This window comes from Rhopalosiphum maidis, chromosome 3 (assembly GCF_003676215.2).
Source record: "Rhopalosiphum maidis isolate BTI-1 chromosome 3, ASM367621v3, whole genome shotgun sequence".
Lineage (NCBI taxonomy): Eukaryota > Metazoa > Arthropoda > Insecta > Hemiptera > Aphididae > Rhopalosiphum > Rhopalosiphum maidis.
In genome coordinates this window covers 50123653-50195741 of record NC_040879.1, presented here as the reverse complement: position 1 = coordinate 50195741, position 72089 = coordinate 50123653, and the positions used below count along the sequence as shown (strand labels likewise).

Sequence of the window (72089 nt, the reverse complement as noted above, 5' to 3'; positions counted from 1 at the left end):
TCGTAAAAATTACTGAATTGTATCGTTATTTTTACCATATTGGTCTACTTATTATTTATACTTTTAATTTTCTGCTGTGTTGTTTCTAAAATAATTAAAATGTCAAGTGACAAATGTGCATATTTTAATTGTACGAATACACGTAGAAATACATTTAATATAATATTTCATCCTTTTCCATCCAATGAAGAAACGTCCAAAAGATGGATTATTAATTCTGGTAAGTAATAAAAATTTTAAATCTATCCATAATTTAAATAAAAGCTGCAATAATAAAGAAAAAAATATTAATTTAGGGAATATTAAACTAGAATCCTTAAGTCCTAAAAAATTAAGAAAGAAGTTCATATGCTCTTCTCATTTCGAAAGGAATGCCTATTCCAATCCCACAGCACCAAAATCACGACTAAATCGTAATGCAGTACCAAACAAATATTTAAGTAAGTAAAAATTATACCTTTTTGTATTTTGTTTTTGTCACAAATATAATTTTGAAAATTTCAGATGAGTTAATAGATAATATTCCAGAAGAAAAGTTAACTACTGAAAAATCACCTATAAATAGGACTTGGCATGTTTCAAATCAAAATACTGCCCAAAGTATGCATACATATTTTTACAATTTAAAATTAATAATTAATATATTTGACATGTCTTTTATGTTATATTATAATATGGTACCTATTTGAAAAAAATATATTTATTTCAATACATCGCTTTCATTTATTTTTTAGATGCCTACATACATGTTAACGAAACAATCATAACAACACCAAAAAAATCACACAATCATCGTGAAAAAATAACAGATAACATGTTTCAAGGTCAGTATAATTTAAATTTATTGTAAATTTTTAGTTATAGTATACTGTGACTGTATAGTAAACAGCCATTGGGAAATACAAAATGTTAACTATAAGGAGGTGCTATAATCATAAAAAAATTACAATGTTTATACAAAAATAATTATACATATACACACATTAAACAGTGGCGTGTTTACAGGATAGGCCAACTAGGCTTAACAATAAACATTTATGAAAAAATGTATTATTATATTTTGTACTGTTATGATATATAATTTTTATTTATAATATGATTTATATTAATTTTAATTTATTATTTATTATATATTAATATGTACAAAAATTGGGGATAAAAATTTTAAATATTAAAAAATCTAAGTAAAAGTACTAGTTAAAGTTAACTGACAGTCCTAAGTTTTTAAAAATGGGAAGGAAAACATGTATACGAATTTCATAAATATCTCGGCCCAAATGATATGTATCAATTCGTCCGAACGACGAATGTTGTTGTATGTTACTTTGGTTATGTCGCCCAAATGAAAGCCGCCCGTTCCGAGACCTTGTTTTAATATAGTATTAATTGTCTCTTCTAAGTTAGAAAATGTCTCAAAATAATCCTTACAAAATTATGTAGCATAAAATTATTTTTTATTTACGATTTATTTTTATTAATATTATAATTTTGTAACTGACATATTATAAAATATAATTTAATAATATATTTTTATAGATTCTAAATCGTTGTTTTCAATGTCACCTGAAGTGTTAAAAGTGAAAACTCCCGAAATTAAGTACCCATCTGTAATGTCGAATAGTTTTAACTTAAATGATGCAGGAACGTCGATGTTTAGTCCATCTCTTTCTATTACACCAAATACACGAAAATATATTTCTGATTTAACTGAATTACCATCAAGTTCCGAAAAAAATAATGTAAAATTTTTAAATACTACTTCTACGCCAAATCTACAATTAAAAAATGAACAGTTAAAAAACCGATGCATACGATTACAAAAGCTACTGAACAAAAAAAGGGCAACAATAAGTTTTTTGAAACAAAATTTTAAACCATATAAAAAAAAACAAAAAATTAATATAAAAGAATTTTTACATTTAGTAGAATTTCCATCAATAAGTTCAAAAAGTTTAGTGACAATGCAAATTAACCACAAATCGCGTAAGCAATGGACTAGTGAAGAAAAAAAGTTATCTTTATCTCTTTATTATAAATCGCCATCAACATATAAATATATGCGTAAAAATAAAATTATTTTACCTGGCGAAAGTACAGTGCGTCGTTGGCTAAACTCAATTAGTTATTCAACTGGATTTTCACCTCGGTATATGGAACAAATTAAACTTAAAGTTTCTTGTATGAGTTTTCAAGAAAAAAAAGTTATTATTTTATTAGATGAGATTTCAATTAAAAAAGCGATAGAATACAACAAAGCTTTAGACATAATAGAAGGATATGAAGATCTTGGAACTTTAGGGCGAACTAACAAAATTGGCTCCTATGCACTAGTCATAATGATCCGTTGTTTGTACGTAAATTGGAAATTTCCATTATGTTATTTTTTCACTGGTAATGGAATAAAAGGGGATAATTTAACTAACATACTTAAAGAATGCGTAATAAAATTATTAGAACTTGGTTTAGTACCTTCTGCTGTAGTCTGCGATCAAGGATCACAAAATAGAAGAATGTTTTCATTACTTGGTGCAACACACAATAACCCATCAGTAGACATAAATGGTCAAAAATTATTTTTAATTTACGATATGCCTCATATGATAAAAAGCTTACGAAATAATTTATTAGATGGTAATATAAAAATTGAAAATAAATTAATTTCATTTAAAGATATTAAAAAATCTTATGAAATTGACTTAAAAAGTAATACTGCACGGGCAATGTGTAAAATTACACCCGCTCATATTGCCCCAAACGCTTTCCAAAAAATGTCGTGCAAGTTGGCAATACAAATTTTTAGTAGATCTGTTGCAGCTTCTATTAAAACGTGTGTTTCTACTGGTGAATTAAAAACTAAAACCGCACTAGACACAGCAAATTTTATTGAAAATGTTAATGATATGTTCGATTCTGCAAACAGTAAAAATTTGTATGACGCAAATCCAAATAGACGACCTCTAAGCAAACGTAATTCTCAAGTCCTTCAAAATTTAAAAAACTTTTGTATTCTTTTTGATAAAGCTGTAAAAATAAATTTAAAAAATAATAAAGTAACTACACCTCCGTGTTTCATTGGACTTAAATGGACATTAACAGCTATTATTGGTCTTTATGAATCAGAAAAAATAATAATGAATCAACATATTTCAAATAAAGAATACTTTTTAATGACTAACAAATTAACACAAGATCCATTAGAAAATATGTTTTCCATAATGCGACAGAAAAACGGCTATAATAAGAACCCAACTGCCCGAACATTTCGTTGCTGTTTTAGTGCGATTTGTTCTTATAGTTTAATGAAATGTTCTGAAAGTTCTAATTGTGAAGAAGATGGTGAAGAATTTTTTAATGTGGATACTCTAAATGATGTGCAAATAACCAGACCTACATACTCTGAAGAAATTCAAGAAGACGGTTTAAATGATAATATATATAATTTAAGTGATGATTGTGAGACTGACTCGAATACTAGTTCTGGTACTATAGTTATTAACACCACAAATGCTAAAAAATCATTAGAAAATTGTGCTGTCATTTATTTTGCAGGATACTTGGCGTATAAGTGTTTAAATAATTTTAGTTGTGATGAATGTAAAAAAAATCTTATAACATCTTTAGATTTAAATGATGAATCGCAATTATTATTAACATTTAAGATGTTTAATGTAAATGAACCATCAACACAAGGATTAAAAGCACCATCAAATATCATTGTGGACATAACTAATACATGTCTCAACATTTTTAATGAAGAATTTGAAAAAATAAAACACGAAAAACATATAGTTTTTAAACTTTTAGATATTTCAAAAAAAAAAATTGATAAATATATTTTTAAATTAAATGTTTCGACGTGTAAACTTCATTATTTATATATAATAGAATTATTATTTAGAACAAGAATATTTAAAGAATGTAAATGGACAAACACAGAGTTACACAATAAGGCTGTCCAGCAAATTGCAAAACTAAAAGTGTTTAAACACAATTAATAAATAATATTTCATTATTGTTGTATGTGAATAATATAATTTTCATTGAATAAGTTATTATTTTATTTTTTTTTTTAATAAATTATGAAATTAAAATATTTATATTATATTATTATTATTTGACGTTTTTTAATTGCTATTTTTTTAATCTTGCCGATGTTACTTTATTAAATATGTATTTTATAATGTTTAAAAATGGGATATTTTATTTTAAGTTTAAACATTTTGAAAACCACCAGTTTTTATTTATTTATTTTGCATTTTTTTAAATATCATGTGGTATTACAAAATTGCGCGTTAAAGGTTGTTTTGAATAAATTGCAATTTATAAAACTAAATAATTGTTATTTGTTTTCAATTTCTGACCATCATACTATAACAATTTACTTATATACCTACTTTATATCAAATCAATAAACAAAATTATTAATTTACAATAAATATTGTAGTATATTAATCAGCCGCTATACAATTGCGCTTGGTGCGTTGTGAAATAACGAAAATAGTCACAACAATGTAAACAATGTAATTTTGTATTACGATCGTCGTGATTGTAGTCGGACCGGTAGCAACCAAAAATAAAACATAATTATCGCTAGTACAATATTATTATATCGTTACCAGTACGCTACCTATTGGCAATCAATTGAACTCAATTGTCGCGCAACATATTTTCTATGACAGTGAGCAATCTATAATAATATATAATCAATGCTAGCATACACGGCAATTGCGTGCGTGCGTAAGTGAGTGTCGTTCGGTTCGGGCGGCACTATCGACACAGCGGCGGCGGCGCGTGTATTATGCGTCGTTTGCGTGTGTGTGTGCGCGCTTATGAATTTCAGCGGTACCACGAACAACGGACGCGGCGGCTGTGATGCTCGTATTACGGATTCGTGTTCGTGTGAGTGCGTGCGCTACTAACCATTAGTTTGGGCGGCGCTACGAGTACAGCGGTACTGCGGCCTCCCTTCCTTGTCGTCTTGTAAACTGGAGTTTCTGTATACTTCGATGTTTTGGATTTTCTGGACACTTCGGACTTTCTTCTTCAGAATTTCTTCTTATATTTAATTATATTATAAGCATAGATTTACTTTAACTCAAAATTACACGGCATTGACTAACTTATTATTTAACGAACTGGAATCTACGGATCCCACCGCTGCCACCAAAAATGTTATGGACGTCTCCACAACCGAGTTTGTTCGTTAGTAATAAATACGCAGTGTTTAAGTTATCACTAATACTTTATTAATATAATCAATTTTAAAAGAAATTAGTTACACAGAATAATTGTTAGACTTAAGAAAATAACAGAGGCTCTGCTCGATGGTCTGCCAGGACTACACTAAATATTACACAGACGGCGAGACACGGTAGGGGCTCGCTCGGGCTCAAATCTGTCCACACAGCGAATTCCCTAAAACCGTGTCACTCTATCGGTTCACATGTTAATATGCTTACACACTATACTATATTATATTATATTATAACTATATCCTATTCTGGGTATAGCATACACACAGGGGTTCACAACACCACCATTGACCATTAAATCTCATAAATTACTATATTATATTAATTTATTATTATAAATTAAATGAGGTATATTCTATAATAATAATTTTCAAAGCCAATAAAGTAAACAATTAACTTAAATTAAGTATATTAAAATCAAAAAATCGATTTTGTCAAAGAGTGGTTATGTGTATATTCAGTGTAAATCATTTATTATTTATTTTTGAATTTAACTACTTATATTTTATTATGAAATAAATTTTTATTTATGAATAAATTATGAACTCATGTAGTATACTATTAAGTTACATTAAAAACGTGAATAAAATTCTGAAACACGTCATCCTATGACGTTACACATCTACAACATTCGTTTTATAACATATTATGTTCGTTAAATAAAATAAAGAATAATGAATTTTGTATGTAATTCAATATAATTATCTTAACCCAAAGGATAACTTTTATCGAAATGTTAGTTACATTTACTACTATATATTTAATTGACATTCAAATAGCCACTATAATATATTTATTTTGTGATTCATAATTGTATAGCTATGATTAATTTGATCTTATTTATTTTATCAAAATAGTACATATTTGTAATAAAACTATAAATTTATTGGACACTGATTATTATCAAAAATCTAATTTTCGTGTAATCAGAAAAATTATTTCGATGATGATCGACTAATACATGCTCAAATGTGTAATTGTTATCTTTAAATACTAGTCAATCTACAACCACGTCGTTATTATTGACATTTAAATAAATTTTATAAAAACCTCGCTCATCGTACGATTGATCTTATAGTGTGTTAGCCGACAGCTGAAACGTTTGTCTGAAACAATCATAGTGTGTTAAGTGTTATTCAGTTCTTTTTTGGACGAAAGCAGCAACGCGGCGTTTTCTAGGTATATCATCTAAATATTTAGATCAAATATACTACTCATTTTATGATTATATTATTTAAGTATTATTAATATTGTATGATGTTTTAGCAGAATTGGATTTTTGGAATATCGACCAGCAGCTTACGTTCCTGTTTGTATTGCAGTCAACACGTTTCAATCTGTAAGTCTACACTCTGTTAATATGTTTCTAAAATAATTAAAATGTCAAGTGACAAATGTGCATATTTTAATTGTACGAATACACGTAGAAAATACATTTAATATAATATTTCATCCTTTTCCATCCAATGAAGAAACGTCCAAAAGATGGATTATTAATTCTGGTAAGTAATAAAAATTTTAAATCTATCCATAATTTAAATAAAAGCTTGCAATAATAAAGAAAAAAATATTAATTTAGGGAATATTAAACTAGAATCCTTAAGTCCTAAAAATTAAGAAAGAAGTTCATATGCTCTTCTCATTTCGAAAGGAATGCCTATTCCAATCCCACAGCACCAAAATCACGACTAAATCGTAATGCAGTACCAAACAAATATTTAAGTAAGTAAAAATTATACCTTTTTGTATTTTGTTTTTGTCACAAATATAATTTTGAAAATTTCAGATGAGTTAATAGATAATATTCCAGAAGAAAAGTTAACTACTGAAAAATCACCTATAAATAGGACTTGGCATGTTTCAAATCAAAATACTGCCCAAAGTATGCATACATATTTTTACAATTTAAAATTAATAATTAATATATTTGACATGTCTTTTATGTTATATTATAATATGGTACCTATTTGAAAAAAATATATTTATTTCAATACATCGCTTTCATTTATTTTTTAGATGCCTACATACATGTTAACGAAACAATCATAACAACACCAAAAAAATCACACAATCATCGTGAAAAAATAACAGATAACATGTTTCAAGGTCAGTATAATTTAAATTTATTGTAAATTTTTAGTTATAGTATACTGTGACTGTATAGTAAACAGCCATTGGGAAATACAAAATGTTAACTATAAGGAGGTGCTATAATCATAAAAAAATTACAATGTTTATACAAAAATAATTATACATATACACACATTAAACAGTGGCGTGTTTACAGGATAGGCCAACTAGGCTTAACAATAAACATTTATGAAAAAATGTATTATTATATTTTGTACTGTTATGATATATAATTTTTATTTATAATATGATTTATATTAATTTTAATTTATTATTTATTATATATTAATATGTACAAAAATTGGGGATAAAAATTTTAAATATTAAAAAATCTAAGTAAAAGTACTAGTTAAAGTTAACTGACAGTCCTAAGTTTTTAAAAATGGGAAGGAAAACATGTATACGAATTTCATAAATATCTCGGCCCAAATGATATGTATCAATTCGTCCGAACGACGAATGTTGTTGTATGTTACTTTGGTTATGTCGCCCAAATGAAAGCCGCCCGTTCCGAGACCTTGTTTTAATATAGTATTAATTGTCTCTTCTAAGTTAGAAAATGTCTCAAAATAATCCTTACAAAATTATGTAGCATAAAATTATTTTTTATTTACGATTTATTTTTATTAATATTATAATTTTGTAACTGACATATTATAAAATATAATTTAATAATATATTTTTATAGATTCTAAATCGTTGTTTTCAATGTCACCTGAAGTGTTAAAAGTGAAAACTCCCGAAATTAAGTACCCATCTGTAATGTCGAATAGTTTTAACTTAAATGATGCAGGAACGTCGATGTTTAGTCCATCTCTTTCTATTACACCAAATACACGAAAATATATTTCTGATTTAACTGAATTACCATCAAGTTCCGAAAAAAATAATGTAAAATTTTTAAATACTACTTCTACGCCAAATCTACAATTAAAAATGAACAGTTAAAAACCGATGCATACGATTACAAAAGCTACTGAACAAAAAAAGGGCAACAATAAGTTTTTTGAAACAAAATTTAAACCATATAAAAAAAACAAAAAATTAATATAAAAGAATTTTTACATTTAGTAGAATTTCCATCAATAAGTTCAAAAAGTTTAGTGACAATGCAAATTAACCACAAATCGCGTAAGCAATGGACTAGTGAAGAAAAAAAGTTATCTTTATCTCTTTATTATAAATCGCCATCAACATATAAATATATGCGTAAAAATAAAATTATTTTACCTGGCGAAAGTACAGTGCGTCGTTGGCTAAACTCAATTAGTTATTCAACTGGATTTTCACCTCGGTATATGGAACAAATTAAACTTAAAGTTTCTTGTATGAGTTTTCAAGAAAAAAAAGTTATTATTTTATTAGATGAGATTTCAATTAAAAAAGCGATAGAATACAACAAAGCTTTAGACATAATAGAAGGATATGAAGATCTTGGAACTTTAGGGCGAACTAACAAAATTGGCTCCTATGCACTAGTCATAATGATCCGTTGTTTGTACGTAAATTGGAAATTTCCATTATGTTATTTTTTCACTGGTAATGGAATAAAAGGGGATAATTTAACTAACATACTTAAAGAATGCGTAATAAAATTATTAGAACTTGGTTTAGTACCTTCTGCTGTAGTCTGCGATCAAGGATCACAAAATAGAAGAATGTTTTCATTACTTGGTGCAACACACAATAACCCATCAGTAGACATAAATGGTCAAAAATTATTTTTAATTTACGATATGCCTCATATGATAAAAAGCTTACGAAATAATTTATTAGATGGTAATATAAAAATTGAAAATAAATTAATTTCATTTAAAGATATTAAAAAATCTTATGAAATTGACTTAAAAAGTAATACTGCACGGGCAATGTGTAAAATTACACCCGCTCATATTGCCCCAAACGCTTTCCAAAAAATGTCGTGCAAGTTGGCAATACAAATTTTTAGTAGATCTGTTGCAGCTTCTATTAAAACGTGTGTTTCTACTGGTGAATTAAAAACTAAAACCGCACTAGACACAGCAAATTTTATTGAAAATGTTAATGATATGTTCGATTCTGCAAACAGTAAAAATTTGTATGACGCAAATCCAAATAGACGACCTCTAAGCAAACGTAATTCTCAAGTCCTTCAAAATTTAAAAAACTTTTGTATTCTTTTTGATAAAGCTGTAAAAATAAATTTAAAAAATAATAAAGTAACTACACCTCCGTGTTTCATTGGACTTAAATGGACATTAACAGCTATTATTGGTCTTTATGAATCAGAAAAAATAATAATGAATCAACATATTTCAAATAAAGAATACTTTTTAATGACTAACAAATTAACACAAGATCCATTAGAAAATATGTTTTCCATAATGCGACAGAAAAACGGCTATAATAAGAACCCAACTGCCCGAACATTTCGTTGCTGTTTTAGTGCGATTTGTTCTTATAGTTTAATGAAATGTTCTGAAAGTTCTAATTGTGAAGAAGATGGTGAAGAATTTTTTAATGTGGATACTCTAAATGATGTGCAAATAACCAGACCTACATACTCTGAAGAAATTCAAGAAGACGGTTTAAATGATAATATATATAATTTAAGTGATGATTGTGAGACTGACTCGAATACTAGTTCTGGTACTATAGTTATTAACACCACAAATGCTAAAAAATCATTAGAAAATTGTGCTGTCATTTATTTTGCAGGATACTTGGCGTATAAGTGTTTAAATAATTTTAGTTGTGATGAATGTAAAAAAAATCTTATAACATCTTTAGATTTAAATGATGAATCGCAATTATTATTAACATTTAAGATGTTTAATGTAAATGAACCATCAACACAAGGATTAAAAGCACCATCAAATATCATTGTGGACATAACTAATACATGTCTCAACATTTTTAATGAAGAATTTGAAAAAATAAAACACGAAAAACATATAGTTTTTAAACTTTTAGATATTTCAAAAAAAAAAATTGATAAATATATTTTTAAATTAAATGTTTCGACGTGTAAACTTCATTATTTATATATAATAGAATTATTATTTAGAACAAGAATATTTAAAGAATGTAAATGGACAAACACAGAGTTACACAATAAGGCTGTCCAGCAAATTGCAAAACTAAAAGTGTTTAAACACAATTAATAAATAATATTTCATTATTGTTGTATGTGAATAATATAATTTTCATTGAATAAGTTATTATTTTATTTTTTTTTTAATAAATTATGAAATTAAAATATTTATATTATATTATTATTATTTGACGTTTTTTAATTGCTATTTTTTTAATCTTGCCGATGTTACTTTATTAAATATGTATTTTATAATGTTTAAAAATGGGATATTTTATTTTAAGTTTAAACATTTTGAAAACCACCAGTTTTTATTTATTTATTTTGCATTTTTTTAAATATCATGTGGTATTACAAAATTGCGCGTTAAAGGTTGTTTTGAATAAATTGCAATTTATAAAACTAAATAATTGTTATTTGTTTTCAATTTCTGACCATCATACTATAACAATTTACTTATATACCTACTTTATATCAAATCAATAAACAAAATTATTAATTTACAATAAATATTGTAGTATATTAATCAGCCGCTATACAATTGCGCTTGGTGCGTTGTGAAATAACGAAAATAGTCACAACAATGTAAACAATGTAATTTTGTATTACGATCGTCGTGATTGTAGTCGGACCGGTAGCAACCAAAAATAAAACATAATTATCGCTAGTACAATATTATTATATCGTTACCAGTACGCTACCTATTGGCAATCAATTGAACTCAATTGTCGCGCAACATATTTTCTATGACAGTGAGCAATCTATAATAATATATAATCAATGCTAGCATACACGGCAATTGCGTGCGTGCGTAAGTGAGTGTCGTTCGGTTCGGGCGGCACTATCGACACAGCGGCGGCGGCGCGTGTATTATGCGTCGTTTGCGTGTGTGTGTGCGCGCTTATGAATTTCAGCGGTACCACGAACAACGGACGCGGCGGCTGTGATGCTCGTATTACGGATTCGTGTTCGTGTGAGTGCGTGCGCTACTAACCATTAGTTTGGGCGGCGCTACGAGTACAGCGGTACTGCGGCCTCCCTTCCTTGTCGTCTTGTAAACTGGAGTTTCTGTATACTTCGATGTTTTGGATTTTCTGGACACTTCGGACTTTCTTCTTCAGAATTTCTTCTTATATTTAATTATATTATAAGCATAGATTTACTTTAACTCAAAATTACACGGCATTGACTAACTTATTATTTAACGAACTGGAATCTACGGATCCCACCGCTGCCACCAAAAATGTTATGGACGTCTCCACAACCGAGTTTGTTCGTTAGTAATAAATACGCAGTGTTTAAGTTATCACTAATACTTTATTAATATAATCAATTTTAAAAGAAATTAGTTACACAGAATAATTGTTAGACTTAAGAAAATAACAGAGGCTCTGCTCGATGGTCTGCCAGGACTACACTAAATATTACACAGACGGCGAGACACGGTAGGGGCTCGCTCGGGCTCAAATCTGTCCACACAGCGAATTCCCTAAAACCGTGTCACTCTATCGGTTCACATGTTAATATGCTTACACACTATACTATATTATATTATATTATAACTATATCCTATTCTGGGTATAGCATACACACAGGGGTTCACAACACCACCATTGACCATTAAATCTCATAAATTACTATATTATATTAATTTATTATTATAAATTAAATGAGGTATATTCTATAATAATAATTTTCAAAGCCAATAAAGTAAACAATTAACTTAAATTAAGTATATTAAAATCAAAAAATCGATTTTGTCAAAGAGTGGTTATGTGTATATTCAGTGTAAATCATTTATTATTTATTTTTGAATTTAACTACTTATATTTTATTATGAAATAAATTTTTATTTATGAATAAATTATGAACTCATGTAGTATACTATTAAGTTACATTAAAAACGTGAATAAAATTCTGAAACACGTCATCCTATGACGTTACACATCTACAACATTCGTTTTATAACATATTATGTTCGTTAAATAAAATAAAGAATAATGAATTTTGTATGTAATTCAATATAATTATCTTAACCCAAAGGATAACTTTTATCGAAATGTTAGTTACATTTACTACTATATATTTAATTGACATTCAAATAGCCACTATAATATATTTATTTTGTGATTCATAATTGTATAGCTATGATTAATTTGATCTTATTTATTTTATCAAAATAGTACATATTTGTAATAAAACTATAAATTTATTGGACACTGATTATTATCAAAAATCTAATTTTCGTGTAATCAGAAAAATTATTTCGATGATGATCGACTAATACATGCTCAAATGTGTAATTGTTATCTTTAAATACTAGTCAATCTACAACCACGTCGTTATTATTGACATTTAAATAAATTTTATAAAAACCTCGCTCATCGTACGATTGATCTTATAGTGTGTTAGCCGACAGCTGAAACGTTTGTCTGAAACAATCATAGTGTGTTAAGTGTTATTCAGTTCTTTTTTGGACGAAAGCAGCAACGCGGCGTTTTCTAGGTATATCATCTAAATATTTAGATCAAATATACTACTCATTTTATGATTATATTATTTAAGTATTATTAATATTGTATGATGTTTTAGCAGAATTGGATTTTTGGAATATCGACCAGCAGCTTACGTTCCTGTTTGTATTGCAGTCAACACGTTTCAATCTGTAAGTCTACACTCTGTTAATATGTTTTAATAAGTTATTAAAATACAATGTACTTCAAAAATATTTCTATTATGCGATATCTATTTATAGACTATGGTTAATTAATTTTTATTTACCATTTTTTTTTTTATTCCGATTAAAACTTTAGTTTATATTATTCATATACGTTTCTCGGTCCCCTTAAAATCGTAAATAATATCAATTATTTTTTTTGTATATCATATCTTAATTATTCAGTAATACAAATTGAAAATGAAATGGTATTCGTCATACTTTTATACTACCCAAAAAAACAGCCGAGAATATTTACACTTTTGGTTGGTTATTACAAACTCCTCAAGAATCACAGGTCGCAACCAGTCATATCCAAGTATTATAATGTCTTAGGCGTAATTATACTAACTATAAGAAATTAACTATTGAAAAATAAACCAAACATATTCATTGCCTATTTGTACAACAAAATCAGTTAAGATCTGTTTTTTCTGAATAACTATAACTTACTCGTAAACAATATACGTAAGTTGAAAATAAATATTGTTACGATTTTATCATTTTGTTTTAGATAATCAGCATGGCATCAAGACCCAATCAAAATCAAGCATCTTCTTCACGAGATAAAGATAATCGAAAAAATATCAGCAAACAACAGGTAGAATTTGTTACTGTTGCAAAGCATAAAGTGCAACATGCAAAACCGACTGCGCTGGTGTCACCTCAAAAGCGCAGTGACATAAAACCGATGTTTCCCAAACCGTCTAGTCGTCAAGACTAGTATTTAAGACTTCCATCAATATGTTGTAAATAATTTTTATTGTATTATACTAAGATAAGTTCTTTATATGACAATATGTAAAATGTGTGGCTGATATTATATATAAAAATATAAATATATTATTATTTAAATTTAAATGATTTTTCTTTAATATAAATAAACAAATACCGGATATTTGAAAACCTTATAAATCCAAGAAAAAATAGGTATTTTATAATTAAATATGAGATATATTAGAAGTATATAGTTGACGTATTATTGATAATTCAGTAGTGTATGAATAGATTACTCCTGATAGCAAAAGTTTAAGGAATGTTTATTTGGTAGTACATTTTTATATTTTAATTAGAAATAAATAATATTTTAGAATTCTGTAGATGGTATATATGTCTAAGTATTATAAATATTTAAAAAACTTTGTGAATATAACTGTGAATATACGTCGATAAAACGTATGAAATTGTTTGTTTAAATTATTCGTAAAATTATTCGTATTGTTGTATCGTTATCTTCGTGTCGTTTGGTATATTTGTTACAGTATACGTCAAATGCGTACAATTTTAAGAACAGATATATATTAATGTACAATAGCCGTGATCATACTTGTAACTATGGTATATTATAATGGGTTAATGTATCAAACTGATGCTTTACAAACCGCCTGGTCGTAGACTAGCATTTAAGTCTTTAATCAAAATATATTTTGATATTGTTGTTCCTAAGATATTCTGTTATTGTATGTTACCTAATATTTAAAAATACGTGTATCTTGTTAAACATACTTATTTAAAATTGTTACAGTAATATTTCAGAAAACAATAATATTTTTTAAAGTTCTCATAGTTTGGAAATTATTTTGTACAAGAATCTAAATAAATAAAGAAAAAAAATATGATAATTTATAGCATACATTATGATTACCATTGAAAGTCTACCTCAATTAGATTAGCGAAATATTAATGTTTATTAATATATCTGTTATTTACATTTCATCACAAAGACTTAAAATAATATTTATAAATACATATAATATGATATAATTGTTGTATAACTAGTAGGTACATAGAGTTTCAGTATTCAAAATGAGGGATATTTGTCCAATCAGCATCAGAACTGTAACATATTATGCCATATGTGATGTAATCATATTATGTATTATGAACTTGTACAATATATTGCTGTCACACATTAATAATTTTTATTTTTATTGCATAAAACAAGCTAATACTATAGAATTATATTTAGTTGGCCATAGAAATAGAATTCTTCCCAACAAAAAAAATCATTAAATTGTACAATTAATTGTATTTATTCGTATATTTTTTAACATTTTTACCTTGAATAAATTAACAATAATAGAAAAACAAAATACCAAACTTTGGTACACGTAATAAATACACAGTATTATAAAAATATATACATCGTGATGTATCTCGGACTGACCAGTATTTACCTAATTGTTTTGTGTGGATAAAATTATTTTTATTAAATTTTTTCAGAATAAATTAACATAGTAATATATATTATTGTCAACGAAAAACCATATTAATTGTTATTGCATATCGTTAACCAGTAGATCCAATTGATCACCTGAAATTGAAACTAGGTGTTACAAATTAAACATACAAAATAAATTTCTTTCGTGAAAATAGAATTACACCCAAACAGGTTAATCTAAAATACGTATGTAATTGTATCTATTAAATGAATAATAATAAGTTTTAACAAATAGTTATCAATTTAAAATTAGAAATTATTTTATTAATCTTTATTGTCAATATAAAAAAAAAATTACATAGCATTAAATCGAAAATAATTTGTTAAACAGTAATTAGTAAGTAATATATAGTTATATATACCACTAAAGGACTTAAATCAATTAGTTTGAGTGTTTTAATTTGGGTTATAATTAGTTGGAACACCATCATGATACGTGTACTTTAAGTATCAATTATTTGTTAAATACAGCAGGTGATTTAATTACTACATTTAAATTATATTTATCTATTAATTATATACTTTGTAGTATTTTTTCATAAGATAATTGTTTTTTTAATTAATCGATAAAGAAATATAAATCAATACAATCTGAATATCATATAAACTTGAAATAATATTATATAGGTCATAGATTATTATAACTTTAATTCCTGTACGACGTACGCCTGTGTCGAAGAAATAAGTTCAGTGTATTTACCCTGTCTTAAATTCTATTCAATATAAAAAACTTATACTTCATAAACACAATAATTATTCATTGGTATGATTTTGACCAAATGTAAAGTACTGCAGGTATAACACTATCAACAGTTACCAACAATAACGTTCTCTTAAAATAATACAGACAATTGTTTCTTGGATCATGTTTATGAGAAAGGGATATCCATTTTACCTATTACTCCAGATCCTTCTCGAACATCACAAAAAAATAAATAATAATGTTGGTATCAATAATATGGTTAATTAAAAAAGATAGACATACCAAAAAACATACTAAGGCCACACAAAAAGTACAATATGAAAGTGTTTTTCCCGAAACATAATAAATTTAAAATTACAACCGGAATGTTTCGTATGATCTACTGACATTTTTCTACTGAATTTAAATATTTTTTCAGAATTAAGATCGGACCCTATTGATTAACTTTAATTTTGTCAAATCAATAAGTAAGTTTTCGTAAAATTCGTATAGTGAATTTATATTGTTATGGAATTATTGACATTTGCATGCGCGTACGAGAGTGGCAACCTATGATAATCCCAGCTGGAACCCGCTTGCATTTCACTTACACTAATAATCATTTACACCTAACACACAGAACTCGGGCGGCTAAGACGTGGTTATGAATTGCTAAAATGTCGACCCTTAAATAAAAACCGTAGCGAGGCCGCTTAATGATTTTATTAATTTTTCATCACAGCTACTTAAAATAATATTTATAAATACATTTAATATGATATAATCGTCATATATATTTATTATATATTATTTATATTCATCATATTATATTATGTGTTAAACAGTGATTAGTAAATAATATATAGAGCCTATCCCTCATTGGGATTTGCTAAATATGTCAATTTTATATAATAATCGTTGATCATGAGATTTAAAAATAATATCATACAAATTAATTTAAAAAAAAAATCGATTAGTTGCAGAACTATAATTTTTAATATAATCGGTTAAAATACCATCGCGATACATGTACACGAAGTGTCAATTAATTGGTTAATATAAAGGGTCAATAAATAGTCTACATAAATTATATTTAAGTAATTAGTAATTACATATTTCGTAGTATTTATCGTTGATTTGTTCTTAAGATAATTTTTTTTTCTAATTAATCGACGAGGAAATATAAATTAATTCAAAAGGTCATGGATTATTATAACTTTAATTCAATTAATGCATTTCGTACATATTTGATTATAATTATCTAAAACGTAATTGTTGCTTAAATTGGAATATCACTGTAGATAATTAAAGGGCAAATATTTTAAGGTTTCATTATAGTTTTATTTAATGGTTACCATAATTCATTAGGTATTATAATAACCACATAACATTTTTACATGTATGCATTTTAAAACAAATTAAATTATCAATTTCTATGAATTTAATAGATAATTCATAAATATGCTGACACCTATGATACGCAACTAGGATTCTGGACTTAAAGTTACATAAAAACATAAACTTACATATTTGCTATAGTAATCAAAGGTCCATTCACGCATTTCTTTTTTTTTTTTAATTTTAATGATAGCCCTCCCGTTTAATGTTTTCTTTTCTTAAAAATAAATAACTAAAAGTGAATCTTTGTAGATTAAAAGAAAGAGTACAATAGGTAAGTTATTTGAATTATATAAATAAATAACTGGAATAATAGAGTTTGAACAACTCTCAAAGTGACAGACAAACCACCAACATCAGATGACTGATATTACAATATTTAAAAAAAAAGTAATATGGCGAACATATTCCTGTCTTATATCAATTTTATTCAGAGAAGCTATTGACCCTGAACACTTTGTACATATAGAGTTTATCCAACTTCTCATTTATAACTATAGATTTTAAATAATAAGTAGGTATTTTGGAATATTATTTTTGTATGTGTAGTGTATAACTTACATTTTATATCAAAATAATCTTGGTGTGAATAGACCAATAAATGGACATTAATTCAATACTTATTTATCAAAGGCAATCAACACATCAGTTATCAAAAATTTTATCAGAACAAATATCTGTAGTGCAAATTTTTGCAAGATTTGAGTAAGGTCATAACTAAGAAAAAATATTAACACTTAACATGTCAACAACTTAAGGTAATAAAATAAAAATAAAATGAACATTAAACATATTATATTATGTAATTAAATATAATTATCTTGAACCCCAAGTATAAATTTTATCGAAATGTTAGTTACACTTATTACTGTAAATATATTTTACATTCAAATAGCCACTATGATATATTTATTGTATGACTCATCATTTTATGGCCATGATTAATATGATCTTATTTATTTCATCAAATTAGTATAAATTTGTAATGATATTGTCACAGAACAGTAATAACTACAAATATTACACACTGATAATTTAAAAAAAATTTAATTTTCATGTAATCAGAAAAATTATTTCGATAATGTTTAACTAATACATGCACAAATGTGTAATTGTTATCTTCAAATAATAGTCAATCTCCAATCACGTCATGATTATTGACATTTAAATAAGTTTTATATAAACCTCAATATGACCATACGATTGATCTTATAGTGTTTTAGCCGACAGCTGAAATGTTTGTTTGAAACAATCATAGTGTGTTAAGTGTTATTCAGTTTTTTTTTCGAGGAAAGCAGCGTCCCGACGTTTTTTAGGTTTATCATCTAAATATTTAGATTAAATATACTACTCACTATAGGATTATATTTATAATTATTATTATTGTATGATGTTTTAGCAGAATTGGACTTTGGAATATCGACCAGCAGCTTACGTTCCAGTTTGTATTGCAGTCAACACGTTTCAATCTGTAAGTTTACACTCTGTTAATATGTTTTAATAAGTTATTAAAATACAATGTACTTCAAAAATATTTCTATTATGCGATATCTATTTATACACTATTGTCAATTAATTTTTATTCCGATTAAAACTGTAAATTATATTGTTCGTATTCGTTTCTCGGTCCCCTTCAAATCATAAATAATGTCAATTTTTTTTTTTTGTATATAATATCTTAATTATTCAATATTACAAATTGAAAATGAAATAGTATTCGTATTAGTATAAAATTATACTACCCAAAAAAACAGCCGAGAATATTTACACTTTTGGTTCGTTATTACAAACTCCTTGAGAATCACAAGTCGCAAGCAGTCATAACCAAGTATTATAATGTCTTAGGCGTAATTATACTAACTATAAGAAATTAACTATTGAAAAATAAACCAAACATATTCATTGTCTATTTGTACAACAGAATCACTTACAATCTCTTTTTTCTGATTAATTATAACTTACTCGTAAACAATATACGTAATTTGAAAACAAATATTGTAACGATTTTATTATTTTGTTTTAGATAATCAGAATGTCATCAAGACCCAATAACGATCAACCATCATCTTCGCAAAATCAGGATCATCAAAATCATATGAGCAAGCGTCAATCCAGCACGGCATCAAGACCCAATAAAAATCAAGCATCTTCCTCACGAGATAAAAATAATAAAAAAAATACTAGCAAACAACAGGTAAAATTTGTTACTGTTGCACAACATAAAGTGCAACATGCAAAACCGACTGCGCTGGTGTCACCTCAAAAGCGCAGTGACATAAAACCAATGTTTCCTAAACCGTCTAGTCGTCAAGACTAGTATTTAAGACTTCCATCACCATGTTGTAAATATTTTTTATTTTATTATACTGAGATAAGTTCTTTATATGACAATATGTAAAATGCTGGCTGATATTATATATATATATATAAAAAAATATAAATATATTATTATTTAAATTTAAATGATTTTTCTTTAATATAAAATAATAAATACCCGATATTTTAAAACCTCATAAAACTAAGAAAAAATACCTTAAAGTTAATTTTACCTTGCAGGTAAAAAAAATACTTATTTTAGTTTTATTTATAACCAGCCTGTCTTCAAGACCCAATCATCAATCGTTTTCTTCAAAAATATTTAAATATATTATTATTTAAATTTAGTTGATTTGTTTTAGTATAAAATAATAAATACCTGATATTTTAAAACTTCATAAAATTTATGTATTTTATAGTTAAATATGAGATATATTAGAAGTATATAGTTGACGTATTATGGATAATTCAGTAGTGTATGAATAGGTTACTCCTGATAGCAAAACTTTAAGGAATGTTTTGTTTGGTAGTACATTTTTATATTTTAATTAGAAATAAATAATATTTTAGAATTCTGTAGATGGTATATATGTCTAAGTATTATAAATATTTAAAAAACTTTGTGAATTTAACTGTGAATATACGTCGATAAAACGTATGAAATTGGTAGTACAAATTATTCGTAAAATTATTCGTATTGTTGTATCATTATCTTCGTGTCGTTTGGTATATTTGTTACAGTATACGTCAAATGCGTACAATTTTAAGAACAGATATATATAAATGTATAATAGTCGTGATCATACTTATAACTATGGTATATTATAATGGGTAAATGTATCAAACTGATGCTTCCCAAACCGCCTGGTCGTAGACTAGCATTTAAGTCTTTGATCAAAATATATTTTGATATTGTTGTTCCTAAGATATTCTGTTATTGTATGTTACCTAATATTTAAAAATACGTGTATCTTGTTACCTACTAAAATTAATAATAAATTATTATCTTAGAAATGAAAAAAAGAAAATGCTGTTTCGATTTACTTATTAGAGTATGATTAATTAAAATAATAATTATAATAGTATTATTAATTTTTAATCAAAATTCAAATAAGTTTTTGAAATACTTAATAATAAATGTTAACGAATGTATGTCTATCTTATAATAATAAAAAAATATAATAAAAGCTTAATATATTCGCCCTTTAAATATCTACAGTGATATTTCAATTTGAGCTACTATTAGGATTCTAGATAATTATACTTAAATAAGTACAAATGCATTAATCGAATTAATGTTATAATAATCCATGACCTTTATAATATTATACTGAGATTGAATTAATTTATATTTCCTAGTCGATAATTTAGAAAAAAAAATTATCGTAACATCAAATAAACGAAAAAATACTACAAAATATATAAATAATAATTACATAAATATAATTTGTGTAGACAATTTAATCGCCCTCAATATTAAACAATTAATTGACACTTAATGTACATGTATCGCAATGGTATTTTAACCGATTATAACAAAAATTATAGTTCTCGAACTAATTGTTTTTTTTTTTTTAATTAGTTTGTATGATATCATATTTAAATCTCATGATCAATGATTATTATTTAAAATTGACATATTTAGAGAGTCCCAATGTGGGATAGGCTCTATATATTAGTTACTTATAACTGTTTAACACATAATATAATATGATTACTAAAAATAATATATAATAAATATATATGACGATTATATCATATTAAATGTATTTATAAATATTATTTTAATTCGCTGTGATGAAAAATGAATAAAATCATTAAGTGGCCTCGATACGGTTTTTATTTAAGGGACAACATTTAAGCAATTCATAATCGCGACTTAGCCGCCCGAGCTCTATGTGGTATTTGTAAATAATTATTAATGTTAGTGAAATTTAAGCGTGTTCCGGTTGGGATCATCGACGGTTGCACTCTCGTACGCGCATGCACATGTCAATAAATTTAAAATTCACTTTACGAATTCTAGGACAACTTACTTATTGATTTGACAAAATTAAATTAGTTAACAGGGTCTGTTCTTAATTCTCAATAAATATTTAAATTCAGCAGAATAATGTCTGTAAATCGTACGAAACATTCCGCTTTTAATTTTAATTTTTAATGTAATATTATAATTTGAAAAATTTCTTATTACAAGTTTTTGTTACCACTTCATTAGAATATAAGATTTACAATGTATTCCTTAAGATCTATAGACAATTTTTTGCTGAGTTCAGAATTTTTTTCAGAATCAAAATCGGACATCTTAAACAAACTTTAATTTTGTCAAGACTATAATTATTATGCAAGATTTATTGTATACTATTATTATGATTTTTTTAGGTATTAGAATAATATTGCAAGCTCCAATACTATAAATTATTAATAATATTCATATACAACCAGTAATTTGAAATATATTTATTAAATAGGAATATATTTTCTACATTATACCTTTATTCATTAAAAAGGAACTTTTTCTTTATCATGCCTATAGCCGTATATGTATAGGTACTAAGCCATACAAATTGACTTAGTACTTTATGTAGTAGAAAAGTGAAGTGTGTAGTATAAAATTGAAAAGTGTGTTTTTCAAATCAGTGGCGTAATTTGGAATTGGTTCTTGGGTGGGATTGGGATATAAGTTTATACTATCATTCTAGTGTGGCTATGCCCCGCCCCCATACCACCTTTGACCATTAAATTTCATTATATAATATTAAGATATTCTTATAAATTAAATGAGGTACATGATATAATAATGGTTTTCAAAGACAATAAATAAAACAGTTATATTGAATTTATATTTGTTGTACGCATATTACGTGTACGTTAGTTACGGCCTAACTTCGTGGTTATCATGATTCCTATAGACAGTTATTTAAATAAACATTAATATTTCGCTAATCTAATTGTGGTAGACTTTCAATGTTCATCATAATGTATGCTATAAATGATCATATTTTTTTTCTTTATTTATTTAGATTCATTTACAAAATATTTTCCAGACTATGAGAACTTTAAAAAATATTATTATTTCCTGAAATATTACTGTACCACTTAAAAATAAGTATGTTACATGACATTTATATGTATACGTACGGACTCAGTTGCTGATCAATGCATGATTAACAAAAAATAATAATCCCTATAACTTTTAAATACATATTCAGTTTAAATAATTTATCATTGATTTTTGAAATTAACTACATAAATTTTATCATAAAAACATTTTGTATTAAGGTATAAATTATAAGCTCAAAAATCTAATTTTAATGTAATTGAAAAAATTATTTCGATGATGATTAACTAATAATGTACCAATGTGTATTGTTATCTACAAATACTAGTCATTCTCCAATCACATTGTGATTGTTGACATTTAAACAAGTTTTATATAAACCTCGATATGACCATACGATTGATCTTATAGTGTGTTAGCCGACTGCTGAAACGTTTGTTTGAAACAATCATAGTGTGTTAAGTGTTATTCAGTTTTTTTTTGGACGAAAGCAGCGATCCGACGTTTTTTAGGTATATCATCTAAATGTTTAGATGAAATATACTACTCACTATAGGATTATATTTATTATTATTATTATTATTGTATGATGTTTTAGCAGACTTGGATTTTTGGAATATCGACCAGCAGCTTACGTTCGTGTCTGTATTGCTGTCCACATTGGTTTCAATCTGTAAATTTAAACTCTGTTAATATGTTTTAATAAGTTATTAAAATACAATGTACTTCAAAAATATTTCTATTATGCGATACTAATTATACACTATTGTCAATTAATTTTTATTCCGATTAAAATTGTAGTTTATATTGTTCGTATTCGTTTCTCGGTCCCCTTTAAATCATAAATAATGTCAATTTTTTTTTTTTTGTATATAATATCTTAATTATTCAATATTACAAATTTAAAATGAAATAGTATTCGTATTAGTATAAAATTATACTACCCAAAAAAACAGCCGAGAATATTTACACTTTTGGTTCGTTATTACAAACTCCTTGAGAATCACAAGTCGCAAGCAGTCATATCCAAGTATTATAATGTCTTATGAGTAATTATACTGACTATAACAAATTAACTATTCAAAAATAAACCAAACATATTCATTGTCTATTTGTACAACAGAATCAGTTACGATCCGTTTTTTGTGATTATTATAACTATATATAATTATAACTTACTCGTAAACAATATACGTAATTTCAAAATAAATATTGCAACGATTTTATCATTTTGTTTTAGTTAATCAGAATGTCATCAAGACCCAATAACGATCAACCATCATCTTCGCAAAATCAGGATCATCAAAATAATATGAGCAAGCGTCAATCCATGGCATCAAGACCCAATCAAAATCAATCTAATCTCACTGGATAAAGATAATAAAAAAAATTCTAGCAAACAACAGGTAGAATTTGTTACTGTTGCAAAGCATAAAGTGCAATATGCAAAACCAACTGCGGTGGTGTCACCTCAAAAGTGCAGTGACATAATACCGATGTTTCCCAAACCGTCTAGTCGTCAAGATTAGTATTTAAGACTTCCATCAATATGTTGTAAATATTTTTTATTTTATTATACTGAGATAAGTTCTTCATATTTTCACCAAATATGATAACATTATAAAATTGTGGCTAATATAATGTAAAAAATAATAAAAATAAAAATATTATTATCTAAATTTAGTTGATTTATTTTAATATAAAATAATAAATACCTATATTTTAAAACCTCCTAATACCAAGATAAAATATTTATTTTATAAATATTATATTAGACATATTAGAACTATATAGTTAACGTATAAGACTTTAGAGTGTGTTTTGTTTGGTAGTACCTTTTTATATTTTATATACAAATAATAATTAAATAAATAATTTTAATAATTTTGTTCAAATCTTTGTATTGTTATTTGTGTGTCGTTATGTAGTTTGGTTTACTAGTTACAGTACACGTCACATACATACAAAGTTTATGTTAATTAGTTATGAATGACATTCATTTTCAACTCGATAATTAATTTTAAAGTGGATATATATATTAATGTACAACAGTCGTTATCATATTTTTTTCGTTATAGTTAATGTTCAGAAAAAAATATGATAGCTAAAATCTAAAACATTTTTGTTTACTCTTTGTAACACTATTTAAAAGTATAGATACTAAGAATAAATATTAAAAAAAATATTCTAATACAGTGATTTTGTTATAGCAAACGGAGATCGATTACAATGCAAGAGGCCTTTAGTCTTTAATAACACAATAGAATTAAGTAGTGAGAATCTGTGTAAATAAGCATGACTTAAAAAGCTCCTCAGTTTCCAACTATAAAGAATTAATGGTTTTGCCGAACAGGTTTCTGTATAAACAATTTTCTCTAAAAATATCAGTCTTGAAAATACATTTCAATAATATAAATAAAAAATCTAATTATTTAATTCATAAAAATTTTATTGTTTCTAGGCATTCAGATAACATAAATTTCTTGTGATAAAATATAATTTCACCCATACGGGTTTATCCAAAATACGTAGGTAATCAAATATTTAAAATGTATAAGTTTTAACCAATAGTTATGGATTTTAAATTAAAAACAATATTATAAATCTTTATTGTTAATAAAAAAAATAATTACATTGTATTAAATGCGAGGATAATTTATTACACTTTTTTTATAAATATTCATTGTTACCTTCAATGCCTCATTGGCTATATTATTTACAAGATTACAACAAAGTTTTTGAACTTTGGCATTCTGAACATTTTCTTATGTTAATAGTGACATGAGTGATATCAAAATATGTTGTGGTTTTGATGTACTTGACATTTGATATTTCATTAATCGACAATACCTACATTTTAAATTTATATTTTTAATATTAGTGACATAAAAAAATATTACAGTGTTAAATCATACGAAAACTACTATTTTTATTATACATATTTTTTAAATATTTTTAATCAAAACTAATATTATTTTTCATAACTGTAACGTCAAAGTAAATATATTGTTTTACCTTGGAAATATAAGCAATACAGGGATTTCAGGATAGAATATTAGAATCTATGATTTATTTTGATCGAATATTTATAATAATATTTTATTTTTTTTTGTAATTATACATGCATATTCCGATGAAAACCATGACTTAACACTCTAAATACTGTGTATTTACGTGCCTTCTTATATATATTACCTATGGGTTATAAGTAAAATGTTACTGCACAGATTTTTATAAAATAGTTATTGACAAAATCTAAAATACAGAACAAATATCACAGTATATTGATATTAAATAGAACATTGTTAGTTTTTTGGTAAGTCTTTTTAAAACAACAATGTATTATGTGTTAAACATTAATAACTAATAACTATGTCATTAGGGGTCTTGATAAATTTTTTAAATTCATATAATAGACGTGGAATATACGATTTTAATATAAAATCATAAACATTGATTTTAAAGTAAAACAATTAGTTTAAACATTTTAATTTTTGTAATAATTGGTTAAAATACCATCATGATAAGTGTACTTTAAGTATCAATTATTTGGTAAACACAGCAGGCGATTTAACTCTTACATATACATTATATTTATCTAATTACATATTTTGTAATATTTTTTCGTTGATTTGTTCTTAAGATAACTGTCTTTTTTTTTAACTTATTGATGAAAAAATATAAATCAATACAATCTGAATATTATATAAACCAAATATATTTATAGATTATTATAACTTTAATTCCTGTACGCTGTACGCCTGTGTCCAATTAATAATTACAGTGTATTTACACAGTCTTGTATGTATGTATGTATTTTTCTAGATAATATACTTACCATTAAACATAATAGTAGGTAAATTTACTCTAATATTAAAGTTAACATCACAAAATACCTATGTTCTGCAGAAGGCAAATTCGTTATGGTGTACTTTTAGTAAGACATAGATAATTCATATCATATCACTGTCGATATTAAAGGCGAATATATTATGCTTTCATTATAGTTTTATTTAATAATTTTTAATATTATAATGATAGATTTACATTCATTAACATTTATTATTAAGTAATTCCAAAACTTATTTAAATTTTTATTAAAAATTAATAATACTATTATAATTATTATTTTAATTAGTAATACTCCAATAAGTAAATTGACACAGTATGCGTTTTATAACATATTATTTACGTTGATTAAAATAACGAAAAATGTAATTAAATTGAACCCTAATTATAATTGTTGTCGAAATGTTATAGCCACACTTACTACTGTATATATATTTTACATTCAATTAGCTATTATAATATTAGTATTTTATGACTAATAATTTTATGGCAATATTAATTTGATTTTATTTATTTTATTAAATTAGTATAAATTTGTAATGAAACTATTAACGTATTGGGCACTGATTATTATCAAAAAATTATTTCCATGATGATTGACTAATACATGCTCAAATGTCTAATCGTTTCTTCAAATACTAGTCAATCTTCAATCAAGTAATTATTATTGACATTTAAATAGGTTTTATATAAACCTCGATATGACCGTGCGATTGATGTTATAGTGTGTTACCCGACAGCTGAAACGTTTGTCTGAAACAATCATATTGTGTTAAGTATTTTTCAGTTTCTTTTTCGACGAAAGCAGCAACGCGACGTATTCTAGGTATATCATCTAAATATTTAGATGAAATATACTACTTATTTTACGATTATATTATTTTAGTATTATTAATATTGTTTAATGTTTTAGCAGAATTGGATTTTTGGAGTGTCGACCAGCAGCTTGCGTTCGTGTCCCTTTTGCAGTCAACAGTCAACACTCGTTTCAATCTGTAAGTTTACTTTCTGTTATAATATATTATAATTAATTATTAAAATACAATATCCGACGAAAATATGTCTATTACGCGAGATATATATATAATTAGACAACTATTAATTAATTTATATTTTCGAATTATTTTTTTCAATTCCGAATAAAAAACTGTAGTTTAAATTGCCCGTATACGTTTTATTGGTCACTCAAATCGTAAATAATATAAATTTAATTATTTTTTGTATATAATATCCTTATTATTCAGTATAACGATTTGTCATTATTTTATGCTACCAAAAAACCATCCGAGAATATTTATACTGGTTGGTGTCGAATGTTATTAAAAACTCTTCGAGGATCACAAGTCACAACCAACAATATCCAAATATTATAATATCTTAGGCGAAACTATACTAACCATGAGAAAAAACTTTTTGATTTGTAAAAAAAAAACCAAATAGGTATATCGTTGGATAAGATTTCTGATCGTATTTCTGATTGTCGTATACTCGTATACAATATTCTCAAGTTAAAAAAAATAAATATTGTTATTATTTATCAATTTGTTTTAGACAAACAACATGTCATCAAGACCCAATAGCAGCCAATCATCTTCTTCACAAGATAAAGATAATAAAAAAAATACTAGCAAACAACAGGTAGAATTTGTTACTGTTGCAAAGCATAAAGTGCAATATGCAAAATCAACTGTGTTGTTGTCACCTCAAAAGCGGAGTGACATAAAACCGATGTTTCCCAAGCCCTCTGGTCGTCAAGACTAGTATTTTTTAAGACTTGCATCAATATGTTGTAAATAATTTTTATTTTATTATACTAAGATACATTCTACATATGACAACATGTTTAATATGTGGCTGATATTATATTTATATAAAAATATAAATATATTATTATTTAAATTTAAATGATTTTTTTTTAATATAAAATAATAAATACCCGATATTAAAATGAGGTTTTAAAACCTCATAAAACCAAAAAAAAATAGGTATTTTATAATTGAATATGAGATTTATTAGAAGTATATAGTTGACGTATTATGGATAATTCAGTAGTATATGAATAGGTTACTCCTGATAGCAAAACTTTAAGGAATGTTTTGTTTGGTAGTACATTTTTATATTTTAATTAGAAATAAATAATATTTTAGAATTCTGTAGATGGTATATATGTCTAAGTATCATAAATATTTAAAAAAGTTTTGTGAATTTAACTGTGAATATACGTCGATAAAACGTATGAAATTGGTTGTACAAATTATTCGTATTATTGTATCGTTATCTTCGTGTCGTTTGGTATATTTGTTACAGTATACGTCAAATGCGTACAATTTTAAGAACAGATATATTTAAACGTATAATAGTCGTGATCATACTTATAACTATAGTATATTATAATGGGTAAATGTATGTTCTTACACAAGACCTTGCAGGTAAAAAAAATACTTATTTTAGTTTTATTTATAACCAGCTTGTCTTCAAGACCCAATCATCAATCGTTTTATTTGTGAGATCAATATCATTAAAAATCAAGAGCATAAGTCAGACGAAATCAGTTACAGTTAAAAAGTATAAAGCGCAATCTCCTAAACCGGCTAATAAACTGATTGCGTTCGTGTCGCACCAAATGCGGAATATCAAATTGATGTTAGGTATGATGATGATATGATCGTACGATTGATATTTGTAATGATGTGCGCCTAAGCTATCATATATTTTTTAAATTTAAAATATACAATAAAATAATTATAATAATTGTTAGTTAATAACGATAAGATATTACACACACACACACACAGGCAACATGCAGATCGTTCATGCAATAAGACATAATAATAAGAAATTAAAATACGTGTATTAAAAAATATTAAAAAAAAGTTAAATAAAATTACAATAGTGGTTCAAAGAAAATAAGGTCTAATTATTTTAAAACATAAATCGATCACCTCATATTACATCTTGAACGCGAACTATGATTTCAACAAACAAGTCGTTATAAGGATCAGAGAGGTAATATTACCAAATTATAATTTAACAAGTTATGGATTTAGAAACATATAATCGTTATTATTATTATTATTTTATAATCTAGAATCTTTTCAATCATTAGCTACTTTTGTCAAGACTCTTGATGGGCTTACAATTTTATAATATAAATACGAATGCATATGTAAAACCTGTTAGTCGTGTTAGAAACACTATCAAGGTAACAACTCCTATGAAGAAATATTCTAAACGTAAACTAGTTGAACATAGTTTAACACCAGAAAATTTGGCTTTTCTACGCTTGCTAAACGCTATTTAATATGGATGATATGTATTTAGATGTCACGGCTGAATACACCGATGATTGTAAAATAACTCAAATTGAATATCATTCTTTTTTACCTTATTCAACATCTGCCCTCTCCAATAACGATGAAGTACGTATTGCTTTACATAACACAGAGTCTTATACTTTACCATGTGAGAGTTATATTTACATCGAGGGTACAATAACCAAACCTACAGAAATAACTGAAGAAATTAGATTTATAAACAATGGACTGTCATTTCTTTTCTCTGAAATGAAATATGAAATAAACGGTACTCAAATTCAAAAACTTGTTAACCCAGGTATTTCGACTACATTAAAAGGATATTGCTCGTATAATAAATCAAATATTATATCGCATCATAACGCTTCCTGGGATAGTGATATTAAAAATGGTAATAAAGATTTTATCGACAGCGGTAATTTTAACGGGTGTATTAATCTTAAAGATTTGTTTGGTTTTTGTGAAGATTATAAACGTATTTTAATAAACTGTAATCAACAACTTATATTAAATAGATCATCGATCGATATGAATGCTGTTAAACAGTTTAAAAATAATGAAATAGTAGACGCTCCTAAACTAAAAGACGTTAAAATAAATATAACAAAAATATTGTGGAGAATGCCTATAGTGAAAGTGAGTGATAGAGAAAAAATACGACTGTTGAAAGTAATCAACAATCAGAAACCTCTAACATGTGCGTTTAGATCGTGGGAACTGTGTGAATATCCGTTTTTACCTCAAAACACTTCGCATTCATGGAAAGTAAAGACATCTAACAATACTCGATATGTCATAATCGGTTTTCAAACCGATAGGAAAAATAGCTCGAGTAAAGCAATGTCATTTTTTGATCATTGTAAAATTAAAAACGTAAAGGTCTATTTAAACTCTGAAATATTCCCATATGAAGATTTTCAAAGCGACTTTACTAAGAACAAGATGGCTACATTATATCACGCATATACCGAGTTCCAGAAATCATATTATGGTTATAACGATGTAATAACGGTATGTTTTAATGGTATGCCTTTCAAAATGGAACCGTTAACTGCGTATCGATACATTCCAATTTCTTACTTGAAAATCCCGGTAAGTACTTTAAATAGTAGTAGTAAAGATTTGGGCCCATTTCACCAAAGCACAAAAAAAAAGAATTTTGTTTTGTTAAAAAATTAATTTAAATATAGTCAAATAAAATAAATGAAATAATTACATAAAAATGATAACAGAATGTTAGTAAAAATAATTAATAAATTATTTTACATATTTAGTAAAAATTAAAATATTTTTCATCATTAGATCTTAATTCTAGTTTTTTTCAATTACCTGTCAAAGAAGAAGACCAATACAAACTTGTATTCACATCTTGTCATGGATTATTCACGTTTACTAAAATCCGACAAGGCCTAAAAGTTAGCTCAAGCATTTTTTAGAGAAAATTAAATGAAGCTTTTTCAGAACAAGTAAATGTTTCTTTTTTTAATAACAAAATTGAATTACTCGGTCATATAATAACTCGTGAAGGTATAAAAAAAACAAAAGCAATAACTCAGTTCAAATAACCAAAACCTCAAAAAGATGTTAGATCATTTATAGGAATAAATTCTTATTACAGAAAACACGTAAAAGATTTCGCATAAATAGCCCACCCCTTCACTGAACTTATAAAAAGAGATAATAAAAAATGGATTAGAAAATTTAACACGAAAAATCATTTCAAAAATTAAAAAATTATTTTATCTCTGAACCACTTTTGAAACACTTTAATGACCATAAACCTGTTTCTCTAACAACAGATGCTTCAATAATACGTTTAGGAGCTTATATTGAACAACCAAATGATAATAACATACTACATCTGATAGGCTATGCGTCACGTAAATTATTGTACAATGAAAAAAAAAATATTCAACAACTACCTTAGAACTATAAGGTTTCTGTTTTGAAATAAATTATTTTTGCGAATATTTATGGGGAAGATATTTTACCGTTTTTTGCGACAATATATGTCTTCAATACTACAAAAATTTAAAAATTCCTTCAGCTCAGATAGCTAGATTAACACTTAATTAATTAGATTTCAATTTTTATATAGATTGCAAAAAAGGTGTAGAAAATTAAATAGCAGATGCCTTATCTAGGAATGAATTAATAATATTGATGTAATAGTTGAATATGAACATACAAAAATAAATTTAGATTTAGGCAATATAAAATAAATATGCATATTTTTTTAGTTTGTATTAGACAAGCAGCTTGTTATCAAGACCCAATGGTCATTGGTCTTCTACACGGAATCAAGAAAATAAAAAAAATAAGACTAAACACCGAACAAGCATGTCATGTGTACACAATGATATCCCTCACGAAATCAAGAACCTATAAATAAAGCGAAATAATTATAAACAACATAAGAATAAACTCCCAACTTGCACGTCATTAACATCCAATAATTAATCGTTTATATTTAGCGATCATCATCATAAAACAAAAAAGAGCAAATGTCAAACCTGCATGCCACAAGGCACAATAATCCATCATGTTCTAACGAGATCAAAATCTTAAAAAGAAAAGAGCAAATGCCAAACCAGAATATTATTAAGATCTAATGATCAACATTCTTCTAAATGGGATCAAGATCATAAAAAAAGAGCAAACGCCAAACCAGTGTGTCATAAAGACCCAATATCGATCAAGCATCTTCTTCATGAAATCAAGATCGTCAAACAAATACGAACAAACATCAGGTAGGAAAAGTTACAGTTACAAAGCATAAAATGCAATATGCTAAACCTACTGCGATCGTTTCACCCCGAAAGCTGAATGATAACAAAAAGGTAATTTCTAAACCACCTTGTCGACAATACTATTTTAAAGAAGCAAACGCCAAACCAGAATGTTTTCAATACCCAATGATCAATAGTCTTCTATACCGTATCAAGTTCATACAAAAAATAAGAGCAAACGAAAAATCAGTATGTCATAAAGAACTAATAAACTATCCTCTTCAAACGATCAAGATCATAATAAAATAAGAGCCAAAGCCAAACCACAATGTTATCAAGATTTAATAATCAATAGTCTTCTAAACGGAATCAAGATAATAAAAAAAATACGAGCAAATGCCAAACCAGTATGTCATACAGAACTAATAAACCATCCTCTTCAAAAGATCAAGATCATAAAAAAATAATAGCAAATGCCAAACCACAATGTGATAAAGACCCAATATCGATCAAGCACCTTCTTCATGAAATCAAAATCGTCAAAAAAATACAAACGAACATCAGATAATATGTGTTACAGTTACAAAGCATAAAGTGCAATAAGCTAAACCTACTGCGCTCGTGTCACCCCGAAAGCTGAATGATAAGAATAAGGTGATTTCCAAACCGTTTGGTCGTCAATACTATTACTGAAGACTGAATCAATGGGATGCTCCCTATAACAAAACTTTAAGTTGTGTTTGTTTGGTATAAACTTTTTAAAAATTACGTATTTTTTTAGTTTGTATTAGACAAGCAACTTGTCATTAAGACTTATTTATCTTCTACTCGGCATCGAGATCATCAGAGAAATTCAAACAAATATCAGGTAGAATGGGTTACATTTGCAAAGCAAAAGTGCAATATGCTGAACCTATTGATTTCGTTTCACCACAAAAGCGGAATGATATCAAACAGATGATTACCTAACTGGCAATAATATCAATTAAGACTGAATGAATAGGTTACTCCTGATAACAATACTTAAAGGTTTGTATTTTATGGTACAAGCTTTTTATATTTAATATAGGAATAAATAATATTTCAAAATTCTGTTTTTTTTTTTTTTTTACGTAGTGGATAGTTTTTTTATTTAAATATTATAATATCTATACTAACTATGAGTAAATAACTTTTTGATTAGTGAAAATAATACTATACACATTCATTGATTTTTAGTACAAAGCGTTGCTTTTGATCTGTTATTTATGATTGTCGGATACTCGTATAAAAAATGCTCAAGTTGAAAATAAATGAAAATTTTATAATTTTTTTCTGATTGTTTTAGGCAAGCAGCATGTCATCAAGATCCAACGATCAATCGTCTTCTTCAAGGAATAGTGATGATAAAAAAAAATAAGAACAAACGTTATACCAGTATGTGATTGAGATCCTATGATCAATCGCCTTTTTAAAAAGATCAAGATCATTAACCATCATTGCAGCGCCTTCAAAAACTTCTGAATAAATTTAAAATAAAATGGGATACAAAACATAAAACGCAATATCCTAAACCGACTGCTTTTGTGTCACTCCATAAGCGGAATTATATCAAATCAATCTTTCATCAGACAGTCGTCAATACTAGCATTTAAGACATGGATCACCATGTTGTAAATTTCATTCATCTAAGCCATTTCCTAAGACTTTTTTTGAACTACTATCCAAAGATCAATTGTCTTCTTCATGGGATCATGATCATAAAAAAAACAATAGCGAGTCAAACGGAATCGGTTACAGTTAAAAAGTATGAAACGCAATCTCCTAAAAACCGATCGCGTTCGTTTCACCATAAATTGATTCTAATTTAGTTCTAGCAATTATACAACTCATCAAAATATTATTTAATATTGTAAATGATGTTTATAGAAAAATTAAAAGAAAATTAAATACAAACATGTATTAAATTAAATATTAAAACCCCTAAAACAAATTAAAACCGTGAAAAGTTACAGTTTAATAATTAAAATAATAATAATTTTCAACATAAAAAAAAAATTGTCAAGTAACTTTTTAGCAGATATTAGTGATTGGTTCCCATAAAGTCGATAATGAATTATTATTTAAGTTAATCAAATAATAACAATTTGGGAACCCTGGAAAATCAAATAATTTATTTTGCTTATAACTTTTTTAATATTTATCATATATTTCTTTTTTAATGCTTCTTTGGATTCGTCTATAACTTTTCTGTAAACATAATTTACAATATTAAATAATATTTTGATGAGTTGTATAGTAGTTAGAACTAAATTAGAATGAATTAACTAGCATGCATTAGTGGTTGAAGTTGGCTTTGCCTAATGGTTGAGCTCATATTTCAGGTTGACATTGAGCTTATTTCCCTTATATAATATACATCTACTAAATAATACATAAATTGTGTCAAACTTTTGTCGTCATGCTTTGATTTTATTAAATTATTTACAAAATTAGATACTTACACTTTCTAGACTTAGAAATAATAAATAGTAGCATTGAAGAGCGCAATTTATTTTATACTATTATTGTTCTTAAGTATTTTTTTATTGATAGATTTATATCAATATAGTAGTATAAGGACATAATATTTATGATAATAACGGATTGCTCTTTTTTATTTTAATCTTACCAATCTTAAATCGCTGAATTTTTTTTTTTTTTGAATAATGAATATGTAAAAAAATGAAGTACCATCAACATTTATACTAATACTACTATTCAAAATGATGTGGTAAGTTGATTCTTTAATATAATATTTAGTTATACTTAGGTAGTTATAAAAATGCATATAATAATAAATAAATACAATTAATTAACAATTATTAGTTTATTATAATTACATGACATTAGAACTTGTTTGAATATTCTGATATATACAATACAAGAGCATCTCAAAAAAAATTTTGATGATTGAAAATAAATTAAGAACAGTAAAATCTTTATTTTTTGAATTTAAATATTCCAACGTTTGAACATTACTAAATTTATAATTATTTTGATTATCTGTTTCAAAACCCTAATTTAATCTCTGATAAGACTTGAAAAAATCTTCAATATCTACATTCTTGTTTGTATTTAATATAGCATCTTTATCGGTATTAAATAAAGTACACTTGTCAAAAAATATTTGTGTATAATGGATTTGTATCTATTGGGTACCCAAGATAATTAAAATGTTGAATAGCTTATAGCTGATAAAATTAATGATATGCTTTTACTTTTCTTTAAATCTAATTTATATTAAAATTATTTTTCTGAACTGCTAATAATATTTAAACATAAAGGTCTACAGTGAACCAAGTTATACATCTCTATTAACAAAAGTCTTGATTTCAGTATAGTGGGGACAAAAAACCTAAATATCAAAATCAATGGTCGAAAAACTTAACTTTTTAATAAAAGTAACTAATTTACAGTTTTTACTGAGCTTATTAAAATGTATTAAATATACATGCATTTTTTTTATAAGCATCTTAAGTTTAAATTTTATCAAAATCATGAAAATTGTAAAATTATTTTATTGTTCAAAATTTATAAAATGTCTTATTATTACAGCAATAGATTAAAATATTAATATCTAAAGGTTTCTTATAAGTTCCTATAAAAATACTTTAACATTGATTTTAAGTTTAAATTTCAATGAAATTAGATATTTAAACGAAGAACAAAGATTTAAATTATTTTGTTGTGTGAATTAATTATTTGTGTGTTTAATTTAAGTACCTATAAATAATTGTATAGCCAACATGTCTTTTTGTTTTAGGTATACCTCGATACACAGAACTTACGAACAATAAACAAGCTCCATCAAATAAAAATAATTCATCATCAATATCACACCAATAGAACGCTCTGAGATTCCATTAATGAATATCTTTCGGGCAAGCTCAAAGAACTCCAATCAATGCTTAGAGAACTGCGATCGTATTTCAATAATATGATGAATAACGACGATAATAACAATTATATTGACTAGTAGTTTAAACAGTAACTCGAGAGAAATCTCTAGCGTTTCATATTCTCTTCGACCATATATTGTGAAGGACATACAGTTAAGAGCGCTGTGTAGTACTATCTAGTACTTCACTATAACAATAAATTATTCCCAAGTTTTTTTTTTATTATGAATGCAATTTTTTAATTATTCAAAAATCAAACATTTTTTACAATATTGTATAATGTATATATTATGTATTTTAATATTTATGTGTTATTAAGTGGTCAATATTGAATATTTTTCCTAATAAAAAGGTTAATGAATTCAAATTTTTGAAAAAAGTTAAATTGGTAATACTTACTACTGTATTTTTAACTAATAAATTCACAGTAAAAATATTTTTTGACACGAAAATGACTGAAATAGAAAAATGTAAAAAAAAAAAATAAGAACAAAATAAATTTACTAAGTTAATAACAAAGTTAATGAAAATTCAAACTTAACTTTTAACTTTTTAACTCGTTAATGTCCAGCATTGCTATTTTCCATAAGTATTAGCGTATTTATGCAAAACACTATTTAAAAGTATTTGATTTAAGTTGATTTAGGCCCTCCGCACACGAGGCGATTGTAACGCGACACGATGTATGCGATATATGCGATACGAGCGATTTCCTTTCAAAGTGAATGGGGATCCTCTAACGACGCAATTTGATAACGATGCGACTTCGACGCGACTGTGACGCGTGCGACGGACGGCACGTGCGACCGGCAGTGCTGATCGCTTGGCAGTCGCGTCGCTCGAATTGCGCGTAATTACATTTTTTTTCGTTGTATTATATTATTATTTTAACTATGGAGGCATTCAATATTAAATTTGTTGGTGAAATTGAAAAACATCCTGAACTTTATGATTTCTCTATGTCGGAGTATTCAAGACGAGATTGTCAAGACAAAGCTTGGCATGATGTGTCAATTGAAGTTAATTTATCTGTAAGTGTACAAATTGATGCTAATTTTATTTTAATATATTAATAATTGTTTTTATTTGCAAACTAAATATTTACATATATAATTATATTCCACAAAACACACTAAACACGTTCCAAATATATAATATTATAAAATAGTATACTTTTACTATCAATTTTAATTTCCAGTCGTATTAAACCAAAATAATTGTTGATTATTTATTTGTACTTAGTTTATTTGCCAACCAATGGGACTTTCCAGTCCTCTTTATATTGTACACGCAACACGCTTCTTAAATAAAACAGAATAATAATATATACTACTTAAATAATGATAATATTAGTATATAATAAAAGCAATATGGAGAGAATACCAGTAAGAAGAATAGTTTATTATTTAGTTTATCATTAATATTATAAATGTTACTAATTTATATACAATTATTCCATTGCCATGGAAGAGATGCTTGTGGAGTAGTAAAGTATCGTGATAAATAATCTCTCAAATCATAACATGACGATTGATCGTTTACTGTTTTCTCATTTGAAGTCGAATATTCTGTAGTGAAGTTGTTGGTGTTACGCAGATCAACACTTTCTTCAAAGTTTCGCATTGCATACCGAATACCTTCCCTTTTACGGATAAAATTGTGGAGTATACAACATGCTTTTACGATATTATTGATTTTATCAACATCACGACAACGAATAGCAGTACTCAGCACTTGAAATTTTTCCGTCATCATACCAAATGTGCACTCAATCGTTTTCCTACCACGGCTTAATCGGTAATTAAATACTCTTTTAATGTTATTAAGAGTCCGTCTGGGGTAGGGTCTCATTAGATATTTCGATAATGGAAACGCTTCGTCTGCCACAAAATAATAGGGAAAGTTACAGTTATTGGTATCGTGAGGTAACTTTGAAGGTAACGGAATATCAAGTTGTGAGTGAGTTATATGATATTTCATTGCTGAAGCTCGAAATATTCCACCGTCACTGTTCCTACCTGCATATCCGGTTTCTACCATCGTAAAAAGGCCATCAGCATCACAACATCCCAATAATACTATCGAATTGTAGGCTTTATAGTTGAAATTACTTGAACCTGTATTCGGCAATTTCTCTATTCGAATATGTTTACCATCTATACTGCCTATACAATTCGGTAGATTCCACAAAGATTCATAACGTTCTGCAATATTTTTCCATTGATCCTTATTCGGTTTCGACATCCAATATCCATTCATCACATCCCATATTATCTGTGTCGTCTCTGCCACGATCTGACCAACTGTTGATTCTCCTCGGCAAAAGTACAAGCCTAGCGACACAAATGTACTCCCTGTAGCCAAATATCTGTAAAATAAATATGAAAATGCATTATATGTATGTTTTTTAGTGAACGATTGCAAAGAAAAATGGAGGAATTTAAGGACTACGTTTGTAAGAAGAATTAAAAACTCGACAAGTGGATCAAAAGCCAAAAAGCCGTATTATTTGAATGAGGCAATGCAATTCACGTTACCTTTTGTCAAAACATGTGCTATGCCTAGTGGAAATTTACCACCTATTCCCGATAAAGATTTTGAGACCGCCGATGTGTGGGAAAACTCGGAAATATCGGAGTATACTGAATCAAACCAGACGGACATCGTGTCAGTCTCATCACCAGATATGCTTCAACCACTATCCCCTCACCCTTCTACTTCAAATAGCATACCACTAATTACGACACAATCTGAAACTGAACGCGTTACTACTCCAGAATCGACATTTTCAAAATCCAAATCTACTCCAGGAAAAAGAGTAAAAAGAAATAAAAATATTTCCACTGATGTTGACAAAGCCTTGACCGAATATTTTGAAACCAAGAAAGCTAAAATAGCCGCTACTGCTTCTGATGTCAAGACAGATTCAGTGAAACAGTTTCTAAATAGTCTTATACCAGATCTCTTAACAATGTCAGATTCACAACTGAGAACCTATAAGCGCAAATCTATTGAACTCATTCACGAAATACTTAGTCCTCCCCTAATGAATAGTCATTCTTCAGTTGCTACTTATTTATCTTCGTTTTCGGACGAAAGTACGGTAATTTCAAATTACACAAACTTGTAGTCAATAATGTTTTTTTTTATTATGATTAAAATTATAAAGCCTAATGTTAAATAAGAAGTTAATGTTTTTTATTATGATTAAAATTATAAAGTCTAATGTTAAATAAGAAGTTAATGTTTTTTATTATGATTAAAATTATAAAGTCTAATGTTAAATAAGAAGTTAATGTTTTTTATTATGATTAAAATTATAAAGTCTAATGTTAAATAAGAAGTTAATGTTTTTTATTATGATTAAAATTATAAAATCTAATGTTAAATAAGGATATGTTTTTGGTTATTAATATTATAAGGTTTATTATATTATAAATATTAAAAAATATTATTAAAACTATTATTATAAACATCATTGACGTACCTTAATGTGATTAATATTCGTTCTTCTGCACTCACACATTCTCTCATGTTAGTATTCTTCTGATAAATGGCAGGAGATATAATATCTACAATTTCTTTGTAGGATTCCTTTGACATTCTGTAAAATGCTATAAATTTAACGTCGGTTTCCTGAAGTTCTCTAGTCGCAACGAAAAGTCGACAGTGGTTATTTTTTTGAATATAAGAATGAATCCAAAATTTCCTTCTATGATTCTTTTCTTGCTTTTTTCTACCAACCAACTTTTTGTACAAATAGTACGTAACAATTGCTTCTTCGTCACTAGATGAACTCGACATTTTAAAAAATGTAACCAAAGAACTGCACAAACGTCAATAATCGACTGATTACAAGCGAATAAATACGTAAACAACGATAATAATAATCGCACAACAATCGCATCGTGTGCGCCCCCGTAATCGCACAAATTGCTTGTATCGTATATATCGCATAAATCGCGCAAGAATCGTGTCGCGTTACAATCGCCTCGTGTGCGGAGGGCCTTAAGTGGATGATTATAAAACAATTGGTATATATAGATACTTTAATTTACAAAATGTATGTACCTATAGTGTATACATTTTATATTAACATTAAAATCCAAAAAAAAAAAATACATAAATTCATAGAATAATTGAAATTTTTATAAACACAATATATCAATGCCAATGCTACCATCACCATGCTTTTCTCATTCTGTAAAGTAGAATTCAATCTGAGAAGTACAGAAATCATTTTTTGAAGATTGTTATGAAACAGTTAAAATATAGAATAGATACAGAATGTAGAAGAACCAATACTACCTACTTATACCCAAACTAGTAAAACTAAAAGAATCTATTACAACTGATGTTTCGGATTCAAAAAACATTTCATCTGAAAATAAGTCTTGAGTATTATGGTTATGGGGAAGAGATTTAGTTTCAATCAACATATCAGACAATTAAATATTATTGAATTTATCAGATTCTAAACATACAAATATAAGGTTGTACAAGCATAATCAACCCATTTTTTTAAATAAAAGATAATACTATTCTTAGTATTTGTATCTACTATCGGTAAAATTTATTTTATTTATCATACAGCAATTGGTTAGGTAAATAAGTGGTTGTAATACAGACTATTTATTTTCTTGAAAAGCGTCCTAATCTAGGAAAATAAACGATATGTATATTTTTTAAGAATTTCATAATTTGTAAATGTGGGAACTGGTTTGCATTAAAATCACAATTAAATCAACAATATTAACTATAATAAACCAAAAGTATTTAACACACTTAACATGTTTTTCATACTTGTTAATTTTTTGAAAAATTTAGATCTTTTTCCAATTTTTGATATAAATTCTTTTATTGTGTCTGAATATAATTATAATATAAAAATATTAAAAATTACCTAAAACAAGTACCTACTCAGTACTCACAAATTGTCCCGGTGTTAATTGAAAGGGCTAACCCACGCACAATTCAAATTCACAAAAGAACATAGATTATTTGTAAATTATAAACAAGGATATGGTCATTATAACTCCACTTTTACAAAATACGAAAAAATAAAAGCTTCATAAAATAGTTATTCACGCCACGTAGGTAATGTTAATATATCAGATTTTAGAAACAATTTTTAATAAGCGAAGTTGTATAATATTAGTAAATAATAATGTCTGGTGTACTTATCTATCAGACATTACAAATATTTTGTATAAATGTATAATTAACTTGTTCTACGTTACCTTTGAAAATATTTATTATATTATCATGGATTCCCAATTCTTTCATCAAATGTTCGGTAAATTCGTAAATTTTACTAAAAATTAATTGTATAGAAAAAAAAGTTAAAATCAAAATGAAATAGTGCAGTATAGTTTACTGACTTTTGAGTTTCTGACTAGTCGTGGACTCGCTGCTGAATGAATGCATTATGCCCAGTACCAGATTAACCTACAAGCAAATTAAGCACTGCTTAGGACACTCGAAAAAATTCGGCGCATAATTTTTTTTTTGTATTGAAAAAATTTAAAATTTGTAGATTTGCACATTAAGTCGATTGTCATGGACCTGACATCGACTCAATATTTTACCAAATTATTAGATTGTTTATTGGGGACAAAATTCGGCTGACATAAATGGTCAGACTACATCCAGATTTCAATTGAATTCGCCAAAATTATACAGTTTATACACACATTTATTTCTATATAACAAAATATAATTTAATAACTATACATTTATTTTAGTATTCAACTATATAGTTTAAAAAATGAAATTTTTTTTAATTTGTAATTAGCACCTTTATTTTTCTCCTTATAGCCAAGTAAGCCCGTTTATTTATTTTCTTAAGGCCCGTGAAACACTTAATTCGGCACTGATTATGCCACTATTATTATAGATGTTATCGCGTAAATAATCAAGACACAAACAAGCAATAATACTCGGTATTTGGAAAAACCAAAATAACGATAATATTCGTATACGTATACGGGTCCTATACGTGAACAATTTTAGATATAGTTACTCGTACTATATGATTTGGTTGTATTAACCATTTTTATCCGGTAATATAATGTTGACTATTTAATATCCTATTATATAAACGTAAATATAGTAAAAATATTTCAACTAATTATAGTTAGTTCGTTTTACTAATTTATTTAGTATAATAATTATAGCACATACTACATACAACTAAAATATGTTAATATTTCTACCTAAGATTATTTAGGTAGTTAATATTTTTTTTTCATGTGTGCCCATTCAAGTTAACAGGTTAAGGTGACCATGTTTTATCCTGTATTTTTTTATATCGATGCAAATTATTCCGTGTTAATCCTTGTCTTATTAAATTAGTTATAAATGTTTTATAGGTAGTTTTAACGTACCTATATATTATCTACTATAATACTAGTATTTATAATCAATGATATTACATACTGTTAGTTTTATTTTATATTAATACAAATGAATATTAAATTGATTATTTTACATAATATAACCAAATGCCTTGATGTCAATGTTTTATTTAAAATATAATTATCATTAATCAACCTATATAATATTATTATAATATTTATAACCATAGTATATTAATATTATTAAAATTAAAATAAATTATCAAGTGTAGAAATTATACATAAAAATACAAAAATTACAATTTTAATAATCTATAATAGTTAGAACTCTGAAGGATGGCGAATAAAAATGTTTAATAATAACATATAACATATTATTCTTGTTAATATAATTAACATTTCTTCTTTATTTTATAATACATAACAATAAACGTCCAAGTAAATTATCGAACGACTGCCAGAAAGTATATCGATTATCTATATACTAATCATAGATAACATATTTCGTTATTTTGTTTTTTTAACAATTCGTAGAAATTATTAAAAATCGGTCGTTGGTTGCGTTCGATCGTACGGCGTACACATTACACGTACAATACATACATAAATGATATATTTTATACGAATACGGGTGACGATCGGTTCGCATTGGAACGATAATCTAATAATTATAAACCAGTCACTGTGAATATTTTTATATAATATATTCGTACATACTACATACACACTGTGTGTACAAAAATAAAACTTTTTCTATCCGAAAGATAAAACTATTATGAGTGTTCATTTTTCTTCGCGACTATGAAATAGAGGGCGGCCAAGTAGAAAATAGGTTTATTCTGACTAGACATTCGGTAATTTTCAACACAACATTCAAGGCGGATAGACTTAATATTCAGATATTAGTACTTAAATTACTGATAAGTAAACAGTAAACACTATAACACTAGTATAGCGTTGAAGGAACTTAATTATATTTAATTGGTAGAGCAAAATTATTCAAAAACGTGGTGATATATTATATTTGAATAAAAATATTGTATTGGTACAATTTACTGATTAGAACAGTTTATTAACATAAGCAATAGTTATTGTTTTGTATCAGTATTTCTGATTTTTTTTTTTTGTAATTATGCTAAATAAGTGCTTAAAAATGTGTTTCCTCGTTAATAAGTTTAATGGGGCGGCAAAACAAAATTTGCCTAGGAGCGGCAATTGTGTAAATCCGTCTCTGAGTAAGTACCTATTCATAATCAATGGTATAAGATTGTCGTCGGACCACACGAATATACGACGACACACCGACGACGACGGGCACTCGAAACCACGCGGTTTGTACGACTTGTCATTGGCGAGACAAATGTGTCGTTCGAACTAACAAAACAACGATCACGCTGTGCTATCGCGAATGACGCGAAAAACGGTGAACCAAACGAAATCGTTCGTCGAGGCGCGACACTGGCACTCGAAACGTTCGCGTAAAAATGGCGTACACACGCTGTGTAGCCGTGTGGCGAGGAAGGACGCGCGGAAAGGCTCCGCAAGTCCGAACACTCCGAACGCCGAAAAAGAACAGGACAACGACGAACCGGTCAGCGATGGTGTCGGCTGCAACGGAGCGGCGGCATTGGCAACTTCACAAACTTTCGTCTAACAGTCGCACCACCTTAGTGGGACCGGTTGACCAGGTGGCGGGAAACATACCGCGTTCGAACAAATTATAAAATATTTTTTTATTACATAAAACTATTATTTTTTAATTTTTAATTTAAATTTAATTACATTTTGTTTAATTTCAAATTAACTATTATGTATAATTAAAATTATAATTTTTGTATTTTTATGTACAATTTCAACACTGGATAGTTTACTTAAATTTATATAATACTTAATACTATGGTTATAAATGTTATAATAATATTATATTTTAAATAAAACATTGATATTAAGACATCTGGTTATATTATGTAAAATAACCAATTTAATACGCATTTGTATTAATAAAAATTATTTCTTAACATGTATAAAACTATATTGAAATTAAAATATTTAGGTACCTACTGTGCTTTACAAAATCTAGATTTATTTTTAAGTTTACATCATCATATTAACGATTATAGATTATTAAAAATGTAATTTTTTTATTTTTGTGTACACTTAAACACTTGGTAATTTACTTAATTTTATATAATACTGTGGTTATAATTATAAATTTCATATTAATATTATAATGGTCGGTTATTAAAGCAATATTATCACATTAATAATACATGGGCCCTGATTATTAATTATGCCTATTCAATAGATGAGTATTAAGTATTAAATTACATAAATTAAAAATGTTAACACGTATAATATTATAATAAATACAAAAAGTTTCTTAATATTTAATCATTTTCCCATTTGGCGTTGTCGGCACTATTGAATAATTTTTACATCATAATATTAGGCTGAATGACGCCAATAAATTACAGTTAACTATTTTATTTATAAAAATGTAATGTTCAAATAAACAAACGAAAAAACCTATCTATTATAATTATACATAAATTATTTTTCAATAGGTTAAAAACTATATGATCACAGTTAACTATTGTCTATTAGAGCGGAAAACAAGTCGATTTACAATAATGCTTATTAATATATTGAAACTATATATGTATATGCGCCTTAGTAGTTAGTAGGTACATGACAATGTCGAATTCGTTTGTATTGAAAACCAACTGTAGTTTATACTACTTTTCCGTATGGTCAACACCTCGCTGATATTGAAATACTCGACGTCTTGACATCGTACAATTAGTACACATGAACAGTAGCGCATACTTGCAGCGTATATAATCCAGGTTCGTCGTATTCGTCGCAATCGCCATCGTAGTAACCCTCGTCGCCACCTAGACCAATCACATTTTGTTTTCTATTGCACGATTACGAGGTGTTTATCAGTATGTAGAAAATGTATTGTCAAACATCCATTGTTTTAAGTGGGACCGATATTCGTACCCATTACATATTGTTTGCCGGCTTTGGGTACTCTTTGTCTACACCGGTGCACTATGATTGCGTACTTTTTACCTTTTTTCTTTAAGCAAATACAAAAATTTAAATAAATATGAATTCAAAAAATGTATTAACATTAATAATAATGTAATATGTAGTCAAAAAAAAATAAATATATAACAAAAATCCAGTTCTTATGACTTATTAGCACAAAAACGTGGTCTTAATGTCAGCAAATAATTATTTAAAGATACCTCATTATTTTTATATTTTTCCGAGTATTTATTATAAATGCAATATTTTCTTCTTGCTCTTTACGAGGTTTGTTAATCATTTGCTGTTTTATACTATACATTTTTAAATAAGATTCACTTTAAATATCCAATAATAAAAAATGTATAAATAGGTAAATACTAAATAGATGGATGAGATATTGAGATGTATATAACTGAGCGTTGTAGTGGCTATGGAAAGATTCTGGCCCATTGGTCGTCCTTGCTTCTGTTGAAGATTCAGGTGCCCATAAAATCGGTAGAAAAGCGGCATCAGATAATATTTAATTGCAACCTAATCGTCCTAATGTAGGACTACGTTTTTGTGCTAAAATGTTAAAAGAACTTGATTTTTGTTATAATTTTTTTTTCGTATTAATAAATTACTTTGATATATTATTTTTATTTTATTTTTTATTTTTTTCGTACCTATTACGTTATTAATTATTATTACCGTCGTCGTTGTGAGTATATTTTAGTTCTTTATTTTTATAGACATACCATTCCTTTTTTAACGTGTAATTACTATGATGTATTATAAGATTTTTTTACTATACGCATCACGTTATTAATTATTATTGATGTTGGTAAATTTTTTGAATTTATATTTATTTGCGTTTGCTCAAAGAAAAAATGTAAAAGATACGCAATCGTGTTGTATTTTCTTGAAGATAAATAAAAAGATAAAAAGGGTGCAAACGTGTTGTGTTTTTTCACGTAAAAAGGTGAATGAGTGTAAAAAAAAAAAAAAACTACAAAAAAGTGCGTAATCGTGTTACGCCCGTCGACACAGTTCGTAGTATCGGTAACGCTTAAGTTGTAATACGCGTATTGACGGCCCAGCCACCGATTGGCGTTGACACAGAATGTATAATATCTATTTAGTATTATTTTGTACAGGAGTACTTTCCAGTTTCCAATGATTATTGCCTCTTAACGCTCGGTTTGTGTGTACGTCTGTCGTCTGTCATAATTGACCTGGTGCGCAACATCTCTGACCATGTTATCGATGTACAATGTTTCAAAATACGTGCGCACATCTACTCCGATGTCATACACACTATATAGCCGGCCAGTTCGTAGTATAAAATCGATGACAGGTTTTTGAAATAACATTGTAAGACTTTGACAATGTTGGGTGTGGCGTGGTAACTGGTAATGGTAATGGTGAACACGGCAGCTATTAATCATCTAGTTGTACAATAAATATTCATATAAACAATAAGACTCGAGTGTTTGAATGTCGATCACTCGAACACAGTATTGTAAAACAGATGACAATAGTGATGAAAATATGAAATTATACATTTTTTATACGCCTACAACAATAAATCAACTCTTCGTAATTTGCATTAGTGTCAATTAGTAATATTATGCAGATAAATAAATGAAAGAGGTTAATATAACGAACAGGAACCCTAAGACTAATGGGTTTTATAGGTGGTTTGTATCGACTATTTCCTAAACTCTTGAAATATAATAATTGAATTATTAAATTATTGGTAGAGTTGATTGAAAACGAATTCTTCAATTTTCATAAAAATTGACCATGAAAATTCGATGTTTAAATTTTGGATGCCTCAAGAATTTCAATCTAAATGTTTGATTATTTTAATCGCACTATAGTGATCACTTTACTTCAAGGTACGGTTTCCTTGCAGCGTCAAAGAGTGGAACAGCACGGCGTCTGGACGCCGCAGGGAAACCGTACCTTCAGGCGCACGTTTACACATCCTGCACTCGTGCACGCAGAATTGTTTATACTAAACTCCTTAAAACGGTTAGCTTATATTATGCCTAATATAATTTGATATTTCTTTTAATCTGATATTTTATGTTTATCAAAATATTATCAAAATGTTCGTTTTCATTTATTTGTGTATCTCATTAAATTATAATGTTAGTGTGTGGATTCTAGGTTAGGTAAAATATTCGGAAAATGTATTGAGAAGGAAAATAATGTAACAGGAATTCATGAAGTGGTCGCATTTTTAACCGCCGCCTTCGACGACACAGAAACCGACGAACGAGTAGCGACTGACCGTACAATTTTCGTGCCCCTGGTACTCTGAAGTAGTCCGGACGCTCGTGTCACACACCCGCATGACCGGTTATTATTGTAGTCGGCATCATCCACAGCGACACAGTATATCGGAGTAAAACGACATTAATTTTAAATAAAATTTGTCTGCAAAATATCGTATATTTTTAAGTGTAAAGTAGACAGGTTGTAATGAAAATATAAGCTAATACGACATAAAAATCAGTTAGGTATATTGCAGATAAACTTTAGAACCGGTACACAGCCATTGCATACAATTGTTTTTTTTACTAATATTGTCGGTGTACCATATTTGCTTGCGTCTAAAATATTACCTACTATAATACTTTAATATTATATACTATTCATGTGCCAGGGGTGGTGAACCTTTATGTAGTAATTTGTTAACATTTCACAGTCAGTCTTAAGAAAAATGTCTGTTAACGTGTTTTCTCGGTATGATGAGGTTTTATTGGCTTTAAAAACATTCACTGACATTTTTTAATGTCATGCTTGTATCGTATTTTTTACACGTGTTTTATTCAAACGCAATTACAATTAATTTCATCCGTCATCAATCAATGTATTATTCCTCCGATATAATTTGATAGAATTCATTGGTCGAAGAAAATACATTTTCACAACTGTATGTTAACGCGAATATCGAGTATAAGGAGAATTAATTTTTTTAAATTCAAGTACCTAGGTATCAAACTTGGAATAATAAAATAAAAATATTTTTAGGTGCTGTTAAAATAAGGTTAACTTTAACACGCGTATGCCACCTCTACTATATTCATACGAATCCAAACTATAAACTGCCATACTGCCATAACGCCGTGATGCAGCTGTGTTATCGTTCGAGTCATGTGCAATATATAATGTTGTTTATACAGAGTGATTCTTTATACAGTGTGATTCTTTTATCAGGCAACATGCATTATTTCAGAATCTATTATTATTTATTGCTTTGAAAAATATTTTTTTTTGTATAATTTCCAGTTTAAATAAAACAAATTAGTAATAAATATAAAAAAATATAATTTTTTACTCTTTTGAACAAACATTTCTAATTTTATTTTATGAAGCAGAATATTTTTCGAAGTATTTTCAAACACAAAAATCGTAATCTGGACTAGTAGTTTGTGAATGATATAAGTTTAGATGATTGAAGTAGAGTAGTACAAGGACGTCCGGAGTGGGGGACCAAAGGGGCCATTGCCCCTACTGAGAATTTTTAAAACTATTATAAATTAAATGGCACGCATATTAATTATAACATAATTTTATTGAGATTCATTTACGGAGTATGACATAATGTTGTTTATTTTCTATGTAGGTTATGCTATTTTAGAATGAAGACACTAGAAATGTATTAAAATTTAAAATAATTTTTTGATTTGATTTTAGAATTTTGATCTTGCCCCGAGTGGAATTTTATCCTGCGGGCGCACTTGGAGTGGTTCTTAGGTACAAGCCCTGCACTATAGAGTAGGTACTCTGCAAAATGCGTTGATCTATTACTCAGATCATCAAACATGAAATCAAAATGTTGGCTTGTTATTTAATGTAAATTAATAATATATAATAGGTTAACACACATTACACACTTTTAAGAGAAGTATAATAGTTTACTTACATTTTTAAGATAATGTTATATTACCATCGCTGTCAGATCATATTCGTAAAATATAGTCGGACGAAGAATTAACGATAATTATTAATTATTGTAATAGTGCCTAAATAATATATATACATGTATATTATATTGTAATTTGGTCTATACGGATATTATATATTTAGCCAGGAGTTTAGCGATAAGAGAGTCGTTAGACGCGCAAATTAATGATTAATGAAAAATATATGAGAATCAAAAACAGGGAAAAAAAGGTTTTCAGTTAACCTACCTTAACCTAAGATAAGGTATTTAAATAAAAACGCGTAATAAAACGTGTAGAATATAATAATGCACAATAATAATAATTTAAATTTTGTACATGATAATTTTGTATTCAAATAATACATTAATAACCTATACACACGAGACGCGAATATGCCTTCATTTTGCTGTTCGACATTGTACCCGTGTAACTATATACAACTATATCATAATAATAATAGTATTATCATGTCTAAGAAACGAGAGTATGAAAAGGACCACAGAGAATTCAAATTAGACTGGGGAGAAGAGTTCTTTTTCATGGGGATTTCTCTAAATACACATAATCCAGACATAAAAAACTTACAAAAAAAATGAACTCACGACAAATACTTGCGGTTAAACAAGACATTAATCAATAATTAAAAATATGTCAAAGTTTAAAAAATAACTACATATGTAAATATTATATTAAAAACATAATATTTTATAAAATCAAAAACGCTTTATGTTTTCTGTACATTTTTTATAGAAATTGTAATTAAATAAATATTATATTTCTTTAATTATATATTTTTATATTCGTTTAATATATATATATATAAAAAAAAAAAAATTCATTAGTAAAAATGTTTTGCTTCTTACGATAAGACACGAGCCGCAGTTCAGGATACGCATAATGCATTTGAAAAAAACGATAAAACAAGGTTCGAAATGTCAAATTAAAGTAGTCAGTACGCAATATATATAAATTATATAAAAAATATATAATATTATATACCTATTATATTTTACAGAATATAGATATAGATGCTCTCTCGTATGTGTTTTGTGTGCTTCAAACTGCGATAAAAGTTACGTTTTACAGAATTCGAGGTTTTTTATCAAACAAAGAAACTGTCTTACATGTTTGATATAATGGATTTTATTCGACCTATGAAGAATACATAATATTATAATGTAATTATTTTACGATATTAAGCAAATGTAATTTAATGTTACGACAATTACCTGTGTAGGTATTTGTCTCTACCAATGACTATAGCTTGACCAGACCACAACAGTCTGTCCAGGACAAAAATATTCTATGCATCTACAATTTTTAATTCTACGGCGTAGTTTGACGATTCCGAAACGGTTTTCCTACGGAGTTGTTATTATATGGTTAAATCCAAAAACCACACACTTAAGATAAAATACGGGACAAATTCACACATGTAAAGTCTAAGTTAAAAACGCACTCTTTTGTAAGGTTGTTTTATACAAAAACTTATAATTTTATAGAATTTTAAGTATAAAATATTTAATTGGCATAATATTATATTGTTATAAGTCTATTTTAATGGAAAATACAGACGGGGTCAAATCTCTTTAAACGCGTAGAACTGGGTTATTAACTGGTATCGTGCGATTTTAAATTAATGTGTATGGTCGAGATTGTTATTTTATATGGAAATTAGTTGCATACTCGCGTTATTTCGATCCATAGGAAATCCAAAAAAGTTCGTTCCACACTTCAATTTGCCCACAGTTAATACTTTTATTTTTATTCAGAATATGTGTATTTAAATACATGGTGTCATTTATATTTGAAGTACGCTTACAAGTACTTTCTTTCAATAGTATTTGAATACAAAATGTATAAATCATCTTAATAATATTTAAAATACTTTACATATTGTACTTTTCTATGTATTTCAAAACTGTATGTGTTAATTACAAACGACAAACATATTAAATATTAAAACATTTTATTATAAATGTTTTAGTTAAATTTAGTTTAAAGGTATTTACTTACTTTAAAAGCTTCACAAATTCCAAATGTCATATATTCACATACGTATATTAATAATATAAATATAGATATTAACTAAACACATCAATTTATTTAAATTTGACCTAAGTAGATATAAATTATAGCTATTTTAATTATTATTGGTGTAATCTTATTATAAATTCTTAGAACTATTATAAAATATTATTTTAAAAATAAAATTTAAGATACAAAAATATGGATTATTAAAAAACAATGGCAAAATGAAAAAAAAATATTTTGAATAAAAATACAAACAAAAAGTATTTTTGAAATTATTTTAAAATAATTTGAAATGCCAAAGTGTATTTGAATACCTACTAAACAATACCTACTTCATATAGATGTTAAGATTATATATTATATCTAATCAAATCTATCTTTGATTATTTTTTATTTTCTTATACCTACAAAAACAATAACTTGTGCAAAACAAAATATATTTTTACAAAATCTATGTTTTATATATTAGAAATAACTCAACGTAACTATAAAATTAGATAATTAATTATAGTAACCACATTTCATAGAAAAAATTACCATGTCAAATATAAAGTGTTTTTTTTAATAATTTGTTAGGTAACTTAATTAATAGAAAGTATAACTTAATTTAAATTTTTTAACTCGTTAATATTCGTCCTTTCTATAGAAAGATATGAAAATACTAATACAATTGAATTCGGAAACTTATTTTATTACCAACAATATGACTAAAATAAATACCAATAACTAATAGGCTACAATAAGTGTAAGATTTTCACAGATCTCGTATAAGGTATAATGATTAATCATCCATTGTTATTATTGATTAACGTCAATTATAAGGCACAATCTTTAAAAGTTGTATTATCATTAGGAAATACTTTCAAGTGTGACAATAAAAGCAAATAAAAAACAAAAATATTGTGGTACGTTCTCTTGTTCATCCAAAAAATGGTTCAATATAACTACGTATATAGTATGAATTTTAATCTCTAATTATATCCTATGTCCTTACGTCAAGTTTCATCATTTAAATAAGATTTTATTTTTTTTACAAATGTTTAAATCTTTGTATAATTTTGTAACAGATGCATATCTTATTATATACAATTTGGATTACAAACAAAATTAATTTAAATTCAAAGACACGTTCTAGTGCTCCTATACATTCAGCGATTAACTATGAATATATATATAAATAACTACGATTTTGGTTTCTTATCATAATGCATTAAAATTTAGTGTTTAAATTTGTATTTTATGTTAAGAAAAAAATGAAAAAAAGAAAAACCTTATAAATGCATTAAAATCTCATAAATTCAGCATAGAATACAATATGCAAGCATATTAAGAAATTTTTTTTTTTTAAATATAAAAATTGAACAAGTGATCAATTTATGATAATATTTATCTATGAAGTACGACGTGCATCCAAAACGTTATAAATCTAAAAGATAAACATTAAAAAAACAGTTCTTAAATATAAGTATTAAGTTTAAATTGTCGGAAATTATTAGAAATATTTTTAAAAGAAACAAAAAATTAAAAACGTCATAAAAGGCAATAAAAAATTGAATTAATCAAAAATTGGTAAAATAAAAGTTTCAAGACTGAATTCATTATGATCTAAATCAAACTTTTTCAAACAAAAAAGGAGCTATTTTTTACTGTAGTAAGTTAAAAATAATGTATTTTTTTACAAAGTCACAGTCTTAATAAGCATAATTTAAATATTTTATAATTATGGAAATGCGATCAGGACATCGTCGGTGCACAGACTCACAGCGAGCTTGGGTTAGATTTTTGGATTCTTACCTGTTGATTACCAACATAGATTAATTTATAAATTTATAATAGTATAAATATTAGGTACCTAAAACACAAGTATAACGATTATCGGTCTCACACCTAATATGTAAGTCTGACACAATGTTTAGTACCATGATAAAATATCATATTGATTGTTATTATGTATAATATAATATTATTTTATCATTTTGGAAAGGTCAACCTAGGTCGAGTGTAGAAATCCAGTCGATTTCTTGTTGCTTATTACGCGATTCCGATAGTCGTCATTCGATACCCCCCACCGAACATTCTATCCGTTCTTCTTTTTGAACTTGATCGGATTAGCTTAACATTATAAAATTTAAAATCGACATCGCCTGTTTACTTTTCAGTCACGTTCACAGTTCACGTGCTTCTATTCTGCCAATCCGATCGTCATCTTTGCATTTTGATTTTTCCGTCAAAAATACACAGCAGCCAACCAAGTTACTTGCTACTCATCACATCACAACAAATCATCACGTTGTCGTTGATATCTCGTATTTGTATTGCACTTAACACGCGTTTGAATAAATCATGAATTCTGTCGACCAAGTTCGCTATGATATGAAGCAAATTTTTGAGTTGTGGCCATCCGACATTCAACGAATTACAAAGTGAGATGCAATTTTTTTATACGGATCGTACTATGGTTATTTGAATTTTGCTAGTTTAAATCATAAAATCCATTAGGGAAACACGTCGATCAATGTCCATAATAATATAATACAATTTAGTGGCGGATTTTGTCAATAGCCTAAAAACAATTTTTGAAATAGCCGTTTTTTTTATTTATATTATATAGATATGATTTTAAAAACTAAATAAATAACTATACTATACCTATAGTAGTCGGAAAGTTGAAACTTTATTCATATATTTTACTCACATATTAATTTAATATATAATTTATAGTTAATTTACTAAAAATATAAATAATATAAGTACTCCTATTCGAGCATATTAAAAACATTTCTGGATCCACGCTGATTACATTGTCGATCGACTGTTGCAGGTGCAGAATTTTGTTAAACAGCGTCATTTCAACATGGTCGACCAATATGGTAGAAATGTTGAAAGCAATCGTCGAATTCCGTAAGTAATTTACGTCTATACATAATATTATTTTTTATGTGTTAATAAAATATCCGAATTAATACAATCATTATTTGATGAAACACCACTATTTTATTCATTTGATTTCAGTTGCTAAGAATAATGTCACCTTGTTCGTATCCCGACAGATGTTTTCCGATTTATGTATGAAAGTCTTACCATGGTTGCCTAATGAACAGTCGAAACTGTTGGCTCATTTTATGAGAGATAAAGTGAGAAGAAGACTGCTATTATACATTTATATGAGTTACAAATAAAATTATTTATCCTTTGATTTTTCGTTAGATGCAACCCAGAGAAGTTGATTTTGAATACCACATGTCCATTGTCTGTCACCATTTATCGTACATTTACGAGAAAGAGGGAAATTGGAAGGAAGCAGCATATTTGCTCGCCAGCATCCCAGTGGAATCGTATTACAGGTGACTATATTTTTTTTTTTTTTTTTTATTGTTTTATCTTAGTAGGTATATTTATTGTTATGACATATATTACAATTTTTAAATGTTTTAAAAGATTTTCTATTGATTATGAATTGGATTTATATATGAAAATTGCACGCCTGTTCATGGAAGCTGGTGATCCGTGGATGGCAGAGCCTTTCGTAAAAAAAGCTTCATTGACGCAAGTATGGCTTATATTCGATAAAAATATAACTAAAGATTAATAACTAATATTTGGAATCTATTTAGTAATATGACGTCTGTCAATTAAAACTTATTTTTTTTAAATAAAAATTATATTTTCATACTAAGTGATGGAATTATGTTTTAAAGATAATAGTTAAAACTATAAATTAAGATTATAATAACATTTCATTTTTATTATTATTTTATGATATATGATGTAGGTAGTACTTTACTGAATAATATGTTATATTATCATATCTTATATCTACACATGCAACATGTTTCATTACTGGAACGCAAAAGGAAGATGACCTAAACAAATAATAATATATTAAATTATTTTTTTTCAGAATCTAACATCAAACAAAGGTCTTCATTTGAGTTTTAAAGTCTGTTTGGCACGAATGATGGATTTTCGTTTTAAATTTATCGAGGCTGCACAGCAATATTATGAACTATCGCACTGTTTATTATTTAAAGAGAATGAACGTTTGACATCATTGAAGAATACGATTGTCTGTACAATTTTATCAGTAACTGGTAAAGTATAAATAAATAATTTTGATAGAACCTATAATCTATTACTAATGTTATTAAAAATCATATATACCTACGTATTATAATGACTTTATATGACTTTATGAGATAACTTAAAATATATTAATAAGTTATTCAATTTATTCAATTTATTCTTGCTTTTCTTTTATTGGGACAGTCTTAGCAGTTTTTTGGGCTAGTGATATTATTTATATTATTTATTTCATTTTTTTTTAAATAAAATCATATAAATAATTTTTTTGTAAAAAATAGTTTATTTATTTAAATATATAAAACACTTACGTCCATAGTTAAATAAGTTGCCGTATTATAATAAGTTTTGGTAGTAATTTTATAAAAAAATAATATAAATAAAAATAAATAAAGAAATGAAATGCAAAATTTTAATTCATAAATACAAAAAAGGATATTAATAACAAAAAAAAAACTAGGAAATAGTATTGAAAATTGATAGAAACAGGGTCATTGAGTTCATAATTAGTTGATCGGAAAGGAATAGAAAACGTTCTAGTTGGACAGGTTACCCGAAGTGGAATATTAAAGTGAAATTTTCATAATAATAAAAAATCAATTTCATTGGAGAGAAGTTTCTGCAGAAAAACAGTATTAGCCGAAAGTCGGAAGTTTGCTAAACTAACAAATTGAGTATATGAAGACGGCCTTTGTATACTTAATTTGTTGAGTATGATCCATGGTCATACTCATGAGGTGAATGTTCAATTCGGATACCTATGTTTTAGTATCTAGAGCAGTAGATCACCACTAGTTGTACATTTTTTTTTTTCATTGAATGTCTGTGGGTAAAATGTATGTGGCTTATTCTTAGATAATTTATTACTAATTCATTCTTCTGTTGTACATAATGGTATATATAATCAAATTTTTATAATATTTTTCATACATCTTAATTTATTTTATTATATATTATTATCCATTTATTTTTAAATTGATCATAAATGTATTTATTTATGCTTTTATTTTATTTTATAATCCATTTACATTTTTAAATGTTTATTGCTGTATCTTTAACAAGCCAACCACTCTTTCATTTTGATGAAATTTCTGTTTTCGAAATCAAGAGTCAACTTCAAGGTTGTAACTGAAAAAAAATTTCGGAGGCAACTTGTAATATTTTTTTGTTTATACATACATGTTAATGAATGTTTCATGGTATAGAAATAATAATTTCTATATAAATAATAATTATTATAAATATTTAAATGAATTTTTATTTAGTTGATGTTCACTCATTTTTAATTTATTTAAAAAATTTTCTTTATAACAGTAGTATTTCAACAATGATTGTAGAATATCATTTTAAATTTTATGAATGTTTTGTAATACGCATATCTCAATACTGGTTACTGTACTCTGATTTTTTAATCTATATATTTATCTATATTTTTGGTAGGTGATATTCGAATGCAATTGTTGAAATCGTTGTTCAAAGATGAAAGAAGTAAAATATTCATAAAATTATCAATCCTTGAAAAACTGAGAATGGTTCGTCTTATTAAACCATGCGAAATTGATCACATAGATACATTGTTGTTGCCACATCAGAAGATGAAAACAAGTTATGGTAATTTTTTACAATAGAATAGGTAGGTACATTAAAAACATTGTATAATTGTACATATTTGAACGTTTTGTAGGTACATCCATATTGACTGAAGCTATAGCAGAAAACAATATTCAAGCAATCAAAAAAATTTATAAAAATATAAGAATTGAGTCACTTGGTCATTTATTGAAAATGGAACCAGAAATAGCCAAGTTAATAGTAGGAAGAATGATATCTGAAAAACGCATAGAAGCTTTAATTGATCATACATACGGTTTTATAAGATTTAAAAGTAAGTTACATCTTTATAATATTTGATGTTTTATAATTTGTTAAAATGATTTTATTTCGTATAGGTATAGCCACAATGCCAAACGAATTAGAATATTCTCATATGAAATTTGAACCTGTAAACATTCATTTAAATCGTATGAGTGAACTTATTCCAGCAGACGAATCAAAACAGAATACTAAGAATGGTCATACAGATAAATAATTGCAGAGCTTGAAATTAAATATTATTTTTCCTTTTACGACTTTAGTTTTAATTTACTTTTTAAAATGCTTTGACATTTTTATGATTTCAATATTGTTATAGATATTATTTTCAATTTTTTAAAATTTGGTTTGATATAATGATATAAATATATAATGACATATTTCTGAAAACATTTAAACAATTTTAATTTTGATTTAAAATTATTTTACATATAACATATTATTATGGGAAAATATAATTTTTTTTAATATTATTTACTTATTGTAAGACATTTTTATACATATTAATTATTATACAGAATGTCCGGTGTATCACATTTGTTATACATAATTCTAATTTCCAATGTAAAGATGTCAGAACTTAGTGATACACTCCATACGTATAACTATTACTCGCTTTGCACTTTTGCAGTATGATACAAAATTTCTATATATATATACGGAATACAATGACAAGAACAATAATGGAAAAAAATATTTTTCCAAGCATTTTAATCGTGTGTAAAAATAAAATTTCTAGGCTCAAAACGATTTTGAACGAGTGGAATATTATTTTTCGTTCCAATAATCAATATATCAATTCTAAGAAAACTAATTACGCGCTATGAAGTACCTATTTCTTTAGTTATTACTAGGTATAAACTTATTAATCTTTTTACCAATGATTATTATTATAATATTTATATTATATTTATATTTTATATATCTGTTTGCGTTGATTAATGTTGAATTTAAAATTTTTAAAATTTTTTATTGATCTATTTATAATACGGTTATTATTTTGAAATAAATTATCGAATTAAACTTTCCCAATATCGTTATAATTTTTGAATATTATAAATAAACATTTTCAATTTCAATATTTATATTGAATAAAATTAAACATTTTCGATTTTGTTTAACTTTATTTTTAAAAGATTTTTAAAAATATTTTAAATCGATTTTGAACTTGATTTTAAGCCTTATTATTTTCTATTGCAATTAGCGTTCAATTAAGAACATTTGTCACTTATTTATATATTATAACTATACACATAAATAGTTAAATATTTATATCAGTAGCGTGTGGTGGTATTTAAAGCTCATATATTATTGTATTTCATAATATTATCTAAATAAAAAAATTATTTATTTTTTTTTTAGCTTATTAATATTCTATACTACAGATAATGAAGTAAACTATATCTTAAAAAATACTTATATTACAACACGATATATTTTCATTTGATATTATTAATTAAATAATTAAAAAAAAAATTTTTTCCCCCTCTTTTAAGTGGTGTTAACTTTACTTGTCCTTATCGTATGTTATTGATGTGTGTTTATAATATATATTTTTTTATTATCTAATATTATATTTTGAGTTTATATCTATCTTTTTGCGTGTTATTTAATATTGTAAAACATAAATATATTAAGTTTTAACAAAATATGTTTACAATATTAAAGATATAAATAATTATTAATATAAATATTTTCAGTTATTTTTATTAGTCTTGCTTTAACTATTGTTGCTTACTTTAACCCGTCTCTGATCTTTATTTATTTACCTATAATCAACACTTTGTATTTTATACATTATCAATGTTCCTGTGACTTTAGCAACCAATTTTCAACGTATAATTTTTTAATTCTTAATTATATTTGGTACTATTAACACGTTTTTACAGCCTAATGTTACATATTATGTGTGACATCGGTAACTCATTAGATTAACTCATCACATGCATAATTGCAATAGTGGATTAGTTGATTTAATATTTTGTTAATAAATACAGTTATTATCAGAATTTTTACAAGACTATTTTTACATACTATCATAAAAAAAATAAAAATGCTACCTTTGAAGTGAGTGTTAATTTTTATTGAACTATTTTAAAGGTTTCAGAGTACTTTGAAAGTATAGAAAGTTGTTTATAATCAATTGCTTGACAAGTTAATAATGGTGCATTGAAAAAAAATATATGTAGGTACTTAATAAAAATAAAATAATATTCATTATGCTAAATTAATATCTTATTATGTGGATGTCGTAGGCTTTTTATTTATGTGTGTATTATTGCCTTTTTTTTTCTTGGTATTTATAAGCACTTATACATCAAGTAATGCACGCTGTAAATAATATAATTATATAGATAATAAAGATAGACAAATTGGAAAGTTATCATTCATATTAACCATCGGAACAATAATTTAAAAAAAAAATAAGGCGTGTGCAATATTATGCTCCAGCGTACCGGAAAATGTTAGGTTCATCAATTTTTCGAATAAAATACGGTCGGATTTATTATTATAATATATTTTCAACTAAAATATTTCCTAAGTATCAATTTATTTTTGGATACTATAATATATTTTGTACATTATGTAATATTTATACATGTCAATATGGACAGGATTTATGACAATAGTAAATTTCAATTTAAATAAAAATAATACACAAACAGTGTCATATTATATGTTTATTAATAATATAAGATCAAAAGAAAAAACTTGGAAATAAAAGATATGAAAATACTTAATAATACTTTTTTTTTATAATTACTATTTAAGAATTGGTATACGTGGAATGACATTTGTGATTTAAAATTTAAATATAATAAAATGTGTACCATTGTCCATTTTGTGGTAATATTTTTAAATTTTGGTTGTTACAACTACGGTTATTACATCATATGACCTATTTTTCATACTCCCCTGATGTCATTATGAACGATTAATATTGTACAACTGTCCACAGTGGTCGAAATGGCTCGAAATAAGTGGAGGTATGTCTTACAATTCAGATTTCCTCATTTCATCATAAAATTCTTCATATTTAAATTTAGCAATTAATCGACTCACACATGGATATACTATATACCATACACGTCTATTTATCAATATTATCAACAAAACATTGACAGATCATTTTAAACACTAATTAGCTTTAGTTTGAATATATTTATTTATTATTTTATATTATTGGCTCTAAACAAGACTATAGATAATATAATAGTGAAATAACCTATACTAAACAACACAATAAACCGAGCCTAATTAATATGTTATACAACAATGAAAACCATAAAAATTAAAAATTTTCCCTTTGATAAAAAATATAATTTTATTACAATACTATAATTTAAATTTTAAATGAAATAATTTTAAAAATATAAAAATGTTAATACGTATAATGTACCTTCTTCATAAAAAAAAAATACATCTATGGAGAGATGCGTTATTCTAGATAAAATAAGCAGAGGGATGTCGTTTCTCCGTATCCCCCCCTATTTCAAGCACTAACTGTTGAGGTACGAGTACATTCGTGTCTATTAAAATATTTTTCAGTTAATTTTTGTAAATTTATTGTTGGACATTAAATCCCTTGCCTTCTCATTATTTCTATTTCACACACTATAATGATCATTCGCCTCCTCGTGCCACGCGCAGAAGCACTGAGAATCGTCTATATAGAACTCCTTAAAAACGTACGGTAAATCAATAATATAAACTCTACAGGTTCGCCGCGCAGAAGCACTTTGAGAATTGCCTTTGTTCAACTCCTTAAAAACGTACAGTAAATCAATAATACAAATTCTACAGGTCCGCCGCGTTAATTTCGATTTCGTGTTGAACATAATATTCGAACGAGACGTTATCACTCGTTCCAAATAGCGTTATAGTTATTGGTTGAAGGCGAGTTATCCATAGTAAAAACTAAAAACCGATTTGCTCGTCAAAAATTGTCGTTATATTATTATGGGTATTACAAAAATAATATTCACGTTCGTCAGCCGACGGCGGCGGCTGCGGCGGTGGCAGTGGAATGACCTCGGATGCCAGCAATACGTATTAGCAGGCGCTGTTCACGCTATCTAAATAATGGCGGCAACTGCCGGGGACCGACTTCCTCCATTTCCGCGGTTTTCAACGTTATAGTTAAAAAATACTATGCCACCGCAATCACTGTAATCGTCATAGAACCTAAAATGTTTGCACGCTTCGAACGCCGTGCGCGGCATCTACGTAAATACTATAATATTCATGCCAACTGTCGCGAGATTCGACGACTACGCTCAATATTAATTATCAGATGTAATATATTTTATATTACTCAAAATTAACATAAATAATTTGTTACGGTTACGTAAAATATTTATAAAACTAGACGACAAATAATGCAGTATGGAACCATTATACATTTTGAACGGAGCTCATTGTTCCAATGTATTGATTTCATAATGATATGATGTCGATATGACGACGTATGTTATTTTTCTGTCTGTCATCTCTTTATGGGACATTGGTTTTCAACTTTGGGGTAGTCTCTGGGAAAATAGATCCTGAATCGGATCTAATTGGTATTAATTAAGGCCTAACGACCAAAAGTAAAAATTCCCACTACTTTTCTTAATAATTAAGCAATTAAGTAAGCATTTTTACGCTAACCAGTTTACGAGAAAATAGATTTTTTTGTTTTGATATAATTCTAAAAATTTGTTTATAAAAAGTGAAAAATAATTTATTGCCAGTTCAAAATCCCACATAAATTGTTTTTATATTTGAATAAAAATTATAAAAGTACATAAGCCAATTCTTTTTATATATTTGAGTTTAAAATCTTTATGAAATTCGTCAAAATAACTAAAAGTATTTTTTAATGAAATATTTATAAAATATTCAATTTTTAAAGCTTAAGTTTGAAAAATTAATACAATTGTTATTCTTAAATATTTTACATTAAAACCAAGAATTACACAAACACAATTATTTTTTTATAGGTACCTATTTGTAGTTCAGATTTGGACGAAATTAATTAATATGTGTCTTAACGATGATAAATAATAATATTAATTATTTTGTTATAATGTATAAACAAATTCACATAAGCTTACAATTTGTATGTATATTATGAATTTAATTTACGCAATGAAATTTTCTAAATACGCAGATTAATTTTAAAATAGGTACTATTTATTTATATAGTACAAAACTATTTATAATGTCTAACCTATGGTATTTACAGTAAGATGCTATTACTACTATTAACTTGAAAATTAATAACAATAATATAATATGGCATAATTATATAAAAGTGTGAGTGTTTTTGCAAAAATAGCTCGTATATAATTTTTAAATTGTGTAATTTACAAAAATCAAAAAGAAATTTAAAAAAAAATATAAAATAAAAATTGTACCTGCATAATAATATAATATCATGTTACTATAAATAAATGAATCTAATAAAGGTATTATTTTTTATAACAATATGTTTTTAAATAATAGAATAATTACTAATATTACTCTATGTTTAACATTAGTAAAAATGTGAGTTGTAAGCAATCTAATTCAATTTTATTATACAATAGCTACGTATTAATTATTGAATTATATTCGTTAAATTGTTAGGTACCTATAACGGTTAATAATAGGTTTTAATTATAAAGTTAATGGGTTGGTGCCGGTCGTTACTTGGTCCAAAACGCTTGCAATGCGTCGTAATTCGCTGAACGTTAAAGGCAGATGTAAACGAATGGGCGTACGGAATGTGTTGCACATTAACCCGGCTATAATACCTACCAATTCCGATTTGGATGGGCCAGTATTTACGCGGCGCGCAATTGAGATTAAATTTCGGAGTTATTGAAATTTTCGAAAAATGCCATCCTATATTCTTCTTAGGAATCAGGATAGGTTGAGTATTTCGATAGAAGTATACCATTTACCCGCCGTTCCTTTTAATTGCGACTCGACCGCCCTACATCAACCCGTTGAGTATACACGAGCTTGCGCCAAGATGGATTCGGTATTTTCTATATAAGTATATATAGCATATCCGTTAGATAACAGGGTCTTCAGCCCTAGTTCCGGCGAACTCGGGTAGCGAGAACCTTGCTGTGCGCTATAGTCGTACAATATTAATACCGTCTACCGATCTTTCCTGGTTTGTTATAACCCCGCGGCGACAAGTGAAAACTTTATAGCCCCACCACTAAGGTTTGTTATCTCCCTGCCATCCATAAAAATATTAAATACACGGATTTAAACATAATCAAGTTAATCATAGATACAATTTCACGAACCCTAACTCAAGAGCTACATTTTTAAATTTATTATTAAATTATTAGAATTAATTAGTATTAGATTCATAAACATCAATAATTATATCGTAATTAGATCAACGCTCTCGCGCGGCAGCTGACCGCGACGGCTGTGATACCGGTTTAAAATGCCTTAAGTTCGAATTTAGAATTTTTTTTTACCAATCGTTTGTAGGCAGTTTCTATTGGTTTGTAATCTTATTTTTTTTTCATTTGTAAAAGCTTAGTTTTTTTTTTTAAATCATGCTCGGTGAATCCGCGTTGAGCCGGTCAGAATAAAAGAACAACACGAATTTTACTATTAGTACAACGTGTTCTTATTGACAATAAATAAAATTACACAATAGCTAGTTATCAAATGTCAGGTATTGACGACATAAAAAAGAAAACACAATTGATTGTGGTTTACGTGGTCTTGCGATGATAATACCTTGTCGCCGTTGGCAGTAAGACGGTTCGCGCAAGAGTCCTCGTCGGAACTAATTGTCTTCCCGTCCCGCCATGTGCCTTTGCGCTGTGAGTGGAGAGTCGACGGTGTCGACGGTTGGTAAGGAGTAGACCGGTCGCTGCGGTGCCTGTAATTTGTACCAGCGACCGCATTATATTTTTTACAATGTTTTAATCTCAAGTGTATTGTGAATGTTGTCTATTGTATGTTATAAGTAGGGAACGGATTTTAATTTTTAATACATATTTTATTGGAATGAGATATTTTAAATCTGATAAAAAATGTGTGCGATTTAGATCATTCAAATTGAAATAAACTCAAATTTACTTTACATATTTTGGTATTAATTCAAAGTTTTACACATTTGGTAAAAAAGTGCATATTTTGTATATATTTTATGTAATTTTTGATTTTTTTTTATTGATTTTTGACGACGATAAATATTATCAGCTTTGTAAAAAATTTCGACGATCTCCAAATAGGTACTGTATTATCTAAATGGCATTTACGTACTAACTTCTAGCAGGCCGCTATTGCTTTGTTCCAGACTAATACTTGTTTTAAATATCTAAATCATTTTATTACTTTTACTTAATAGTTATATATATATATATGATACTAATACATTTTTTTAAATAAAATATTTTTTTTGTAATTTTAATACTAATATATTTTTTTGATGTTTACATATTTCGGATTTTTTATTCCATATTTTAAGAAAAATTTGTACATTTATTGATTTTTTATTATAATAAAATCCGTTCCCTAATAATCAGTAATTACCGAAAAGTTTCATACGTATTTTATTCTGAAAAATGGAAAATATGGGTACCTACGTTATGTAATATTTGTCTAACATTTACATTATTCAATATTCATTATGATTTTTCATTTTACATTTATAAATAAATTTAGATAGTAATTATGTACATTATATATTATACGTATTACGCATTAACACGCATATACACTGGTGTTCATTTACTTTGCATACAGTCTTAACTTAAATATTTTTTTCAAAAAAATTGGTAAAATTTCATTTTTTTTTACATTTTTATTTAGTTTCTTTTTCTTAGTCAGATCCATTATTTTCAATTATCGATTACAACGGTATTATTGAAACATTCGCTTCACAAAAATCGAGAAAAAAAACTTTTTAATATTTATAATGACTATTGATTTGTTTATATTGTATTAATGAGGTCTTGCAAAAAAAAAAAATATTAATTAATTAACTTGACAACTTGTTATTTAAGTAGCTTATGTTTGTTTAATATCTTATATAGTATATTAGTAGGACTAATACATTTCATTTAATTATTCGCTTTATTTGATTACGTATGTATAAGAAAATAATATTGTAAAATGTATATTATATTTTTTTAGTTTTTAAGGTTGATTTCATTGTTTAACTTTTTACATAACATAAATAAAATATAACAACTAATTACCACTATAAAATCCTTATAAATAATTTAATTTTGTAAAAGAGTTAATTCATAGCTCATAATTTTATCAATTTTCGTAGAGTACCCTAAACGCCATTCTTATAAAAGGGCCTCACGATATATGATTTCGCACAGGGCCTCGCAAAAGCTATCGCCGGCCCTGATTTTAGTGATTTCTGATTTTTTCATTGTTTTTTGACGACGTTTAACATTATCCTCTTCATTTAATACAACAAGATAAGTAATTTTTGACGACCATCAAATTAATATTCTACGTTATTTAAATGGCATTTACTTATTTCCGTTTATACATAGTTCTTATTTCCGACATACCGCTTTATGACTAATTCAATTATCGCACAAGTATGTATAAAATTGCCGGACGATAAAAATATAAAATAAGAAAGTGGTACTCGAAAATCGTTTTTGGTAATATTCGTCACTAATTACTAGTCACATTTACCTAATCACATGTACGTTAAATTTATATTTTTTTAAATCCCCAAAGCTGTGAAATCAAAATTGAAGGTGAATTATTATTTAAAAGAGTTTCTTACATAATTTGTATTAATTTTATTTAATATTTAATTTATAAAATATTTTTTTTTTTAAATTTTTAATATTAATATATTTCTTCAATATTTACATATTTTGGAATTTTTATTCCATATTTTAAGAAAAATTGATATATATATACATGTACATACATTAAATTTTTGTTACAATAAAATCCGTTCTCTAGTTAATCAAACTATAAATATATTCTCTAAAATGTTTTTACTTAGTAATTTTACCGTAAGACTACTCAAAAACCTATAATAAATTATTTTGCGTTATTACGTTTTTTCTATACTCTTATGTGCGTGTGGACTAGAGAGAGAGAGAGTGAGCGAGTAAGAAAGAAAAGAAAACATATAGTGCGTTGAAATCCTCTCGACGCAGCAGAGCAGTCCAGTTGTGGTATAGAGTGGGGACAAGAGATACTTAGGACGTCCCATTTAGCCTCTGGAACCACCAGGGTCTCATGGTCAAATGACACTGTTCCAGGTGAGCCGCCTAATACACGACGGTAGATATAACGGTAGGCGGTAATGATATTGTGGTTTGCACACTGTTTCAGTAGCAATAGTTTTTTTTGAATAATTACATTTTATCTTACGCGTAGTCGCGTAAACAAGCAAAAACTTTAGTGGCCAAGGGAGCACATCAAATTCTTAAATCAAGTGACCTTTATATAATATAAAAAATAAGTAACAATGTTACAAGTGATCCTTCATCAATCATCATTAATATTTCTGAATTATTATTATTTCAAACTTAAGTCTGTGTTTTTTTTATAACTTTCATTAGTTTCATTATATAACTTATATTTTTTATATTATAATGTCAATTTGGAACAATATTATATTATCTATAAAAAAATAATTTTTTGTAACACGAATAAAAATACTCGTTGGTATATGAATTTGTACTTTGAATTATAGTTTCAGAATTCAGAATTTGAAATTCAAAATCCATAACTGTGAAGGACAAGTTCCATCATCATAAATATGAATATTTAAAATATTAGAAGTTAGTATATGTTACAAAGGCGTTTGTCTATTTAAAAAGATGGAGAAATTGAAGCTTTTTAATTATAATTTTTTTGTAATACAATAATATTATTAAAATTGTCTATAATATATAATTAATGCATATTTAGTATACATATTATACACCGCCACACAGGTATACTATATTAATTAAAAGGTAAATGATTACGTTTGAATATACGTTTATATTAAATGTATTTTATTTTGCTGTCTTTATATATGTGGTTAAAATTGCCTTTTCTATATCAATAAACTCTGAAAATAAAATAAAATCGTTTGTATTAATGCGTAATAATATTTTACCTAAATTAAAACATGCACTTAATTTTCCCAATAATATAATATATCTATTTAACAAGAAATTGAAACCAATGCTGCTAAATTGTTGTAGACAATATTGTGTATTTGTGTGCATCATTCGTTCCAATAAGGAGTTATTGGTTAATCTACGTAAATCTAATTCGTTCGCCTGAAAACACTGTTGTATCCCACCTACCAAATATTACGACGTTCGACCAGTGGTGGCGAATGACCTCGATTTGTTAGCAATGAATTTACATAAGTAGTTTGCGTTTATGTGGTGGTGGAAGCTATCAGATCCACCTCCATCTTTGTGGTTTTGAACGTTAATATTATAATAATTATGTTAAATTGCAACCGCAGTAAACCGTCACAGAACCTAAAATGTTTGCACGCATATAACACCACGTGGCGCGCGTGGTATGCTGGTATAGTCGGTTTTTAAGGGGAAATTTCGAAGGATTAAAGTGTAAAAAATTCTTAGTACTATTCAAAACAACAAGGAAAAATAAAAAAAATATTGAATTAAAAAAAAACAAAATTTTTACCCCAAAAGCAGTATTTAACAAAATTAATTTTGTTGTTTTTCGGTGTAACTATTATAAACAATCATATAGATATTTTAAAAATACACATACACGCACATCATTGATAAGTTACATCAATACAATTATCGTTTCACTCGTATTAGGATATAAAACAGATAATGCTTTTTATTTTATTTAAGTGTTACGATAAGTTAATTTACTGTAATATTAAAACTGACAGAACATTATAGTTTATATTATGCTATTTAATGAATATCTTGTACTAGTTATACTATTATGTTTAATCAAAGATCAAACGCTATGCATACGACTGTGGAATAAAAAAGGAGAGTCACTATTTTGCGACTGTTTCGACGTGTTTCGAGCAGTTTCATTAGGTATCATTATGTTAGGTTACCATTTCACAAAATTCTTTTTTAATTAAAAAATTTATTATTTAATAAAATAAAACAATTTTGAATTATTGTAATTTGTAATAAACCATAAAACAGATTTAATATTTTATATAATAATTCAAAATTACAGTACGTACCTACATATAATAACCTGTATTTTTTGGCTGTATGAGTAACTATTATAAAAATTTTATTTTGTTTGTACATTATATCAAAAAATAATAATAATATAAGTATCATCATTATAAACAATTGCATTATTTGCATTTATTTTAGAGTATAGATAATAGGTAGGTACACCACGATATTATATATTACATATATACGTTGTACACAAATAAATATTCTATAACTGAAAAATAATAAAAATGATCATATAAAATAATAGATTAAAAAATAATTTGTGAAATAAACATCACTCAACAAAAAAAAAGACAACAGAGAAAAGAGAATAAATTGAAGGTGAAACGGTATATGGATGTGACATTGGAAAAAATAATTTTATACCGGTGTTCAAAAAGTTCGGAAACTCTAAATAACTATATATACTATAATATGCATATAAACATTATGATAATATTATAATATTATATACATTTTAATACCTACATAGAAAGATTATACCAAATAATAATGTTGTACATTAACCTCATTAATTACAGCATATTTTATTAATATCGTTTTTCACATTATCCGATTATCGGTCCCAATTAGTGTCGGGATAGTCGAATTGCACTTATTACCTACAAACAAATGGTCGAATTGCCTTGGATTGAAAAAAGGTAATGGTCGAACTGCACTCGCATATAATTCAGGTAGTAGTTGAACTGCATTCGTTCAAAAAAAGTGTTAAAATTGAAAAAATGTGGAAACTTGTTACGAGTAGAACGTGTATAGTGAAACCCGTTAAAATTATTACGAATCTTATGTTTACGAACGCTAAGGGCTACCTATTTAATAGCATTATATTATATTAGTTCGTTAATGTCATTTAGATAACGTAGATAATTACATTGTCGCCAAAATCGACAAAAGAAACTAACCTAACTGGATAATACATGGTTATCAATAAAAATATAAAATTAATACTTATATTTTATACCGTGTACTATTTAGACCTATGTAAACTACAATTATTACACACTTTTACATCACTAAGTAAATATGAACAATTTAAAAATTATTCAAAGTGAGGCCGTGATTAAAATGTGTAACAAAGTTATACATTTTACAAAGAAAAACATGTAAATGATGGTGTTAAATGGCCCAATTAAATGTACCCATCGTGGTTGTTTTTCAAAACTGTATCTAGATGAATGTTCTTTAGTTATTTTTCGGTGTGAGTTAAACGTTAATATATAACCATGAAGAACCACTTAATTTACCTAGGAAAATGAATTACCCAAATGCATGACCGCATGAGAATTTTATTAAAATACTCTTTTTGAGCCCAAGTGCAGTTCGACCACTACCTACCTTTTATAAACCCAAGTGCAATTCGACTAAAATAAGTGTAATTCGACCATACCCATTAGTGTAATAACCGTTTACAAACCTTTTGAATGTTGTTATGAAAATTTATGTATAATCGTCCTTGTATCATCCTAAATGTACACAAAGTTACAATATGGCACAAAACATGATGTCAAAGTGTCGGATTCACGAATAATAAACATGTTATATACATAATATTATAATAATACTATAATAGTACTATATAGACATTGATATTATTCGTCTCTGAATGATCCAACGAGCTACTGATCGTATTTACCTCAAAATCGAATTTCTAACACAAAATAATAAATACACTGCGCGGATAGTTCGTGGTTTTGTCGTTAATCTGCAGTGCACAAAATATAGCGCCTACTATTATAATATAACCACCATCATATAAAGGCATAATTTCAATTTTTAACAAAACTCGTAGAAATTCTAAATATTCTTTGATGTCTTAATACTATAAATTTTCAATCAATTACAATATTTATAAAATATTTAAACTAGTTTTAAGTTATTTACACTTATACTACGAATTTATTTACAAAATTCTATTGTACAATTTATGTATAAGCAAATAACAATAATATTAGATTATGGTATAACCATTTAGGTACTTAAAAAAAAATATAATAATTAATAATATTATTTTATATTGGATTGTGATACACTGATACGACTAGTTAAATCTATCGTATTAGGATGATGATGATACCCGTGTATAGAGTAGACGGTCCCTATACATCGAAAATAATTAATTACTGTTTTCATTCATTAAAAAATCGACTACCTGTAATTTTTTGGGGCAGCATATCGTTCTTGGATGATACCATATCGGCTCTCGCTAGACGTTAATGAGTCCGTATTGATTCCGGGTCCATGTCGAATAGCCGTATTACGTCCGATTACGATAACGAATTTTGATAGCTAGTTTAATCGAATATATATATAGTTATATAAGATTATATATTTGTAGTTAGTTCACAGTGACAAGAGATTTTGCAGATTTTGAACAATAAAAAAGCACGTATTATTGTGTTACATTTTCAAGTTAAAATTTTTTTTTAAAAATGTATAACAATTGTATAAAAAACATATTATATTAATATATTGCGTTATAGTGAATTAAATTAAGAATAAGTTAAAAAAATGTAAAAGTATATATATATATATATATAAAAATATTAAAAAAATTTAAAATTATAATTATATTGGTAAATTTTTTTGGCGCTTTTTTTTATAAACTCAATGCGTGTTATTTTGTTTAATGAAAACTCGTTGATTATTTGCGCAATGAGCTCCTGTTTTTTTTTTCATAAAGTTCGTTTACTTATACCAGAGACTTAGAAAAGCTCAAATTAGTATACTGGTATTATCGTTAGCAGTTTGGAAATTTACCTGTTTATAAAACTTTTTTCGATGGGAGCCGTTTTGTAATAAGCAAACAATGGACGAAAGCCGTTTGGGATGCGCCGTTTCAATTAGGTTCGAATTCGGTGGCGTTTTATCAGAATGTGCACCGCTGACGCGTATACGCATCAACAGTTTATTCTATTGGGTCAGTTACGTGTGTACGTGT

The 72089-nt window shown here is 26.7% G+C and overlaps 3 protein-coding genes across 3 annotated transcripts; 2 read left to right on the top strand and 1 right to left on the bottom strand.

The window, feature by feature from the left end:
* The first annotated feature begins 30000 nt into the window (after positions 1–30000).
* LOC113557964 lies at positions 30001–34165 on the top strand. Its single transcript, XM_026963502.1, has 4 exons — positions 30001–30461; positions 30528–31104; positions 32590–32762; positions 34069–34165. Exons 1-4 carry the CDS (start codon positions 30001–30003, stop codon positions 34163–34165), a joined length of 1308 nt encoding a protein of 435 aa, XP_026819303.1.
* A 3936-nt stretch (positions 34166–38101) lies between these two features.
* LOC113557965 (putative nuclease HARBI1) lies at positions 38102–38920 on the bottom strand. The gene has a single exon (XM_026963503.1). The coding sequence runs from the start codon at positions 38918–38920 to the stop codon at positions 38102–38104; it is 819 nt and encodes a 272-aa protein (XP_026819304.1).
* A 15399-nt stretch (positions 38921–54319) lies between these two features.
* On the top strand, positions 54320–58194 carry LOC113557967 (COP9 signalosome complex subunit 4-like). Its single transcript, XM_026963504.1, has 9 exons — positions 54320–54448; positions 54847–54926; positions 55038–55159; positions 55233–55369; positions 55464–55575; positions 55927–56116; positions 57546–57716; positions 57790–57990; positions 58055–58194. Exons 1-9 carry the CDS (start codon positions 54369–54371, stop codon positions 58192–58194), a joined length of 1233 nt encoding a protein of 410 aa, XP_026819305.1. The 5' UTR covers positions 54320–54368.
* Positions 58195–72089: the final 13895 nt, after the last annotated feature.

Excerpts from the sequence above, each read along its gene's own strand:
- LOC113557964 (XM_026963502.1), top strand. The coding sequence starts at position 30,001 with ATGGATGATATGTATTTAGATGTCACGGCTGAATACACCGATGATTGT. Across the intron at positions 30,462-30,527 it reads TGTATTAATCTTAAAGATTT|ATCATCGATCGATATGAATG; the intron begins GTTTGGTTTTTG and ends TATATTAAATAG. Across the intron at positions 32,763-34,068 it reads CAAATACGAACAAACATCAG|GCAAGCAGCATGTCATCAAG; the intron begins GTAGGAAAAGTT and ends TGATTGTTTTAG.
- LOC113557965 (XM_026963503.1), bottom strand. The coding sequence starts at position 38,920 with ATGAATGGATATTGGATGTCGAAACCGAATAAGGATCAATGGAAAAAT.
- LOC113557967 (XM_026963504.1), top strand. The coding sequence starts at position 54,369 with ATGAATTCTGTCGACCAAGTTCGCTATGATATGAAGCAAATTTTTGAG. Across the intron at positions 55,370-55,463 it reads CCAGTGGAATCGTATTACAG|ATTTTCTATTGATTATGAAT; the intron begins GTGACTATATTT and ends ATGTTTTAAAAG. Across the intron at positions 55,576-55,926 it reads AAAAAGCTTCATTGACGCAA|AATCTAACATCAAACAAAGG; the intron begins GTATGGCTTATA and ends ATTTTTTTTCAG.